At 40.2% G+C, this 62399-nt stretch overlaps 4 protein-coding genes across 6 annotated transcripts in view; 2 read left to right on the forward strand and 2 right to left on the reverse strand.

The window, feature by feature from the left end:
* Window positions 1-3836, reverse strand: part of LOC133720442 (uncharacterized) — an 8574-nt gene extending 4738 nt beyond the window's left edge. The window contains exons 1-3 of the mRNA XM_062146738.1: window positions 1388-3836; window positions 957-1196; window positions 504-633 (exon numbers count right to left, since the gene is read on the reverse strand). Coding sequence (XP_062002722.1) covers window positions 504-633; window positions 957-1196; window positions 1388-3702 — 2685 coding nt within the window. The 5' untranslated portion in view covers window positions 3703-3836. The remainder of the gene's footprint in view (window positions 1-503; window positions 634-956; window positions 1197-1387) is intronic.
* Window positions 3837-28262: 24426 nt separating this feature from the next.
* On the forward strand, window positions 28263-34737 carry LOC133722078 (uncharacterized). 2 transcript variants are annotated; one of them, XM_062148896.1, is made up of 3 exons: window positions 28263-28420; window positions 30350-30497; window positions 34209-34737. In XM_062148896.1, the coding sequence occupies exons 2-3, from the start codon at window positions 30491-30493 to the stop codon at window positions 34634-34636; spliced, it is 435 nt and encodes a 144-aa protein (XP_062004880.1). In that variant the 5' UTR covers window positions 28263-28420; window positions 30350-30490; the 3' UTR covers window positions 34637-34737. The 2 variants fall into 2 exon arrangements, 1 of the variants encoding a protein (XP_062004880.1); XR_009852454.1 differs by having other exon boundaries at window positions 28264-28420; window positions 30350-30429.
* Window positions 34738-34961: 224 nt separating this feature from the next.
* LOC133722077 (cytokinin dehydrogenase 1) lies at window positions 34962-39143 on the reverse strand. 2 transcript variants are annotated; one of them, XM_062148894.1, is made up of 5 exons: window positions 36987-39143; window positions 36637-36776; window positions 36300-36560; window positions 35482-35744; window positions 34962-35391 (listed from the first exon to the last, which is right to left on the reverse strand). In XM_062148894.1, exons 1-5 carry the CDS (start codon window positions 37654-37656, stop codon window positions 35070-35072), a joined length of 1656 nt encoding a protein of 551 aa, XP_062004878.1. In that variant the 5' UTR covers window positions 37657-39143; the 3' UTR covers window positions 34962-35069. The 2 variants fall into 2 exon arrangements, with proteins under 2 accessions (XP_062004878.1, XP_062004879.1); XM_062148895.1 differs by having other exon boundaries at window positions 36637-36764; window positions 36987-39141.
* Window positions 39144-47017: 7874 nt separating this feature from the next.
* On the forward strand, window positions 47018-52389 carry LOC133721511 (DNA repair protein recA homolog 2, mitochondrial). Its single transcript, XM_062148144.1, has 7 exons — window positions 47018-47314; window positions 47396-47613; window positions 47738-47825; window positions 49758-49930; window positions 50588-50734; window positions 50841-50975; window positions 51817-52389. The coding sequence occupies exons 1-7, from the start codon at window positions 47164-47166 to the stop codon at window positions 52111-52113; spliced, it is 1209 nt and encodes a 402-aa protein (XP_062004128.1). The 5' UTR covers window positions 47018-47163; the 3' UTR covers window positions 52114-52389.
* The last annotated feature ends 10010 nt before the right edge of the window (window positions 52390-62399 follow it).

The following is a 62399-nucleotide window of genomic DNA, read 5'->3' on the forward strand; positions in this document are numbered from 1 at the left end:
AAGGAGCTATTCTTAAACCCAAGAAATTGAAGCCCAAAAAGATGCCCAGAAGCAGACTCTATCCCATAAGATGTCAAGCTCAACCCCACCCCCAACGACAGCATTCTCAAAATTTATGTTCCTCCAGTCACATGTTCTTGCTGTGAAGTTGGAAAATGACTAAATTAAAACTTGTATTCAAACGCCGCACCCATAAAATAACCTCAGTTAAATTGTTCAAACACAGCACTCACAGATACACTCCAGACCTATATACCTACAAGCTCATACTGCATGATTATCTGGCAAAAAAAAAAAAAGGAATCTTATTTGCATGCCTAAAATAAACAACAGACATTTCAGGAAAAGAAATTCTTCTCCATCATTCTTTTCTGTTTTTCCTTGGCTTCTAAGAATAATCACCACACTCAAGCTATAATAACTAATTGATATATAATGATAGACAGGAGTAAACAAGTTTTTACATCCCCATTACAAAAGAATGACAGGAAAAGATGCAGTACCTGAGCCTTTTGTATGCCATCAGCAGAATCAATTACAATTCTCCGATCCAAACACACACCAGTTCCGGATTCCAAGCAATTATTAAAGTACCGTTGGGCATTTTCAACTTCGCCGAGAAGAAGATGGAAACTGCAACCCAAAATAGGAATCGTATTAAGATAGCATAGAATATATTTAATATGCATGAATCACAAGAGCAACAATGCAGCAAAATACCGGATGATGTCCAGTTGGACATGAATAGACCATATACTCCACACACAAAAAGACAGTTACAACCGTCAAACGGAGTTTATGAGGAGTTTAGCAATTTGGAACTCAACATATTCCTACAAACCTTGATGAATTTTGAGGGGAAAAGCTTAGAATAATCAGAAAATGAGAGTTTCAAGAACCATTGTTAACTATAACTAGGGTCAATGTTTCTCAAGGGTAAGGAGGCCAAGACTTACTTTGCAGCTCTCATTTGAACTTTGAGAAAGTTGGGGTCTAGTGCAGTGGCCATCATGCAGTCCCCTAAAGCTTCCCTTATCCTTCCCATATACATCCTTGTTGCTGCACGATTGCTATAGCATAGTAAAAGAGGCTTAAGGCAGCTTCCCGATCTTTCACTTGAAGGTACAGAAACTATTCCCTGTGTGTAAAAGTCTTCAGCTTTTGAAAAGTCTTTGTTCCTATAAGCTTTGTTGCCCCTGCAGGAAACCAAATCCTTACAATGTGAGAGAACATGAAAATAATCTCTAATTGACCAACAAAAAAAAAAGTCTCCAAGGTTACATATAAATATATATTAGAAATCATATCCAAACAACTAATGGTCCAAGAAACTATTTCAAAGACAAAGTTCTTTAAGAAATTAAAACCAGTCATTAAATATAATCACCTAATTCGCCACTTCTCACAAGTCTCATGAGTAGCCTCAGTAGAAGGGATATGCACTTTCGGTACTTGTTCATGGGGCTCAGATTTTCCTACCGCATCAAAAGACAATGGTGTGCTAGAGTGGGGTGTAAATTGGTCAGAACCTCCAAACTGAACATTTGGACTTGGAGTTATAACAAACGTATTAGAACCAACTTTCTTCTTATTTTTCGCTCTGCGCAGAAGACGCCTTGCCACTATTGGACTTCCTTCTGCAGAAGATGATGCAACAAAGGTAAATGTTTTCCTCTCCATATTTTCCAAACCAGAAGCAAAACACGGTGTTCCACAATCCTGTTCTTGACTTTCTAAATTCACACCATTATCAGCTCTAACGTCTTCTGAATCCTTACCAGCATGACTGATACCATTGGAGCTAAAGCAGGGAGTTTCAGCTCCAGAACCAGACCCTTTGGAGGAACAATTGTCAACAAATATTCTTTCACCATGATACCTAGAATTCTCGTCAGTGGCCTTACCATATATCTGATCACCTTTAGCGGCAAATTCTCCCTCATCACCATTAGGTCCAATAGGAACTGTTGCATCGGAGCCACAAGGTGCAGTATTACTGACTAGGTGGAAGGTGTCATTAGACACTGTAGAAGATTCCCTCGAATGTGGATTAGCAACTGTAGTTTCCTCATATGGAGAGAAATCCATGGGTGAGCCACATCCAGGTGAGACTGGGGTTTCTTGGGAACTACTTTCCTTGGGAACATTATCTTGTGCTGGCCATTGCTTACTCAGAGAAGGTTTCTTCAACTTTCCCCTTGTTTTCCTTGATCTCTTGTCCCTAACCGATCTACCCTTCATACTGATGTTTGATTTATTTATTTCAGGAAATAGATTTTCTTTGAGGCAAGCAGGAAACCGCAATGGAGTGTTGAAGTCCTCAAAGCACACTCCAAATCCATCTGGAGAGCTAGTAAAGCTACTTTCATCTTTACCTTTTACTCCACCCGCAGAAGCTGCTTCAGAAACACAACCATTTAGTTGGATGCCAAGACCAATTGATGAGAATGAACATGGGCCAGCAGCTGCATTGGGTTTATTAATTTGACACTCAGGAAACTGGCCTGCATCAACACTATCACCAAGTCCTGCCTGAAATGTAAACTCAGTGGAACTAGAAATCCCACTGGTGGTACCAGCCGTGTTACTTTCGCTTCCAAATACAACATGGTCAGTACTTTTATGATTATCTCCACAAGTTACCTCACTAGTTTCAGATACAAGATTACACTTGCTACTGAAATCAGAACTCAGATTATCATTCCGACTGTTTGAATTGGACTTGCAATCTCCTTCATCACTTGATTTCACCTCATCTTGACAATTAGCTACCTTGGAATCCGTCAAACTGGAACCTTTCTTACCGCTGCTTCCAAATACAAAAATGCCCTCATCATGAACCTTGTCTGAGCTCCAGCGCTCCTCACTATGAAATTCGAAAGAATTAACTTTCACTTTCTCAAACTCGGTGTCACTCTCTACTCTCATCTTCCTGCCAACTTCATCAACCACTTTTTCCATATTCTTTCCTGAATTCAAATCTGAACTTGAATTAAACCAACCGGAACCAAACACAAAACCAATACCACTAGAGTCATTACCTGACTTCCCCTCATTTTCACAATATTCACTCTGTCCTACCTCTGCAGCACACCCAAAATCACCGAGTTTCTCAACACATTCTGCCGATTCTCCATTTTCGGCACTCAAATTCGGAGCTGAATGGTTCTGATCACACTCGAATATCTCTTTTCCACTCTGATCAGTGTCACATTCTCTCCTCTCCCCACACGAACTCGGTCCCGGAGGATCATCCTGCTTAGCACTCACACTCTCAACCTCACCGAACTCTCTACCATCCCCACTATTCACCTGAGCCCGCTCATCAACACCACTCAATGTAGCGCCAAACACAAAACCCACACCACCACTCGGAAAACTGAACTGATTAAAAACACTAGTAGCAGCACCACCACCACCACTTACCGAGCAAAACGGGTTGACCTCCGGCCCAGCCGTCTCAGCCGGCCCAGTTCTCGACCCCGCATTCGCCTGCTGCTTCCTCCTCTGCTTCGCCAACCTCGGCCGCGGCCGAGCTGATCGTGACGGCACATTTGGACACGACGGACCGTCGGAACCAACAGCATTGAAATTGAAGGGGTTAGAGGAAGGCGTCTCCTCCGATGAAGGTTTAGGGTTTTGAGGATTGCCGGAGGGTTTAGAGGTAATCGGGGACCGGGCGTCCGCCGCCGCCGGCGACATTTCCGGCTCAGTGCGAGCTGAAAATTTAGGGTTTCGGAATCGCTTAGGGATTATATAGAAAATTAAATTAAATTAAAAAAAAAAAAAAAAATTTAGGGCCTGTGGAAGCTGCAGAGAGAGAGAGAGAGAGAGAGAGAGAGATGTGGAGAAAGAAGAGCGGGGGGGTTTTATTTGCTTCAGCTTCTCCGTTTTAAGTCATACTTGAGTCTTGAGACAAAAGTGGTAAAGGCAATTTAAATTTGGTGACGTGTTTCGCTATTTATTTACTTTCTAGGTTTTAACTCCAACAACGGACCTTCTTTGCTAAAGGTTCCCTCTGCTGTCTCGGAAGTTATCAAGCGGTCTCCTCCTCCTTCTAATGCGGTTAAGCTCAACTTTGATGGCTCGGTCTTCTCTGGTGGTAAAGCAGCCTCTGGTTTCGTAATCCGAGACCATCATGGTCTCGCTCTTCTTGTTAGTGCCCGAAATCTTCTTGGCCTCTCTATTGTTTCTGTTGCAGAATGCTCGGCTCTTAAAGACGGTTTACAAGGTGTGTCATTCGATATTGAATTTGTCATGCCCCGATTTCCAAGTACAAATAATAAACCAAATAAACAAACGCAAATACATCGGGCGTGATGATTCAGACATTGACCCTAAACACCAGGGAAATTTTTCTTTTTAAAACAAGTTGTACACTAAGTTTTGAACTCACAATAACTCGTTTTTTAAGTCATATATTACATTACACAAGTTTACGAATTAAGTTGCGTTAACAAATTAATAAGTAAACGCTCTCTCAGAGCTTTACTACAAAACGGAAGTCTGAATAAAGTTCAAAGCAACAAAATTAGCCTCCGAAACAGTTGCGACAGCAAGACTCCTACTTCAGCCACGATTACTCTGACCAGCAGGATCAACCCCTACACCATTGAATAGTGCACCGGGTTGCAACAACAAACCTGGTAAGCTTTGGAAGCTTGTGTGAGTAAATGAGAACTTAAAACATTTTCCAGGATTGTACTCTTTCTCAATCACCTAAAAAGACAATACATTCATGAACCTTTTCTAAACTCGATTATTTTCCCACGAGATCAAGTTACAAACAATATTAATCATAATCACAAACATATTATTTTCACAACAAAACTCAAGTATTCCCAAATATATATATATACACACACACACACACACACACATATACAGATCCTATCCAGAGCGGAGCTCCGCTTTGAAATTAATTTAGTGAAGTTCAAGTTTTTGGTCACTTTTCGGTCGCATATCCACATCTCGACCGTTCAGTTTTTAGGTACTAGTGTATAGATCATCTCTGCAAATTTTCAGCCAAATTGATGATCGTTAAGGCATTGATACCTGCTATAAAGCTAGTACAGTTCAGGTTCACAGATTCAGTCCGTCCATTGGTTTAAGCGAGTTAGATACCTTAACGATCATCAATTTGGCTGAAAATTTGCAGAGATGATCTATACAGTAGTACCTAAAAACTGAACGATCGAGATGTAGATATGCGACCGAAAAGTGACCGAAAACTCGAACTTCACACGTTAATTTCAAAGCAGAACTCCGCTCTGGATAGGATATATATATATACGCGTAGTCATCTTCTCAAGAATGTCACTAATACCAACTATAGTTTACACTTTACTAAATCCGAAAATCATTTTATATAAACATCTGTTTTAACTTACCCATGAAACGTTGACGATCAAGATCATATATTTCAAAACAAATATTTATTTAAAAAAATATGATTTTACAAGCTAACAATTATTTCTACTAAAACTAAAATATAACTAATTTATCAACCGAAAACACGTGAGATTTACCCACCTTGAAATCCAGCTGCGTCTTCGCGCAAATGGGACTAAGCACAATACCACAAAAATCCACTCAAAATGATCTTGTACACACCTAAGCCACAAGGTTACAACTCAGTACAATGAAACATAAAAAGTTTTAAGTTCAAAACACGAACTTCGAGTAAAACCAAAGATTACGTCAATCGAGACAAAACTTCATCCGAGACCACCCAATGTCTCTGGAACACTTCTGAGATCGATTTATCAAAACAAAAAGACGATCCAATGGTCGGATCTTCACAGATCGAAAACCGAACGAACTGAGACTACGAAAAACCTAGCATGTTACAAACGATCAAAATAGGACACAACCCATATATCAACATGCTCGTATCGACGGGTAGAAGATAATTGAGCAAAAACGCAGCTCCAACAAAGACCGGACGCGCCGCCCCAAACAGCTGAGCATGGGCCCCACGCGCCGCCCAACCGATACCAAAATCTGGAGGATCATCTCCTACTAACTTGTAGAGCACATCAAGGGGAGCAACTTTCATACATGGGACTAAGACCGATTCAGCCTAGATTGAGATAGATCAAGCTCGAAAGTTTTCGGCCGTTGATATTCAAATAGTGATTCCGGCCACTACTACTCCTATTCAAGCTTCAAGGCTTGTATGGATCTGATCAGGAGGAGGAGAGCTTCAAAACTCAATTGGTTTCAAGCCGTGAAGTTGCTGAAAAATGAAGATGAAGTCTGGTCTACAGCCGCCAAAGTTTCTGGCTTCAATCCGCCGCGTACAGTGGCTTTCGGTGACAACCATTGGCTGGGGTAGGTCGGCGAGGTGACGGCGAGTTGTTCTGGGCCGATGGCACTACCAGAGATGGCCGAAAAAAGAAACTGGAACTGGGTCAGATCATAGGTAAAACAACCGGGTCTAGGGTTTTAGAAGATGAGAGAGAACGAAGAGAAAATTTCTAAATTTGGAAAGTTTAGGTTTCTATGAAAAAATATGGAAAATATTTCTATTTATAGGAAAATTTTCGAAAATAGAAATTTTTTCGTACGTTAACCATGACTTCTTCATACGATTTCCAAATTTTGAGTGATGCATGTCCACAAACTTGTATCGACGCACTCTTCAACATTCGTGAAGAAAGTTTTCGGAGAAACCTAACGAATAAAAAGTCACCCGTTGACCCCTCGAAAATAAAATGTTTCAAGTAATTATTCGTCTGAAATACTTTCATTTCACCCCTGAATCAACTAATCGTACAAACAACCAACTTAATAAATTCTGGAAATCACAGGAAAATTAATAACTAATTTCCGGGGTATTAAAAAATATTTATAGAAGGTGACTCTAATATTGTCATCAGCTGTATCAACAATGTCTTTGACACTCCTTGCTTGTGAGTTTGAAGTCATTTCCTTCTCTCCTATGTCCCCCGAAGCTAATTTCATGGAGGACACTATTACCTCTAATGGTAATGGTCTCTCTTCTCCCGTTATTTGGGTCAAGAATATCCTAAGCTATGCTTCTTCAGCTTTTAATCTTGATCACCTTAACTGTGGTTGCCCCAGAGGCTTTTCTTTGTCATTCTCTTTTTCTCTTCAAAAAAAAATCCAACAACATCTGTTTTGGGCTCGAAATTGGTCTAGCTTGCCATCTCCAATCCTGGGTCTAATTAAAGTCCACCTTTCAGAACTTATAATTCGAAAACCTATCTCCAACAATGTAGAGTCTATTACAATAATAATAATAATAATAATAATAATAATAATAATAATAATTGAGGGTCTAAAGGATAAAGGTTGGTCTACATTTAGACCATGTTGTAGATCATAAATGGATGGAGAAAGGTTGTAGATTGGTCTACCACATATAATTGTTGTTGGACAAATTATAATTTAACCCCGAACAGTTCGAGTTGGGCAAATTATAGACCTTACTATTTGGATTATTAGTATTTTCATAATGTATGTCTAAAAATTTAAACCACCACGATTGGAGATGGCCTTATAGCTGCGGCGGGCATTGGTGGTTTTCAGGATTTGGGTGCATCTAGGATACGAGTTTCGAATCCACGTCGAATTTGGATTTGGTTTTGGGATCTTGGTCGATTCCTGTACTGATTGGACCACTCAGCGTCTTTAGGCTTTAAATTTGGGATTTCTAACAATTTCTATATGGACTGAGGATCTAGTTCAATGGTTCTTCTACTTTCACAGGCGTGGAGGATATCATATAGGCAGGACTATTATAATCTCAAATTGAAAATTGCATCTTGTGTTATTTAAATGATTTATATAGGACTATATAGTAGCATGAATCATCATTGAACTTTTGATTGACGGCAGTTGAGGTTGAAGGGTAGAGCAATGTGCTTATTGCAAATAACACAAACAATGATTTAAACGTGTCATCAACTAAATCTGAATTTCTCAATGTATTCCTTATATCCTTGTTCTCTTGTCATCACTCTGCCGAATATTATTTCTGAGTTGTAACAAGGGGTCCTCATTTGCAATTTCACCATGTAGCTCGAGTAGTGTTCCGGCATTCTTCACGCCCGTTACACTCTCTAAGTCCTTTAAGCTGATCTCCAAAGTCTTTCCATGTAATAAAATTGTTTGCGCGTAAGAGTTTATGTTATTGATTAGCATCCGACACACTGCCCATTGCAGAGTCTAGAATGAAAGCTTCTGTTCCCGGGGTCTTCCGAGAGCTGGTCGCCAACGAAGTCTGGGATCACAGATTTATTTGGTCTCGCCTCCTTCTCTTCTCGCAATATGTCAAACACAACTAAAGTCAGAGAGAGAGAGAGACCTAGTTTGTCAGCCTAAAACTATCCGATGCTTAAGTCAGTAAAGGTTGGCAATATCGAGAGAAGAATTAGATTAGAGAACTTACCTATTGTGGAAGGTTTTTGGCCTTATATAAGCGTTGGATGACGTTGAGTCCTGTTCATTTCAGATGTGGGAGAGGCATGCTATCTTTGGAATATGTCCACGCTGGGGATGTGCCAACCTGAGCGGTCACATCGCGGTGGTCCCATTAGGCCCTGCTGGTGGGTATTTGGCAATTAGTCTTGTTTTGTTGGTATTATTGGCATATTATATAAGAGGTATGAACAAGTCCTCCAAGTCCCTGGTCAAGAGTCCCTTGGGTAGGGAGTTTGTTTTGGTGAGATGAATACCAATAATATGAGACTTGTTGCCTACCGAGACTGGTCTCACTGTTGGTATTCCCAATCCCCCAAGTCCATGCCCAAGGGAGGTATGGACCGGGGAGCTAAATGAACCGAGAGTAGTTGGCGACAGTTGTGCATACTTTGTCTTTTCATATGCCTGGTGGTTTCTTGGTTTTTGAATGACGCCACATGGAGGACTGTGATCGGTCGGTCGTGCGCTAGTGGAGGGATGTTTGACTTTTGTAACGTTCCATAAATGCATGTGTGCCGTTTATAAGGACGGCTGCACATGCTCATGATTATTCCCTTTTTGGGCTGACATGTGGCTGGATCGTGGGATCGTGGCCCCGGTAGCATAGACGGTCATGATCGGTTGCTATTTGTGGTATATAAATAAAGGACGAGAGGAAAAAAGGACTGTTCCTTCCCTCATTTTGGCGTACGTAGTGCAGAAATTTGCAGAGAGTGCAGTGTATCCAAAAGAAGGAAAGTTGAGAAAATTTCTAAAAAGTGAATTTTGTACTATAGAAAGTAGTACCTTTTGTCATTTTTGGTGTTTTGAAGAAGCTTTAAAGCATTTGCTACCGCCTGTGAAGTTTCAACATTCCCCTCAGAAATTCACCCAAAGGTACGAACTTTTTGAATTTGAATGAGTATGCTTTTGTTCTGCTATTGTTGAAATAGATAGGCTAAGTATTGTGAATAGATAGGCTGGGTATTGTGTTAATGATGGTGGTTTAGAGGTCGATGTCCTTTGTTTGAGAGGGTAATATTCTTGATTCTAACCCTGGCTTGTGCGATTATGTGTTAACCGAATTCTGGGTATAATAGGGGTTTGGGTATGGCTGTGTTTTGGGTATAGGAAGTTTAGACTGAGAAATTGACTGACATCCGTACCTATTGGCAGATTTAGGTGATAGGTTCCAAGTGGGCTAGTAAGGCAAAAGCAAAAGAGAGGGTTGAAGCGCCCGCTGACTATCAATAGAGGAGGGGATGAATGGGGCTCTGGTACCCAGCCGATACCGGCAAGTACCATAGTCATGGGTGACGATGGCCGGTGGTGTTTATGTGACGAGACTCCTATCGACCAGCCTGGCAATAACATGACTTAGTACGAGATCCGAGAGTTTAAAAGAAACTGGAGGATCCCAAATAAGGTAAAGCTGCGCCACTTGCGAGAGGGGGAGATGACGAGTCACCCTGAATAGGGTTGTACCACCATGTATAAGTACCAATTTAGGTGTGGGCTGTCACTACTGCTACCTGGTTGGTACGTTGCAGTATATTTTGTTTTGTCTTAATCTAGCTATCGGTCAGGTGTCGTCTAACACCCTCAAGCAACTGCTTGGTACCTTTGTGGTTTGGAGTGTCTCCAATGGGCAATTTCCCACCCATCACGAGATCAGTGCCTGTTATAAGTTGCAGTATTCAACAAAGAAAGGCGATAGCGAGTGTGTCACCATGAAGGCTGGGAAGTATGGTGCGATTGTAGAGGGGCAGAGTTATGATAGCCAGCAAGGGTTGGCGAAATGAGGATTTGCCTCCTATGTCCTGCGAATTCCAACTTTTGAGTAGGTTTCTGCCCTCTTGTGTTGTGATAACTATTGTAGGCTAGCATGATGTTATGTTGTATAGGTTCTAATTAACATCTGTATGTGTATGTTGTAGTCCCCCAGTCGAATGAATTGACCGACCTGGAAAGGAAACGTATATACAGGGTCGTGAAGTTTTTTGGTAAGGGAACTAGAAAACCGAGTATATACAGGCGTATGGCTTGTGTCTATCACTTAACTGTGCTGGAAGAGTATGGGTTGAGTAGGAAATCGAGTGAGTATTGTTTATGGTGAATGTGTAGCTGTGATTGTTTAACCAGCATGTCTTGTGTTGCTAACGCTTTGTTTCATTGTTTTGTAGTTAAGATGCTGGAGAACAAGGCCAAAGAGTAGAACAAGAGGGAGAAGAGTGTCTATAATGATATGGCGGATCATGATTTGGTTTTGGGTCTCGCCAAAGATGAGCTTAAGGCTCAGAGGCACGACGTGAGTTTGCCTTTTGGTGATATTGTTCGCCGTGATGGGGAAGTAGATCTCCAGGTTGTTGTGGAAGAGTTCGAGGAATTTCCACCGCAGAGTATCTCAGTATCAATTTCGACGATTTGCCTACCGAAGATATGGGAGGAGGTAATGAAGAGGAAGAAGGAGAAGATATTGATGTTGAGCTCTATATGAAGGAAGCCGCAAACTGAGAGCAGGACATTCTCGGGAAGGGACAGGTTTTGCTGCTTAGAAGTTGGTTGCGCTGAGGCGAGAGGAAGAGGCAGATTTGGAGAGGGAAAGAATTCAGGGAAGCGGTGGTCAGAGGGAAGCGACAGCGGAGGTTGGGGTGCAAGAAACACCGGCCTAAGAAGTACAAGTTGAAGGAGGTGGTGATACCGACACTGCTCGGTTGGTGGAGGTCTCGGCGCCACAGAATGCTGTTAAAAGTGGTCATGAAATGGTGGAAAGGGCCACCCTTGTCGAACCGACACCGACAGTTGTCCAAAAGAAGAGGAAATTGCTTAGGCTGGGGGATATGATGAAAGTAGACCTGTAAATGGACCGGATTTGGATCGGATCGACCTAAATCCAAATCCGTTTACTTAAAAAAAAATTCAATCCAAACCCGCTCCGTTAACCCGGCGGATCGTTGATAGCTCGATCCAAATCCGTATCCGCCGGGTTAACGGATACCCGATCCGCTAATCCGACCCGTTATAATTTCAAATATTTTAAAATTTTAAATAGTAATATTAAATTTATATCATGATACCTCATAAGATATTAATATAATATTAAAACAACATGAAAAGTATCACCAAAAGTAAAATTACATTATCAAAATTCTTAATGCTTCTTGGAATCTTGGGTGATAGATTTTCCCTTAGATTTCTGCAAAAAAATTGTATTAGAAATTCTTCATATTTTATATTTTATATTTAAAAAAAAATATATATATATTAATAAAAAAATAATATTTTATTATTACAAAAACGGGCCGGATCATTAACGGATCGGATCGACCTAGATCCGTATTTGATCCGTTAAATAAACGGGTTAACGGATTCGGATCATTAACGGATCAACGGATTAAAACTTTCGATCCAAACCCGTCCAATAGTCACGGATCTGGAGCGGGTCCGGATCAAAATCCGGTCCATTTATAGGTCTAGATGAAAGGGGTCTCAATTAGCCCTCAGCTTGCCAAGAGAGCCAGGACTAGAGATGCTGGCCACTCGAGGCAGTCCAGCCAAGGAAGGTCCCAACCTGGGGGGTCGAAGTCTTTCCAGTCCTCCGGGCCATCGTCTCAGGGGTCTTGCACGTCTATCGGTGCGCACCTGAAGCGATATGTTGCTTCACGAAAACTTTCCAAGAGTCTGAAGAAGAGAGTTATCGAGGAAGATTGCATTCCTCAGATGGTAGCGGATTTGCAGCATTGCTCGCGGAGCCTCCCTCTTATCGATGTTGGTGATGAGCTAGCAGACTTTGTTGTTGCTCAGGGGAAGCTGATGAGCGAAAGTGATTGATTTTGCTCTAAATTTTGGGTTCTATGTTTTGAAATGTTGAATTGTGCTAAGACGGGTTGTTGTTTTGTGGGCTGACTGTTTGTATGAACTATCATGCTGGTAATAGACTAAGCGTTTCGATTGAGGCTAGGAACAAGCTGCAGGCTAAGTTGGAGGCCAAGAGGGTGGCAATGAAAGAGACTCTGAAAGAACATGACAACATGTCCGTGAAGCATGCCCTTGCTAATGAGAGGAAAGCTGGTGTTCTTGGCCAGAAGTATATAGATGAATTAGAAGAGAAGAATGAGGCGCAACAAGAAGATTGAGTTGAGGAAGCAAGACGTGGATCTTACTGAGCTACCGGTTCTGAGACTTAAAGTTGGGGAGCTCACTACTACGCTACTCCGGCTTGAGACTATGGAGGAGCAGCGGAAGAGCCCAGAGTTAAAGCTCAGCAACTCCCAGACTCGGGTTGGTGAGCTGTCTGATCAGATTGAGGGTTTGCTGGAATAGGTGGGAATCTGCGAGAGGAGGTTGCTGCACATCCTGTTGCTATGAGGTTTAAGTATAAGCAGGGAGCTGACCATGTTGTTGATAACTATGTAAACTCTCCAGCTTTCATTGACAAGATAAAGGAGGCTGCTAGTGCCAGTGTTTCCAAGTGGATGAAGAAGGCGAGAGCGCAGGGATGGTGTGGGGATGGTCAACATTTTGAGCCTTATAATTAAGGCAATTAAAGGAAAGTAATAGCAACAGTAAATGCGATTATTATTGTAGCTATAAATGGGACTATCAATGCAGCATTCAGTATGGCAATCATGGCCGCCAATAAGACCATTATTGCAGGAGTAAATATAGTCTTAATAGTGACTTGCCGCCTAAGTCACTAGTAACTTGCCATGCAAGTTTACTTGCAGCCCAAGCCGTAAGTCGCCTATAAATAGGGACAAAACGACCAGGTATGGCATCGAACTCTAGTTGAGACTTCTCCACTCAACTCAGAAATATAATAACTTAGGCATCAGAGGGTCTTTTGCAGATATCCCCCTCCTCGCACTGACGATGAAGAGGAGTCTCCGCTTCGTCATCAAAGCTACGAAGTGAAGAGAGGTTACGAAGCGGAGAGAGGTTACAAAGCGGAGAGAGGTTATGGAGCTGAGAGAGATTACAGAGCGAAGAAAGGTGACGAAGCGGAGGGAGATTACGAAGCGGAGAGAGGTGACAAGGAGGTTACGAAGCGGAGGGAGGTAACATAGCGAAGAGAGGTTACAAAATAGAGATAGGTTACGAAGCGGAGGGAGGTTACGAAGCGAAGGCAGGTTATGAAGCGAAGAGAGGTCTCCGCTTCATCATCATCAGGTCAACGATGAATAGAAGTTTCTCGATTGTCCTTAGTTCAGCTCCCGCTCCAGTCCACTTCAATTGTTGGGTCAAATTCCTAATCGGAATTTTTCACCATCAACGGATGGTTAAGGCTGGATAAGGTCGTGGCGGATATGGAGCCTGAAAGGAAAGCACAAGTGGAAGCTGAGAGGCTGGAGGGGTTACGCCAATATGAAGAGAGGCGCTTGGCCTTTGTGGCTACTGTCAATCAAAATCTTGCCAGGCCGATAGCGATAGTGGCTGGATCGAGCAAACAGGAAGTGGCTCCAACAACGCCAATTACAAGACCTTATTTGGAATGAAAAGAAGAATGTCATAAAACTTGATTAGTTTATGTTGCATGCATATAAACAAACGAATAAGCCATAATTTCAACTACTTTTGTGTTTCTTCATCTTTTTTGAATGAAGCAGGCCCTCTTTGGCTTTGCATTGTTTAGTTTCATTCACTTTAGTTACAATCAGTTGCTCTTTCAAATACATGGAGATTTCAGGTTTGTGGGATACAATCGTAACCTCAAAATTTTGAAGTGTAGAAGTCAGCAAGGAAATAGTATGATGGGGGAAATATTGAATTTCACGGAAGAGGTAGTGCTTTCTTTCTTCCATTTGAATGTCATGGACGTTTGATAAGGAAGAAGAAGAAGCACAAGAAGATGAAGAAGAACAAGAGTATATGGGTTCTATGCTACTTCGTACTCCCAAAATTGCATGTATGGACAAGAATACACACGCAAATTGAGAAGAAAACATGAAATGTCATGGTCCATGGTCTGTACAAGATTCAAGTTCAAAATTTTGAACTTGCAAATGCAACGGCTATATATACCCAGTACCCGCAATTACATATTGCTGACGAGTATTGTGCACTGTAGCTGCCCAATCGTTGAATTAAGTCATGGAAAATAGACGGCTCAGATTTGATTTTGGATTTCAATTCCAATTACATATTTTATAGTTTTTCAGTCACCATCTAGAAAAATTCTTACATACAGCAGCCGCACTGCCCAATCAGAACCCACCAAAATTTTCTTTCATTTTGAAACTGCCCCTGCTTTTTTTAAATGAAATACCCAAAATACCCCCTGCTAAGGGTCTGATTGGTCAGCCCGTACCACGTGTTCCTTGCGTCTGCCGTACGCAAGACTTTCTCCACCATCTAATACCAAAGCCTTGACGAATATTAATTTGCTACAAAATTCAGAAGTGCCACGTCTGGATGGTGTCATCATAATGACAAATGTTTGCTCAGTTGCTCAGTTTCAATGTATTGATACATTAAAGCATGTAAGGGAAACCTCTGTATGATATATTTTCATAAGATTTCTATTGGGAAAATTTTGAAAAGAACAACGATGCAATTTCTCTCTACAACTCGAGAATTGAAGTGTTCTTTTTTCTTTTAAGAATTTATTTTTCCCATCAACTGTGGTTTTTTGGGCACTTAAATGAAATCTGGGAGATGCGTTGGGAAAAATTGAATGAAATTTAGGGTTGTCGAGAATTCTTTTTCGGAACTTTTGGATGAGTACCTAAAGGCAACCTACCTCATTAATCTAAAAAGGTTTTCCTTGATCATAACAGGATTAACACTTCTACTCTTTTGATTTAGGGTATGGCTAGGTGCTATATGTACTAGTCTGGTATTTGTGTTTCACTTTGTTTGTACCATATGCATATCGAGCACAAACATCGGAAGAACACAATCAACTGGTCAATGAAAGAGACCTGGGACCTAACTCTACAAGATGGGCCCAAAGCCTAACACATATACTAGCCTTATATTCCTAACTTTGATAGGCTACATTTAGGCCCACATGGAAAATGAAAGGGAGACAAGATCAACCCAACCTACACTGTATATATATACAATTATACATACATCTCCTTTCATTCAAGGTAAGCAATAATTACTCTCGCCCTGCTCCTACTTTGTCAATACTCTTACAAATATCTGATTTAGGCATCGGAAAGTCATAGACAGGCAACCTTGGTCTACCCTTTGAACTTTGTTCATGATTAACATGTAATGGAGCTTGAAAACGGTTGCTCTCTCGGTGATTCTCGGTTCCCCCGCGGGAATCTGCAAAAACACACTCTCTTCTTTGATTTATATTAGTTAGTTCTTCGTATATTCCACTTTTCATGAACGTCAGTTCTTCAAGCATGTCCATGCCACCTAGAGACTATTTGTTCTTTGCGGATGACCAAATAAACGTACGACGTCCATGAAACCTCCTCGCTACAAAACAATTATCTCATCTTGCAAGAGACATCACTAAGAATCTTACCAGGATGGGTGTACCAGTACCAGAACATGAACAATCAGATATCATCAATATGGATGTGCTTGTGTTCTTATCGAAGAGTAGTGATGAGAACCTGCATTAATTATCATGTTGTGATCATCGACAGGGCCAGGCTTTTTCCTGCAACATCAAAATCATCATTAATTAAGAAACTATTGCTAGGTAGTAGCATTTGAATTTACAGGAAGGTGTCAACATCCTTCAAATTATGACATATTTGCCATGTGCACTATTGTCATGTATATTTTACATTATCTGTTGGTTACAGATCAGTCACATATGTCCTCATGTCGGACCCCTCGACAGTTGTGTGTAGAAGAGGCGAGCAACTAAAACCCTAGGTTATTAATACCAGTTCTGCAAGAAGTGTTTCCGGTCATGGCCCTAATGAACTTGAATTCTACTGCCACTTAGCCACAAGGTGGACAAAATGTCTCAAAATAGGCACATTAGTTGCATGTTAATATTATTGTTTGATGAAATGATCAGGGCATTTACTTCTGTTTAGGTACATAAATTAGAGATTTATCATTTGCTGTTATAAGTAGTAGTAGTGTGTTATGGACAACTTTATTTGCCAGATCTCATATATATGCCTATACGCGCGCATATATATGCAGACACAGAATTAGGGTGGGGCTGAGTTGTGCTGCAGCCCACTCCATTTTTCTGAAGAGAAAAAAAAAATTCTAATATATGCAATCAAATTCCTCAAATCATTGAATAGGGTTGAATGCTGCACTTAATTAGGAGTAAGATCAGAAGCTGTGCAGAAAGCATTTAGGTTGGGTTTAACCTAAATGGCCTGAGCAAGTTAGTTTATGTAAATTTAGCTATGAAATTATGAGGACTTCAATGAGAAAGGAAGAAAGCCAGCAGCTCGGGCAAGTGTTCTTTCTATTGCTGGCTTTCATTTCATTCTTTTTCAAGCATGCTCGTTTGTCCAACCTTGCGCATACAAATCAATTAAGCGCATGCAAATCAATTAAGCGCGCACTTCAAATTGACGACGATAGCTTCTTGTATACTTTTTTATTGCTTTTAAATTATTTTGATATGCTCAAGTTTTGAGCTCTGGATACTCTCTAAACAACTAGTTCAGAACTCGATCAGTTGTAAGTTTTTAACTTTTCGTCATCTAGTTAGTGGGGTTTGAACATCCCCAGATCCAACAGAAAACAAAATTCCTCTAGCCTATCAACTCCAGCCATTAACTTCAGCAAAGGAAAGGGACAAACTAGCAGCCATTAACTTCCCATAATCAAGAACCTGATGAGGGTCTAATTAATTGTGGATCATACTTCTCATATATAACCATCAATTAATGTAATTGTTGTAGTCTCTCGCCTTTTGATTAGCCGGACTTTAATTACCTAGCTTTTAAAATAGTTTTTGTAGGCATAGTATATATTTGTTTAGCCCCCCCCCCCCCCCCAGTATGATTTTTTGGTTCCGTCCCTGATAATATATGCTTCACCTTTGTCCATCATTTTGTTTCATATACAGGTTTGAAGTTCTTGTAAGCTAAGATTGCATAGAAGCTAGGGATCATACCCAGCCAATAATCCAAGCAAACCCATGAACAAACCGAATAGTGATTTACTTTTTGTTCCACCACCACCATTGACATTCAGTAATTTCAGCTTTTGTGAACCTTTCCACAAATTGAAAGTATTGCACCATAACTAGTTGTATCAGACTATATGCACTCCCATCTCTCCATGCCTCAATTGCCTTTTTGTAGAACAATCGATTACTAAAGCTCACTATGAACACCCCTCCCGTCTTAAAACTTGAGCATTTGCGAACACATACATATACATTCATAAATCATAATTAGATGCGGATGACTAAACTCAAACTACAACACAATGAATGTTGGCTGCAATGTGGATTACATACTCTTTAGTTCATCTCGATAAAATATTTAAAGTTTTAATTTCTCATACATATTTATGAATCAATGCACCTACAAAAGACATCACATAATTCATTCAGTTGAATAAAGTTCATTTTCATTTTAAAAAAAAAAACTCAATTTTCAATATGACATTGACACGCAACAAATGTCATTTAAATACATACCGCTTAGTTTGTCAACACTCCTCAAAATAATTTTTTTTTTTACTTCGTCACTATATAGAATGTAACAAGTAGTTAAGGAAGAATAAAGTTTATTTTCAATTAAAAAAAAAAAACTCAATTTTCAATATGACATTGACACGCAACAAATGTCATTTAAATACATACCGCTTAGTTTGTCAACACTCCTCAAAATAATTTTTTTTTTTTACTTCGTCACTATATAGAATGTAACAGATTTTTTTTTTCCCCTAACATTGAACGACCATATGGAAAATTCTATTTTAGTCCCTTAACTCCGTTTTCTCTCGGAGCTCTAGGGTTTTTCTCAAAAGTTTGGGTTATCTCGTCCGTTGTTGGTGGATCTCGTCCGGTGGTGCCTCAGCGGCGGTGCTAGCCTCTGGCTTCGCAGGTGTGTGGTGGTTGCTGCCGGACGGGGGTTTGATAGTTTTTGTGGGGAGGATTCGATGCGGCTGTTATCCATGGCTTGTTGACTTGGGGGGCGGCGGCGGTATCACTGTTGGATGCTCTAATCTGGCTAAGATGACGATGGCAATCTTGTCGCGGCAATCGTTGGGCTAGGTTGCTCCGTCGAGCCTGGATCAGAGTGTTTCAGATCGGCGAGGAAAGGGGACTTGGGGGTCTTCCATATTGGTTCTGATTTGTGATGGGTTTGGGGGGTGGTATGTGCTTGTGCAGACGGGTTTTGGTTGGTGGATCGACGGTGGTGGGTTGTGCTGTTGCGGTTGGAAGCTCTGGGCAGTTATGGAGTTAAGGCGTGAATGTTGGCAGCGGTAGAGGCTTACAGATGTGTTGGGATGGTGGTAGAGCTCTCGTGGCGGCTTGGCTGGCCTAGTGCAGATGAGTCTTGATGTGGGAGACAGCTCGGATGCGTGCATCGATTTGAGGACGAGTGTTAGCAAGGATACTGTGGCGGCTCTTTGGGACATGGTTGTGGGTCTCAGCAGTCTTATTTTGGCTTTCATTAGGGTTTTCTTTTTTAGTTTAGTTTTTTGGTTAGTATCAATAAGTCCCTACTCAACTGAGCTAGGGTTTGGGATTCATGGTTTGGTAGTGGTGCCATTGTTTTGGCGTTATTCCCGGGAACTATGTGTTCTAAGATCGGTGCCTTCTGGTTGTCAACGTGATGGTGAATTGACCTCGCACGTGGTCTGGTGGTATTTGGACACGGTGCTTGAGAGGGTGAAATCGTTCGTCTTAATGTTGGTAGCAAGGTTGTATCGTAACACTCGGGATTGGTTCTCTGTCATTGTAGCCCATGGTTTGGGGCGTGAAATTTGGTTAGGGGTTGGGCTCATTTGGCTCATGGATGTCACTAATTGTGGTGGACCCATAACTATGGTTCTAGATAGGAATGTGCGTAGTGGTGTTGTGACCACAACCGGTCATTCTAATGCGTTGTAATCTTCTCAGTTATTAATGAATTTATTTCTTCTAAAAAAAAAAGAATGTAACAAGTTAAGGAAGACAGCTTAGACTCAATTTTAGATAATTTAGCTTAAATAATAAGCCGTTTGTTGTAGAGAAACTGAAATTGAGAGAAATTTGTTGTGTGTTCTCATTGATAATAGGGGCCTCTTTATATAGAGGATTATAATACATAGAGTCTGAATCATACAAGGAAAGATAATCTCTAGATTCTTCTAATTAAACCCTATTACCACTAGGCCAAGTAACCTAGAGTTTGGGCTAAACACAAAATAGGGTTTACTTGAACACTTCCCCTTGTGTTGCCCAAACGCGGTGCTTCTCTCGTTGCCTCGTTAAAAACCTTGCCGAGTAACAAAAACCCAGTGGGACAAAAATAACCTCGGTCGAAGGGAAAAAAGAGCACAACACACCATTCACGTTTCGAGACGAACATGTAGACATCTCCCCCTGATGTCTGCGCCTCCCCCTGATGACTACGATCATGGGAGTTCAGATAATTTTCGCAAGCCAATTCTTGCCACATGTTTCTCGAACGTGGATTTGGGCAATGACTTAGTAAACAAGTCTGCCACATTGTCCTCAGATCAAACCTGGTTCACTTTGATCTTGAGGAGCTTCTGTTGTTGCTGATTGTAGAAGAATTTAGGCGATATGTGATTGGTGTTGTCGCCTTTGATGTAGCCTTGCTTCATTTGTTCAATGCAAGCAGCATTATCCTCATAAATGCTTGTTGGCTCATCTGTGGTAGACTTCAAACCACAATTGCTTCGAACATGCGTGACTATGGATCGAAGCCATATACATTCACGAACTGCTTCGTGAAGAGCAATAATCTCTGCATGATTCGAAGAGGTAGCGACTAAGGTCTGCTTTGTAGACCTCCAAGATATCGCGGTCTTTCCCTTGGTGAAAACATAACCAGTTTGGGAGCGACCTTTGTGTGGGTCAGAGAGGTACCCAGCATCAGCAAAACTTTCCAAAACACTTATATCGTTTTGGGATGGGGAGAGGGAACGCAATCCACCATGCATGTGTGGCGTCCCTGGCACTTGATGGGTCCGAATCCATCTTCTCTCTGTAGGGATAGAACAAGCCCATATCGATCGTACCACTTAGGTATCGAAAGATATCTTTAACACCAGTCCAATGGCGACGTGTTGGCACAGAGCTATATCTAGCTAGCAAGTTCACAGCGAATGAGATATCCGGTCTTGTGCATTGTGCTAAGTACAATAATGCGCCTATTGCACTTAGGTAGGGCACTTCTGCCTCTAGCACTTCTTCATCGTCATCTTTTGGACGAAATTGATCCTTCCTTGGATCAAGACTACGGACGACCATTGGGGTGCTTGAAGGCTTAATCTTGTCAGTGTTGAAACGCCTAAGAATCTTTTGGGTATAAGCTGATTGATGAATCAGGATACCATCTCTATGGTGCTCAAGTTCTAAACCGAGGCAAAACCGTGTTTTCCCAAGATCTTTCATCTCAAACTCGGATTTCAAGTGTTCAGCGGTTTCCCTTAACTCTTTAAGGGTGCCAATTATGTTCATGTCATCGACATAAACCGCTACTATTGCAAACCGGAACTTGTCCTTTTTATGAACACACATGGGCATAGTTCATCGTTGACATGTCCCTTTCCAATCAAGCAGTCACTTAGACGGTTATACCACATCCGTCCGGATTGTTTCAATCCATATAGTGAGCGTTTCAATCTAATCGCAAACGCGCTCCGTGGTTTAGAGCCACTTGATTTGGGTAACTGAATTCCGTCTGGAATCTTCATGTATATCTCTGTATCTAGATCCCCATATAGATACGCAGTAACCACATCCATAAGCTGCATGTTCAGTTTTTTGGAAACTACCAAACTGACAAGGTAACGAAACGTTATGACGTCCATTACAGGAGAATAGGTCTCCTCGTAGTCGATTCCAGGGCGTTGTGAGAAACCTTGCGCCACAAGGCGAGCTTTGTAACTTACAATCTCGTTTTTCTCATTACGCTTTCTAACGAATACCCATTTGTGACCAACTGGTTTGGTGTTGGGCGGTATTGGCACAACTGGTCCGAATACCTTTCTTTTTGCTAGAGAATCAAGTTCTGCCTGGATAGCATCTTTTCACTTTGGCCAATCAGCTCTACGTTGGCATTCATCAACGGAGCGTGGTTCGATGTCATCGGTCTCAATAATCTCACGCGCCACTGAATACGCGAATACATAATCAATGATGATGGAGTTTTTTTCCCACGTCCCATGTACACTAGTGTAATTAACAGAGATCTCTACGTTCTCAGGGATAGGTTCCCACGTCCCCCAGTGATGTCTCTTGGACATAACCATAATCCGAAACATTCTCATGGGACGGATTTTGAGTATCGATGATCAAATGATTTGTTTGTGCCTCATTTGCTCTCTTTCTAGGGCGAGTATCCTTCGAACCAATCGGTCTACCGCGCTTTCTTGTGGGACATGCGGCCATAGATGCCACATCATTGCCATGTTGGGCAATGGCGCCATCTCCTGGTGTCACAGGAGAGGCGTGATGTCCAGTATTTGGGACATCGATCCTTGCAGGCACGTTTGCAGCAGGTATGTGTGAACTCGTCACTTTGGCAACATCAGAAAACGCATCAGGCAGAGTGTCTGCTACGTTCTGGAGCTCGATTATTCTTCGCACTTCAAGTTCGGACTGTGCGGTACGGGGATCGAGATGAGACATAGTGGGGACAGACCACGACAATTCATGTCGTTCCTGTTGAACATATGTGTTCTTATCTCCCCCTAACGATGGGAAGACTATCTCATCAAAGTGACAATCCGCAAATCTAGCGGTAAAGAGATCGCCTGTCAAGGGTTCAAGGTAGCGGACGATCGTTGGAGATTCATATCGAACATAAATGCCCATTCGTCGTTATGAACCCATCTTAGTACGCTGTGGTGGCGTAATAGGCACATAAATGGCACACCCAAAAATGCGTAAGTGCGAGATATCAGGCTCGTACCCAGTCACTAGCTGTAACGCAGAGTAAGATTGGGTTGCAGTGGGTCGTAGACGAATTAGCGTCGCTGCATGCAATATTGCATATCCCCAAGCAGAAACAGGGAGATTGGTGCGCATAACCAATGTCTGTGCTATCATCTGTAGTCGTTTGATAGCGGCTTCTGCGAGACCATTTTGGGTATGAACATGGGGAACTGGATGCTCTACATCAATCCCCAGTGACATGCAATAGTCATCGAATGTTTTCGATGTAAACTCCCCAGCATTATCAAGTCGAATTGACTTAATAGGATGGTCAGGGTAGTGAGCCTGTAGACGGATAATCTGGGCGAGGAGTTTAGCATAAGCAGCATTTCAAGTGGACAATAGCACGACATGTGACCAGGGTGTCGACGCATCAACCAATACCATAAAGTATTTAAAAGGTCCGCATGATGGTTGAATTGGTCCACATATATCCCCTTGGATTCTCTGTAAGAACGGAATGAGTATTTTGGGATCCTTTGCGTAGGACGGTCTCGGTCCTAATTTCCCGAATGAACAGGCTTTGCAGAAAGAGCGAGGGGCCTTAGAAGCAACCAAGGAGGATTTTGGTTGGGCCTGAGCGACTGTAGCGTTATTAGAAGCAAAATGTGTGACTACATCTCCCATCATGGCATTCGAGCCAATGGAATTTCTGTTTAGGGCATCATGGCCATTGGGAGAAACAACCATGGCGTCATGCTCATGGTTGGCGCCATTGATGGCGTCATCACATGGGACTTGGGCGGCCCTATGGCGCCCCAAGACGGCTGCAGCGCCAAATGCTGCAATTGTTGCGGTCTTGCTAAGTCCTGGAATCAATTTTCGATTCTTACTTCTTCTCACTCTGAAGAATGGATGTCCGTGTGAAGTCTTTAGTATACGGAGCATCATATCATGACCAGGATGTCCTAGTCGGTCATGCCAAAGCCAATATGTGTCTGAATCCAAGAGATCTTCTCTTATGACATTATTGGATTCAATAGGTCGAATTGTAGTGACATAAAGTCCACTAGATTGACACATAAGCTTCTCTAAGATGCGCTTTCTTCCGCAATCATTAGAGGTAATGCAAAGGAATTCTATTTTGTTCTCACTATGCGTTTCGTCATGGAATCTGTTGGCTCTAATATCTTTAAAGCTCAATAAGGTTCGATTTGCCTTAGGAGCGTAGAGAGCTTCAGTGACTTTAATCAAGGTGCCATTAGGCAAAAGGAATTGGGTCATTCCATGTCCTTGAACTAAACTTGATGGCCCAGCCATCGTAGTCACAGATGAATATGTAGGCAACATCTCCAAGAATAATTGCCTATGTCGTAGAATGGTGTGCATAGTCGCACTATCCGCAAGACATTGAAGTTCATCCATTCCTTGAAAAGAAAAGTTCGTAATTAAAAAGGAGTCATAAAGAAAAGAACTCAACTTTTATTAATAAGCCAAACGGAATTACATCATCGTTTCTTTAACCAAAGGAAATCTAATCCAATAAACTAGTTAATACAAAACAATGGTAGTCGTCTAACTCCTTTCGGTAATTCCAATGTAAATGTGACCAGGTGAGTAGAGAGATGTCGGTGGAGCGAGGCTCACTTAAGTACCACTTATCTCAAAACCTTCCTAGACATCACACTCACATTGAGTACGCCTACTTTGAAGAAAGACTAATAGCATTGGCATCTACTACAAAAATAATATGGCAATTGCCTACATCTCTTGGAAAATAAAAAGACTTAATCAAAATCGCCAGTTTCTGGGTCTTGATCCTTGTAGTCTTCCACCCTTAGATCGAGATCTCCATCTTGATCTTCTTGTTCCATGTAATTTGCCTCCCTTGCTTCACGATACATCTTGTATGCGTTTGCAACGTTCTGGGATGCAGTACACTTCTTTGCCCAATGTCCATTTGATCCACATCTAAGACAAGCATCATTATGGTCAGGTTCCCTTGATCGAGGTGCTCTGGGAGCGTTTTAAAGACGGTTATTGCCTTTGGTGGCGTTACCACCATAACCGGAGGCTTGGCCTCTCTCTCTCTTCACACGTTTGCCTCCACGGTTCCGTGCACGCCTATCTTGGCGATTTCCTTCCTCTTTAGGGCGAGAATATGGACCAGAACGTCCAGAATTATCCCTACTCTTAGGGTTTCGCTCCTTGCGTCCTCCCTTGGAGGCGCGACTATAATTAGACTTCGGATTTGACTTGGTTCCCACGGGTCTGGAGTTATAGTTCTTCACAAGTATGTTGTCGTGCTTTTCAGCTACGTTCAAGGCACCAATTAGCTCATGAAATATTGTGATGCGTCTAGCATTGACATCAATCCGATAGTTTTCGGCTATCATCAATGCAGAGACGGGGAAGGTGGAGAGAGTCTTCTCGATCAACATCGTATCAGTGATGTTCTGTCCACAGAATTCCATTATAGACTTGATACGAAGTGCTTCTGAATTGTAGTCAAGTACAGACTTGAAATCACAGAAGCGGAGGCTATGCCATCTCACTTCTAAGTCTGGAAGCAGGGAATCACGGACGTTGCCAAAACGCTGCTCGAGTTCTACCCATAGTCTTCTTGGGTCTTCCTCATTGAGGTACTCATTTTGGAGCGCGTCATTCATGTGCATTGTCATGAGAATGATGGCTTTAGCTTCATTCGCCTTTCTCGTAGTTCTATTTGCTTCAAAAGCAGCAGCTTGTTGAGGAGTACGCACGTCCTGACTTGGCTCTTGGATCGTACTCAGGATCCCATCAGCCTTAAGATGCTGGCGCACATCACGGACCCACTTGTGGTATCCTGCGCCTGTTGTCTCTAATGGAGCGAAGCTCAACTTGTTCAGGTTACTCATTCTGAAAAACAACAAGAAAATAGGGTTAGTTTCGGAGCGAAGAAGGCTACCACGAAAAACTATAAAATTTCTTAGCGTAGTCGCTTCCAAGAAATTAGGGATTTTCTGAGCGTAGTCGCTTCCAAGAAAATCCGATTCCAAGAGGGGTTTTGGATTAGATCGAAACGACGATGTATGTGGTCGATCGTTTTCTTCTCAACAAACTCTAAGTTTGGAGGACTCTACAAGCTCCAAGCTTGGAGTAAGCACGAACCCCCACAGTTCGGCTATTGGTCTCCCTTATGAAGAAGAAAGGGGGGTAGAAGAAGGGATGTTGGAAGTCCCCGAGAAAAAGAAGAAGAAATTGAAAAACTTCAAAAAATGGGAACTTTTAGAAAAGATTTACCTTGAAAAGTGGTCGGAAATTCTTGACTGGAAAAGTTATTGTAGATGGCCGGAAAAAGTTGCAGGAAAGTCGCCGGAAAGTGGCCGGAAAAAGGTTGACAGGCGTTGACCGGAGGTGCTGACGTGGCGGCTGGTTGCTGACGTGGCACTCTGACGCTGACGTGGGCTGCTGACTGGATGCTGACGTGGCTGGGGTCTGACGTCAGTGAGCTTTGGGCCTGGTTCTTTGCTTTTGGGCCGAGGTCAGCTTCTTTGATTCTGGGCCTAGGGCTGCTGACTGGGCCTGTGGTTGACTGAGGTAGGCAGCGGTTCCGGTTCGGTGGTGCAGTCTCTTCAGGCGGCCGGTTCTGGTTGTTCTAGGCCGGTTCCGGTGATGAGGTTTCCGGTTCCCGGAATCTGGGAACGAGATGCAGCTTGGGTCAAAAGGTGGCCTTGAGTGGTGGACGAGAAGATGGCAAACCAGGTTGGAGATCTTCGGACTCTTCTAGGGAGGCCGGTTTGGACACTTCCGGTGGCCGGTTCAAGTTGATTCCGGCCGGTTCTGGGGACGGGGCCGCCAGTTCTGGATTCCTAGAGTTGAGATCTTCAAAGTGGGCGGTGGTGGTTTCTGGGATTTGAAGGTTACGAATTTAGGGTTTCAGGGTTAGGGCTTCGTGCTGATAACGTGTTGTAGAGAAACTGAAATTGAGAGAAATTTGCTGTGTGTTCTCATTGATAATAGGGGCCTCTTTATATAGAGGATTACAATGCATAGAGTCTGAATCATACAAGGAAAGATAATCTCTAGATTCTTCTAATTAAACCCTATTACCACTAGGTCAAGTAACCTAGAGATTGGGCTAAACACAAATTAGGGTTTACTTGAACACCGTTATAGTTTTTAACTTTACTAACTTCTGTAAACAGTCATTTAATAATATAACTTTTAAAAGAAGTTGTTTTAAGGGTCCTTAACCCAAAGCACCAAAATTAGACAAAGTTATCCCACTTACCCCAGCAACAAATTTTTATTCCCACTTACCCTGTTTAAAGGAAAATGACAGCTTTGTCCTTGATTTAATTAATTAATTACACTGCCCCCCCCCCCTCTCTCTCTCCCCGCTCCCTGCAAAGCCCCAACGCCGCTGGATCGCCCAAGCCCAGGCAGCCGTGGGCCGAAACCCCGACGAACTGGGGTCGGTTTTTGCCGCCGTCCACCTTGACTGCGTCGCCGTCAACTACATCTCCGATTCCGGTTCCGTCCTCCTCTCTCATCACCACGACTTCGCCGACCTCTTCTCCCTCTGCAGCAACGCCGTTTACCGCTCCACGATTCAGCTTCTCGCCTCACTTTCAGGCCGCAATCTGAACTGGTAGGATCGTCGGTTGCTTGGGCTTCGCCAGTCACGAAATCAAAATCGGAGCTCATCTTCTGCGAGATTTGGTGCTCGAGCTGGACCTCCGGTGCTCGATCCAAGCTCTCCGACGTGAACGGCGACGAAGAATCTGTCATTTTCATCTTCTAGTTACTCTTGTACTTGCTTAGCGGCAGCGGCCATGCGTCTCACCTGCTTCACTGCTTTCTTTCGTTTACTTCACTCTTCTTGTGCTTTTGTACTTCACTCTTCACTATTGCTTTTGTACTTCACTCTTCACTATTTCACGAAATCAATTTCTTTTTCTTTTTTTTTGGGTAAAATGGGGCAGAAGCCCAAACTGAAAGAAAAATGAAAAAAAAAATGTTATATTGGGGCAATAGAGGCCTATTAAAGGTCTATTGGGGGGCAATAGACGTTTTAAATTGATGTAATTTTTTTTTTTTTTTCTGTAATCAAAGTTTTATTTGTCTAAATTTAGGGAGATTAGTTCCCATTCTGGCGACTAAAAGTCCTATTGGGAGGCAATAAACGTCTATTGGGGGGGCAATACATGGCTGATAGTCGTCTATTGGGGGGCAATAGACGTCTATTAGGAAGCAATAGACTATTGAGGCAATAGACGTCTTTTGGGGGGGGGGGGGGGGGGGAGGCGGCGGCGGCAATAGAGGTCGCCCTTCTATTAAGGGGCAATAGATGTCTATTGGGGGCAAAAAAAACATTTCCGGTGAGATTTTCAGCAAATTCCGGTGGGAGGCGGCCGATGACCGGAATCCGGTGAAAGTTGGCCGGAATCCGGCGGCCGGTGACCGGGCTCCGGCGAAGTCTACTATGGTTTCTCTCTTTTCTATTTTCTCTCTCTCTCTTTCTAAGTAACAAAGGGGTGAGGGTAAAATGGTATTAAAAAAAATTAAAAACAAAAAAAAAATCTTAATGGGGTATTAGGGAAGACCTCCTTAGAGTGTTTTGGGTAAGAGAGAATTAAAAAAACTTAATAGGGTAAGTGAGAAAAAAATCTCTAAAAATAGGGTAAATTGACAAAACCCCTTATTAAATTATATCAGAGACCTTTCTCTACCACTCAACTTAAAAATTAAGCGGATTTGGCTGTTGAAGATTACCCTTTCATCCAATTCGGAACCAGGTTAAATGGGGTCGAAAATGCTCCACCAATGGGCTCCCACCAGCGCAACCTGAAGGCCTCAATAAACGTGTCCTACAAGTCAGAGGACACGTTGAACTTTCGTGACGCTGATATGCAGAATATCCTTCCATCCATCCCTCTCGGTTTTCAATTTGCAAAGTAGATCAGAGGAAGCTCCTCTCTTCCTCAATCCCACTCCCACTTCCAGGTACACATCTACTGCTTCCAACCACTTTGGTTTCTACTGATCAATTAATATCTCTGTATATAACGCTATGAACTTGTGTGGGTTGGTTCAGAAGACTTAAGATTTCAGAGTCTGTGTCGCGCCATGCACTGTTGCTATATATCATCTTACTTTTGGGAGATTGGTGTTGAATTTCATTCAGTTTCTTGCTTCCTTGTGGCCATGTTTTTTTTTTTTTTTTGGGAGAATGTGTTGCATGTTTGTTCTGTTTTGCTTTCAGTAAGAAATGAAGCATCTAGTTTCCTATAAACAAAATAAAACCAACAGTTAATAAAATTCTAATTCATGCTTCATGAATCATGCATATTCTTTCTTCTCTTTTATAATTATTTCGTCTGGTCTATTTCACTTTTATTATATCCCATCATGGATATGTATGTGTGTAGGGCTCTGTTTTTTTCTGCCTCTTTTGATGGTTGACAACTTGACATGAATATATGCTGGATAAGATAAACAGTAATGGTCACCGTCCTACTAGTACGTATAGTTCAATAGCAGCCTAAGTACATTGACTTTGAGGACTAGCGCAATGCTTAACCTTGAGATAGTGGTAGAAGAGGTGCACGGGCTGCTGCCCTCCAGTGCATTTTATTGTCAACTTCAGGCTTGCTTCCTGACCCCTAGGGGTTAAAAGAGTCAGAGGAGAACAAACCTATTAAAGGCTGCTAACATAAAGTGAAACCCAGGAAAGAGATGCAATGACAAAAGCTTCTTTGCAGAGTGACACCTTAGCCAGATGCCTGTGACTAACAGCAGCCTAGCTCCTTCGACTCGTCACTTAAAATGTTGTGCTGTTAGCTTAGTAATATATATGCACAAAAGAGATGATGTTGCGGATTGAGACCAGAATGGCTACATGTATCCTACAGTCCTACTTTCAATTTTTACTTGAACGAGGTGAAGGAATGAATAGGTTTGGTAATTCAACGTTGTTACTTATTGACAACCACTCATCATTGAAGCCATTTAGCAAACTCACGTCATCCTTCGAAGGCATTACTTGGCCAAAAAGAAAGATGTCGAATGAGTTCTCTTGGTAAAAGTCCAATTTCTGAACTGAGGTCAATTAGAAGATGGGAGTTGGGATTAATTGATGCTGTTTTAGGCTAAATATATCAGAAGAGTCAAACAATTATCTGTTTTAACAGAAAATATTTGTAAATAGAAATTGAATATTTGATTGACAATATCTTACCAGATTCAGTGTCCAGGTAAGTTTTGGAGCCATTGGTCATTGTTTTATATTACATACAAGGGAGAATATCACAAATGGTCACTTAACTTTTACTTATTCGACACTTTGATCACTCACTTTTTAAATATATCACTTTGGTCACTCAACTTTAACTCTGTTATTCACTTTAGTCACTCCGTTAATTTTTTTCATTAAAAAAAAATTATTTGCCACAATATTAATGATATTTTTGTCCAACCAATTGTGAAAAATTGAGAAATATGTATTAGAATGATTGGGAGAAGTGATCAAAGTGAGATAAAATGCCTCTTGAGTGACTAAAGTGATTGACAGTGTTGTTGAGTGACCAAAGTGATAAATTTGAAATTTGACCAAAGTGTCGAATGAGTCATAGTTGAGTGACCATTTGTGGAATTATCTCTACGTACGATTGTTTAAACAGTTTCAAAGTGTTCTTAGTTTATATGTGCTTGTAGCTGGTGTGTGGCGATGTCTTCTTCTGAAAGCAATTATTATATTATACTATGAGAAGGTCCCTCTGTATCACTATTTTTGTTTATTTACATTTCTGCTCCATATCAAGCTTATACTCACTTTGCTGGATATTAGTGTTGTGGATAATATGTATATAGTGATATAGTCTTTCCACTTTTCCAGTTACCGTGGTTGTAAATAAGCTAAGTTTGTTTTGGCAGAAACATTGAAGGCCCTTATAGTGAAGAGAATTGCAAAATTTGATCCAACATAGAGAGCAAGCAAGATGAAGTTCTGCATGGTATTTGTTATTCATAGATCATTCAAGTATTTCTTGTGCTATATTCCAGCCATGGAATTTTATGCTAGGTACTTTGTTCATATTGGAGTGTATATGCCGAATTCACTTCGTGTACAATTGCTTCACTTCGTGTACAATTGCATGCACGAGTTTTTAGAGATGACTTTGATAAAGTTTCTTATAGTGACAGGAGTAGTTTAGATGTTATGGGGAAGAGGAATTTCGTAATCATAGATCGGTAGTGTTTCCCTTTTAGATGGTCTGTCAGCATGCTTTCTATTATGTCCTTCTAGCACTAAGCACCTAATGGCCTTACATAGGATACCACCAACTTCTGACCCAAAAAAAAGGATACCACCAACTTGTTTTCATTTTCTCCATACAGTTCAAATTCTACTATTTACATTGTCATCTATTTTTCCTCTGATCCGCTGTCCCAAGTTCCCAACTGAAAATACTACTTTCTCAGAAATTATTGGAAATTTTGCTTTTGATCAAAATGCTCCACTTTTCGCGGAGCTGTATTCCTAAACCCTAGTTTCGTGAAGCAGGGTGGCGGCTTCCTCCGTTTGCCTTTGACGCTCCGGCGTCGCTATCTCGGTTCGGTAGAGTAGGCGGGGAGGACTTCTCCTGTCGAGTTGTGGTGGAGAGGCCACGGTGGCGGATCCGAGGCAGAGCTTTGACGCGCGGTGGTCGTTTTGGTGTTGACGTCGGGTTCTGAATTGGTGAGCGTGCAGTCGCCGCAAACGTGGGTTGGCGGTGGTGATCGGATCTGTGAAGCGGATTTGGGAGTGAAATTGGGTCGAGGCTTGGAGGCAAACTTGATTGCCGGTGAGGTTTGGTGACCACCCACACCAGGCTCCGTCGTATTCTTCCAATGGCTGAAGGGCGAGGCCGACCGCCAGAAGTGCTGGAATGGCAGAGGCCGGTTGTGTCGGGATAGCAGCGGCTCCGGCGAGCCTACTAGGGTTCCGGTGCTCTCCGGTCCAAATTTCAGAGTGAGGGAAGTGGGAGTTGGGCTGGGCTTTTGGGCTTAAGCCCACTTTCCCTCCTCTTTCTGATTTGGGCAGAAGTTGGGTCGGGCCTTTTGGTGGGCTTGCTGCGGGCCGGGCTCAACATGACCCTATATCGAGGCTGTTCACTGCATTGACGGGTGGAGGGGTACACCAAGATGGTCTTAGGCCCCAAGCTAATCAAGGCGAATGCGGAGAACTAGGGTTCTGTTAGAATAAATTTAGTTGTTGGTTTTGGCATTTTCCTTTTGGTTTTTAGTTTTGCATTTTCCTTCTTGGATTTTAGTTTTTGCATTCCCTTTCAGGTTTTAGTCTAACTGCTTGTGCAGTTAGTTGAGCAGTGAATGTAATGGGTAATCTCCGGATCCCCTAGCTTGACATTGTACGGTCGTTATGATATTTTCGATCACTGGAATATATTCCATTTTCCTAAAAAAAAAAAAAATTCCCAACTGAAAATGTTTTGTTTCAATGATGCTTTACTCCTCCTGAAGTTATTAAAACTAGTCTTTCTCCACACATGCTTTGCATGTAGTAAATTAACCCTAGGCGGCCTCCTCTGTGCCGCACCAAAACCCAAAGCCACAGTCGGCCTTAGTTGCCGGCGCTCTCTACCATTCTTGAATCCTGGTATCACTACATCCAGATCTCACAATGGTTAGTATTGATTCTGTCACCAAAAGCTTTGCTACCTCGCTAGCTATCGTTACCAATGAGGTTGTTGATATCTCCTCGATGGAGAATTGGGGGGGGGGGGGGGGGGGGGGCGCAGCGGAATGCACAGTCCTACCTCTTGGCAAGGCCTCTGACTTCAAAGCCAACAAATGCTTCTGATCTGCGGCGGCATTTTCGTCGAATTTGGGTGCTAAACAAGGGTTTCAGTGTTCAGCCGAAAGCTCCATATCGATTCCTCTTCTCCTTTGATCTCCGGGGAGATCGAAATAAAGTTTTGATGGGTGGTCCGTGGAGTTTCAATCGTGCTTTGGTTGTCATGCAACCATATGATGGTGTAGCACCTCTGCAATCGGTGGAGATGGAGGACCTTTTCTTTTGGGTTCGCATCACTGACATGCCGCCCGCATATGAACAACGGAACACTATTGCCAATGTTGCCTCCATTGCGGGTAAATTTCTTCATCTGGATCAAAAGTTATTTGATGCAACTCGGGAAATTAGGGTTAGGGTTTCTCATGCAATTTCGAAACCCTTCTTCATGCACAAAACCCTAAAATTTGGCAAAGGGGTAGAACAAGCGGTTCACTTCTTTTTTGAGAATCTTGTGGGCAAATGCAGTATCTGCCTTTGTGTGTATCATAAGGGGGCAGCGTGTCAGGCTGCAACCACTGCGCCGGTGGTCAAGGAAGCTCCCACACCGGCGGCACGGAAATTAAATCTCACTGGCCCCTTCTTAGGTTTTCACGATAACCAGTTCAAGGATGGATTGTTTCGCTTCCATGGGATTTCCACCCCCATTCTCCCGCCTGTGGGAAGGTCTCTTTTTGGAGGTGCTGAGACTAGTAAGGTACGAAAACCCATTGTTCTTCGTCATGCAGGAAGGACACATACTAATGACGACAATGAATTGGCTTTGGTACCTGTGGATACCGACCAGCCTACTAAGCGAAATCGGCCTTTTCCATCTCCAAAAAAATTGCAGTTTATGATGTCTGATTTGCTAGAGGGTAAAACAAGCCCTATTGCTCCCTCAAAGAAGGTAAAACTGCCTGAATTCCCTACAAAATTAAATGCAAAATCTCTGGGTTTGGTGGAAACACCAGGCGGTATGCTTGTGCCTGCAGAGGGTATGATGCCCAAACCTTTACAACTTGAGCTTCCTAGTGGCAAGAAGAAGAGAGGTCGGCCTTTGGGAGCAAAGAACAAAAAACCACCAAAAGCAAAAAAGGTTCCTGCTGAAGATGTCCTGAGTTTCCTGTATTCAGGCAAGCCTCCAAGCCCTAGCTTTAAGGGCAAGGAGAAGATATAGGGTTTTTCTTTGTTTAAGCCTATAAACTATGTAAATGTCTGGCATAGTTATAGGCTCGCTTAAATAAGTGAGCGATAAGTTCGAATAGAGTAGGTCTATCCTATGTACCACTGTGGCTCCTCCACGAATTCTTGTCTGGCCATTGTTATGTGTCAGCGGATGGGTATGTAATGGCCTTCTTGGCATGCGTTATTATAAATGGATTTCCATTATTCAAAAAATGCTCTGCATGTGCAAGTATTTTTTTGCTATTTTTTTTCTTTTCTGAAAATAAAAAAGAAAACAGTTATTGTAGAGAAGAGATAATAGGAGAGAAAAGTGGGTTGTGGGTTATATTTTTATTTATTTTTTTAATAAAAATATATTTTGTAAATGTCATAACTGTCCTTATGATTTAATTAATTCTCAAAGTTTATTAATTTTTTAGGGTCATTTCTGTCAAAATTTTGGATTTTGGCTAACAAACCCTCTTCTCTTAATAATAGTATAGATATTGTTATTATTTTTTTCTTTATTGAATTTCCAGTTTTGCACTTTATATACGCTGTTTAAGTTTTTTATTTTTTTGAACCAATTATTTCATTTTAATGTGTTTATCCATGCCATTAGTTTTTCTTAATTGTCTTCATAAACAATATTTCATCTTCAGTGTTCGTCAAAAAAAAAAATTAAATAGAGGGGGAAAATTATATATCTTACTAATTGATGTATTCCATGTTTGCCATGCAACTAAATGAATGAATTGATTCCTGTGCCAAATTAAGTTTGTTTGATCATTCCAGATAAGGATGAAAACCAGACAAGGAATGAGGAAGGTGTAACATATCAAATTCCTGTTTTGAAACCGTTCTCAAGTTCTCCAGATATTGAAGTGCAAGCTAATGCGGTTGATTGGGGAGGTGGAAAACACATTGTACCTTCTGGAGATATAGATGCCTCTGGTGAAGTAAACATGGAGGCATCAATAACACCTGATGACGTTATACGGGCTGGAGGCTTTGGTGCTAGAGATGATATAAGTAGTTTTCTTCCTGTCGCGAGTGATTCTACTGATTTTGAAGCTACAATACGTGATGCCCGAGACTATGAAGAACCACAGGGAGATATCAGTAGACCAGACTCTTGGCTGGACGAAAAGCTAGAGGAACAAAATAACTGTGTTGTTGCTGGTTTACCAGCCTATCATAAATGTAAGTTTTGTTGTACTTGAAATGTTACTACTTTTTGGTTCTTCAAGTTCAAGGAATGCTCAGAATATGTTATCGTAAAAGTTGGGCATATATCGATCAGAGATGTACTTTAATCCTTTGATTGTATGATATTTCCTTGGATAAGATAACATGGCACCCTGTGCATGGAACTAACTTGGAAAGTAAACGTAGGCATCATTTTGCGTAATATGATATGAACACAGCTTACAGGATTAATGTCATTAGTTATATTCACAATGTGCACTGATTTTATATTTTCTCCTTATATAGTTTCAACAAAATTTCTGAACACCCCAAATTGGTCCTTATGTTGCATACTACAGATCTGGAAATCCAAGAGCATTCTGATTTAACTGTCATGGATCCACAGTTATTGGCCACTATCAGCTCTCTGTGTGAGGCACTGTGTGTGGCTCATATAAGTTTTCAGTCTCATAGGATGGGAGCCGCCTTTTTAAAGATTCTCTGCCCAGGAGCAAGGATTGCCAAAGGGTCATAAGAAGACTTCCTCTGTAGGAAAACTTTCCATCGAGAGCCAAAATGAGCTCGCCACTCTCCTTGGGTTCTGTAATGGGGCAGATATTGCTTGATACCCAGGTTAGCTGTAGCAGAGTACTGTAAGATTCTTCTGTTTAGTGTTAAAATTTTGTCAAAGCCATCTGTTCCTGCGGAAGATGGCACCACAGAGGACAAGAATGCAACTAGGTAGAATACATCTTCATCTGGGGTAACCAAAGATGTGTTGTTGTTCCACCTGTAATACAATAAGGGGAGTCAGGTCGACATTATTATATATGAAATCTGTGAACTTTAAAAAGAAGTCATAAAACTGTAGAAGAGGTACTTGGTTTTGTTGACTGGGTACATGAGGATAGGACCATTGATATTGTCTGTGAGAATGTTGCCAAAGACCTCTTCAGCAAACTCATGTATCTTGCTTTTAGGGATGAGAAGGTTTATCCACGGGTGGGGAACATCCCATAATCCTTTTTCTCGTAGTTTTCTCTCAGACAAATGTACTCTATCTAGGAAGTTTACAAAGGAAACTTCTGACGTGAAGAGGGTGGATGGGATATATTGTAATCCTGACAGTAAGATCTCAGTTCTCTGCATATACACAAAGATTTGCACAAGTACTTTAGTAATTGAATATCGTCTTGTATCATCGGAAGATAAGAGTATATATATATATATAACCTTGCTCAGGTGCGGATATCCGCACCTAATAAAAAAGATACGGATTTCCATATTTGACCCACTTTTCGATCATATTTTTATATCTTAACCGTTCAGTTTTTAGGTCCTAATGTATAGATTATCTCTACAAAATTTCAGCCAAATTGATGAATGTTAAGGTATTCAAAACTGCAATTTACGCGAACAAACTGAATCTGTCGAACCAGAACCGTTCGTGTTTATAATGGTAAATTGCAGTTTTGAATGCCTTAACGATCATCAATTTGGCTGAAAATTTGTAGAGATGATCTATAAATTAGGACCTAAAAACTGAACGGTTAAGATGTGAAAATATGATTAAAAAGTGGGTAAAAACTGGAAATCCGTACCTAAGAAAAACTGCGGACGTCCGTAGTGGAGAAGCTCTGATATATAACCTTGTATATATATATATATTCTCTTTTTTTTTTGCTTGGAGTGTCTCACCTGATCCATGACATCAGTTTCTTCTGGGTTATAGTATTTGGCCATTTCTAGGCAGTAGAGTGTTTTACCATCAGAGCTAAATTGGCTCGCTTGAATTGGATCTTTAGGATTGAAGGAAGACCTCCAGCTATTAAGAAGACCTGTTCTGTTAATTATAACAAATCCTTCAATATAGTCAAATGAATTTGCAGATGATATGAGAAGCTCTTGGTCCTTTGAAAATAATGAGAAGTCTGAGTACAGCACTCTGATCCACTTAACCTGAAAAAATACAGTAAAATAAGGTAAACTCTTAAGGCAGTTATGCACCTTATTTTTGAAGTGGAATGTACTTTACCATCTTTGGTGCCGATTGAAGAGAAATTCTAGCCTTTGTAATGATGCCAAACTGTCCCAGCCCTCCCAGAACAGCATAGAAAAGGTCTGCATTTTTCTTTACGGAACAGGTAATTATGTCTCCTTTTCCTGCAATCATAGCTTCAGTGTATTACATGTGTTGCATATAAGGTTGCGATCAAAATCAAAACATATATGTTATGATGTATAAAGGAGTACAAGTGCTTCAATAAGCTAGATCACCAAAATATCCTTGCCCTTTTTCCTCTCTGAAACGATGATTGCTATGCATTCTTTTTATTTGAATGCAACATAGTATTGTCAAACATCCTCGTTTGGTTGAACATGTACCTGTGACAACCTCCAGCTGATAGACATTGTTGATCTGGGGTCCATGCCGGAATGCCTGACCACTGATTCCGGCATTTGACAAAGTCCCGCCAACGGTGAGGTGAAGGTAATCTGTCCAAGATTTTGGTGCCAACCCATGTTTGAGTGTCTCATGCAGAATATTTATCCATAACTCACCACCCGAAACATCCACATAAGGTAGCTTTCCAATATGAACCTGCATTTTTGGAGATCCCTTAAGTGATTCCATGCTGATGACTATGCCTCGATGAGCTTGAGCTTGACCTTGAAGGGAGTGACCATGTCCTCTGGCAGCAACTGTAAGCTCAGAACCAGAACCCATTTCAAATATAAGCTTTATTATGCAGGAGATATCAGAAACAGATTTTGGATATAGTACTGCTGATGGTTGGAAATGGTATATGTTGCCAAAGTCCTTTGCTGTATGATGGTTGTTGTCAAAACTCAAGTAACCATCAAGGCTTAGTGTTTGAAAAGGTGAAGTGATATGAGAGGGATCTAAGCGGTATGGAATAATGGTTGGGGTGGCCAGAAATTGGTTGGAACAGAGGTTGGTTGTATCTGGTACACAACCCATGAATAAAATCAAGCAAAGTTTGAGGTAGACCATGTTGTTCTGTTTGTGGAAGCTGTATGGAGGTGAGTCCATGTAGTGTTATGAGCCTATGGTCTGACAGAGGGAGGAAAAGGAGAGGTGAGAGGTAGTGCATGGAAATGAGAAGGTAGAGATCAGAATTTAAAGGGGAGGTTTTAGGCGGCATGCATAGTCAAAATACAATTTTAGCAGTGACTTTGTTTATAATACTTGTATTGCTTAGCATAGTTAATCGGCCGGGTGCATCTTTTCCTTCCTTTCTCAGTAACTATTTGTGTCTATCAAGTACTTGTTCCAGGTCAGATCAGTGACTATCCACGCTAGGGCATCTTCACAAATAGTTAAACCTAGACGATTTTAGAAAAATTGCCATATTTGAACTTCCAAGGTGATTAAGAGTGAGTGATCAAGACCAAACCTCTCTGTCTCTGTTTATTTTTCTTTTCTGCTTATAATTTTCATTGAGTTTTCTTTTTTCTTTTTCTAATTTCAGGAGATAGAATGCTCCCAATTAAGGAACTTAACACTTCAGTTATCTTCATGAACGTACTTTCCCAAACCTGTAGTTCATTTGAACTTATAAAAACAGGTTCTAACTCTATTATCAGACCCTTTTACCTATGTAAGCTATATTTTAACTATTTCAGGTAAAGATGGTGGTACACCAGGACCCCGGCCATAAACACCATGATTGATGCAGTTAGTTGTTGGATATGTGTACTAACCAGATCGGGATTGAAATCATTTCACTGACGTTGAGTTAATATTATCCTCTGATATGAACATATATATTGATGTAATACATATTAATGATGAATGAATGCTGTGTCAGATATGTAGATAGATGACGTGAGACACAGGAATCAAGTAGTCGACTTCGAAATAGATGGAGAGGGATCCGCGGGATGCCCCCCCTAACTGGGTTGCATGGTGTTTGAGTTTAGTGTCTAGGGAGTTGGATGGACCGTGCTATACATACAATGTGGTCCTACTCCTGCTAGCTAGCTAGCTAGCTAGCTGCAGCTTTTTCCTTCACAAGTGCAGCATCAATTGTGGCTTTGGATTTTTTTTTTTCTGAGTCTGTCCATCTTAACAAAAGCTAGTGAACTAGGCGCTGAAGCATGCTACACCCCTAAATAGAGAAACACCATACATACTACGAGTCTACGACACAAGCAGTGCAGTGCAGTAATAATAAAAAAAAAAAAAAATTTAAAAAAAAGGGTAAAGCATGAGGGGTGGTTGTTCTTGCAGTTTATACTCTTATGATGTTGAACTCATTTACTTGGTATAATGCCTGCTGCAAGAGTTGTTCGTCTATATTGCAGTAATAATAAAGTGGATCATAGCTGTGCAGATTATGAGGTATCTTTTCATTATCGAAGAAAATGGGTAATAGAGACAGACACCTTCACTAATGATAATATATGGACCACTGTGGAGTAGGTTAAGTGGGTTTTCTGATTCTACCATATCTAACATGGACCATATCAGAATAGATTTTGAGCTTTTATTAGTCAGTTGAAAATAATTGTAATATGAACTACATGCGAGTTTGTTATGATAGTTGTTTTTTCTTTTTAAGGAAAATATATATTATTATATATGACAAGTAGTTTTTCTTTTGATCATAAGAATATGGACCACTGGTTGTGCATGACAAAAATGTGCAGGTTTGCTTTCTATAGTAGAGTAGTGGATCAAATTTTCAGTTTATACCAAGTCGGTATGCAAGTCATATATTATGATGTAAATGTGCATGCTTCAAAAATCAAAATCAATGACTCAGGAGTCATGTAGGTCCTGCTTCATATGATTTTCACGAGCTCTCGGAGAAAAACTTGTCATGGCCTTTTGACTATTAAAGTATCAGGTAATGTGTATTATAAGTATAACAATGCAAGAGACGTGATGCATATATGTATTACTGTAATTATAGATATATGTAGATGCATGTCGTACACTGAAACCAAATGCGAACTAATATTAAGATAATAAGTGATCGAGAATACTGCTGAGGTGATTGGTTAATTGTGTGAAATTGAACATTGTTGCGCAATGGGGGCCCTTTGTGTAATATCTTTCGTTTCCCCACATCATTCCTAGCCTTTTTTAATGTTATCTTTCCGCAGAAAGTAAGTTGGTCCTAGAAGTATTCGAGTATCGATTTTGCTGGGGAAGTAGGGGCCTGGGGGTTGCGTTGGCCTCTGCACGTGCATGTGTATAGCAGCAGCAAGCCAGTAATGGAATTCTGGAAAGTGGAGATAGTTGATGGTCGAGTGTGACAGTTTGAATATGGAGGGAACACTGAAAAAGCTAATACCTATTACCTGCCAACTGATTGGCGTTGGAGTCTTGGATCCCAGCACCATGACATCCCTACTATGATTCTTCAAATCCCTCAGTGCTTCTTGCCCTTAGCAGCTAGCTAGAAAGTTAGTATACCATATGTCCATTATTGAGGAACAGGATAGAGAAAGGAGAAAAAGTTGTGCAAAAGAATTTCATGGTCATTAATCATTATCAATTTGTTCTGAGACATACTGGTTCTTGGTTTAATGATTTTAATTTATTTCTTAGAGAAGTGGCCAAGGTTCCAAGTAAAAGGTATGATTATTGCATAATTCGATGCCACATTAAATTTATAGTCAAAGCTCAAAACTAATCTTTTTTTTTGGTAATGCTCAAAACTAATCTTTGAAAATCGGTTTTCAAGAAAAATAAAATTACATTGTTCAAGAACAGTTGGTGATTATTATCATAGTTTGCTGTCGCAAATGGGATTGGGCGGTTTGTACAATAATTGGTTTTGCAAAACCGGCTTAGGAACCATTATGACCGTTCAAATTCAGTGGGCAGGAAATCACATGGCACGTACTCTCCCCTCCATCTACGTGGTACAAACTCCCTTGGCTAGGGCTATTCAGACACTTACCACTCCGACCACTTGCCCATCTCTGTGATATATATAACGAGTACCATTTTAAACTCATCTTTACAAGAGACACAACTTGGAGCTCTATAGACATAGTACCCTAGTTTGTTGGTTCCTCTCTTATTTGAACCCATTGATTCTTTTGGTCATTTCATGCACTGCTTCTTTGTACTATAACAGTATAACTTTAGCTTTGTCAACGAAATTACAGTTGCGCATGCGAGTATGACAAAGAAAAGTTCAATGACTTCAATCATACAATTTTACTGCAATGAGCTTGCCTTCAAGTTTCAGACAAAGGACAAGTAAGATTTTGTTAAAAGTGAAGACATAACTCAGGTGTTCTCTGCATTATTACTATTTCCATGTGGGAGAAATAATAAATAAAGGGGCTTGATCCATAACCTAAATTTTACTCAATTAGACTCATTCACCCCACCATTAAATTAGAATTCACACTTATCCCATTTAAAGGTAAAATCACTTTTTAAGACTAATTATTAGTAAAAAACACCTCAAAACCTAGCTGCTCCAAAAACCTTCGACAAGGCAGATCATCTGTTGCCTCCATGCCCTGTCTGGCGGCGCGTCCCTAGGACGTAGTCGTCGGACGGGCGAAATTGGGCTGTGAGTTTGCCAGCAAAGTCTTTCGGCGTAGTCGGGGTTGATTAAGGAGGTCGGGAGTTTCAACTCCACATAGATCGGAGTTGGTTTCTCTTGTTCTTCTCTGACTTGACCGTACTAGGCTGTGGGTATACGTCGGTGATGGGCAATAGTGGGAGGTTGGCAGCACTGTATGTGGTCTCCGAGAGGGGTTGTTGGTGCAGATGCTCCTCTGATATTGGACTGGTGAGGATTAGGCAGAAGGCTAGGTGATCGACCTGCCGTGCGACCTGGATCCTAATTGGATATGGTGTTTAGGGTAGTCTGGCCACTGATCTCAAGGGATAATCTAGTTTCTTTGCAACAAAAGGCTCTGAAGGTGATCAAGATGCAGGTCCGGTGGGACACCGGTGCAAGCCTACTGTGCGCCGTCTCCCCGTAAGGGATGCTAGAGGTTGGTCCCATGATGTTGGGCTTTTGTTGGTAGACTCTTGGTCATTTTTTTTCTAAGTTTGATATTTTTTATTTACATTTTAGTTATTTTTTTGTCTAAAATAAATTCCTACCAATTGAGGGTATGGATGTGTGGGCTTTGTTTGGGCTTGCACACTTCGTGTGCCTTGTCTGACCTAGCGAGGCAACGAGTCGTCATCAAATGGACGCAACCTCCTAGCGGCAAGTTGAAATGAAGTATCGTCGGTAAATCTAGTAGGCAACATAGTGGGAAATCTTTTTTAACTGTCTTATCGCTCTTTTGTGAGTTTTTTCTTTCCGATATGTCACTTCTATTAAAGCAAATGGAGTTGTCAATAATGCAACCCCTACTAATTGATGCATGTTAGAATACACAAGTTTAGTAGAGAGTCCTGATATTATTTCGGGACGTTCTCTCGTTGCTTATTGCAATATGGGGTTTAGGCACAATATTTCCCCCCTCCTTTATATCAAATAGTTTCATTAATCAAGTAACTTTTTAGTCAATATTTGATGAAATCTCATGAAATACTTGTCACCAATGATCTGATTGTGCATAATATATGCCTCATTTGGTTCGCGGAATGAAAATCTTGGAAAGAGAAATTTTATTCATTCTTGTGTTTGGCACGTCCAAGGAAATGAACTACTTTCCTGCGTGAAGGGAAAATAAGGAAGTGAATATGCCTTCCAGTATGGTTGGCGATGCCTCTGGCTTGAATGTGATTCGACTAGTGTAATTGCATGCATCAAATCCTCATCTTTTGTTCCACCTTGGCCGCTTCGAATTGCATGGCTTACTTGCTTAGCACGTATTAGAGCAATGACCTTTCATTGTTCCCATATTCTTCGGGAAGGAAATACGGTGGCTGATAGAATGACAAACATGGGCTTACTTTCTCCATCCCTGGTATGGCATGTTTCTCCTCCGCCTAATATATCTCTTTATCTTCGTATGGATGATCTGGGATTCCCTTACCTTCGCCATGTTTAACTCTCTTTCTTGCATCGGTTGGTGTTGGGCTTGTTTTAACAGTTCGAAGTTGAAAATTTTGAGGTTCTGCTTCAATTTTTTCACTTCCTTTTGTCTTTCTTTCTAGCTTTTGGGGTAAGGTTTATGTCCCTCCCTTCTTTAGGTTGTATTTTCTTTTTCTGTTATTAATAATATAAAAATAGGGGGACGGGCGGTGGGTTCCCAGAGTGTGGCAAACCCCTCTCCTTCGGGATTGAGGGTGGGACTTGTTCCCTACATCGTTTGTCTCCGAGGAACTAATATCGCCTAATCCCTTATTCAAAAAAAAAAAAAAAGTTCAAACTGATAAAAAAAAAAAAAAAAAAAAAGGAAGAAAGTGCATCCTCTCACACCCAGGAGATTCATTTTCCCTCATACTTTCCCTGCATTAATTGCCTACTCTAAAGACCATTTTTAATGTATATTATTGTCAATATCAATTTCATCCAACAAATATTTGAATCTTGAGTTGTTTATGTTTTGATAATAATGATACAATTGAAAAATTGATGTCACATATTTTCCTATGGGGTTGTGACCACTTACCCAATTTTAGTCTAAAAATGGCCCACTTGCTCCACTAAGAGTTTTTTAACCCCATTTACCCAATCTAATATCTATTGACAGTATTGCCCTTTTAATTAACAACCTACACCTTTCAGACTCCTCTCCGACTCCTCTCTCTCTCTCTCTCTCTCTCTCTCTCCATGTCTGCAGATCTGGATCGGCGGAAATTTCCGGTCATCCAACAAACATGAGGAAGAACAACGGGTTTGGGTTTGAATTCGGGTTCAATTTGTCCGAATCGAGGGAGATCCGGGGCAGGTCGTCGTGCTCGTGCCCTGAGGACGAGGACGAAAGCGAGAGGCGCGAGGAGATGGAAACGGACTCGCAATCGCAGAGGCAAGCTGAGCGAGGTGTCGGAGGATGACGACGACAGCGATTTCGAGCTTCTGTGAAGGAAGTGCTTTAGAGTTGGGCGCTGCGTTTGTTGAGGTGCTGGACGACGTTGTTTTCTGACCACTCTCAGCCTTCGTGACGTCGTTACCGTGGTCTGTAGCCCGATTTTGCATTTTTTTTTTTGGTCTGAGTCCCAACTCCCAATTACATTCTCCACTGCCAGTCTCTCTATCAACTCCGCCTCATTTTTTTTTTTGGTAAACTGTGAGCTCCGCGAATGGAAGGAAAAAAAAAGAAAGTTTGAAACTGATGGTTGGATGAACACTTGATGGTTAATTTAATATTCAGCCCAAGTTGTTCTAGAGCTTGCTTTCCCCGTTGGTTCTGTATGATTTGCAAGTACAGTAGGCTTCTTTTTTTTTTTTTTTTTTTTTTGAGAAAACAAGTACAATAGTTGGGTAATATCTTGTTAATAGAAGCAGGTTAACATTGCAGTTGGATGCAATTTTTGTAGTGTTTTCTTGCTGAAAAGAAAGAAGAATGAAAAAAAAAAGTTTTATTGAGTAGTTAAACATGTCTATTGCGGGGCAATAATATGATTATTGGGATGCAATAATATGAGTATTGGGGGGCAATAATATGCATATAAATTGATCAATTGTGCCTGTAGTGTATTCATTTTGGTTTTGGTAGTTTATGCAATTCACTGGAGGGCAATAATATGATTATTGAGAGGCAATAATATGATTACTGGGGGGCAATAATATGGTTACTGGGTATTATTAGGGGGCAATAAATTCAGACGCCGGAATCCGGCCACCAGTCCGGTAGCCGGATTCCGGTCATTGGTCGCGGGAGTCCGGTCGCCGGAGTCCGGTCCGCCACCTAGGGGTGGCCAAACGAAACCAAAAACCGAAAAAAACCGAACCGAAAAAAACCGAACCGAAACAAAAAACCGAGCCGAACCGAACATAATCGGTTCGGTTTTCGGTTTCGGCTAGGTGAAAACCGAACCGAACCGAACCGAACCTAAACCGAACCGAAATATTGTGAAATTTTATGACCACGGTTTACCAATCCGATCGGGTTCGAAACTATTGTGAAATTTGCTAAATTTTTTACCACACGCATAATTTATTGTAATCATCGCATCCAACGGTCAGTTTTTTTATTTTCTTTGAATTTATAGAGGTTTCTCTTTGGAGTGTATGATATATAAATATAGGTTTATAAGAGTAACTAAGTTTGACCTAGTTGATCGAATTCGAAACGAGAACCAAATTGGCCATATTTTTTACAACCACCATAAAACATTACAATCTCTCCATCGAGTGGTTGGTTTCTCCAAATTCATTTTTCTCTTCATGGTTGCTTTAGAATGAATCTCAACAATTTAAATACAATATATAAGTCATACTATTTTAGGAGACAAATTGGTATAGGCCAATGTATTGGTAATTAAAATTGAAATTTTTATCTTATGTCAACGCACATCTATCAATGAAATATTTACAAACATGATGTAAAAAAATAAGCACGTTTCGCGGTCGTCACTTCATTGGTCAACCAAGAAAACATATAAGTGACTACGGTTGACCAATCCGATCGGGTTTGAAACTATTGTGAAATTTGCTAAATTTTTAACCACACACATAATTTATTGTAATAATCGCATCCAACGGTACGGTCAGTTTTTTTATTTTCTTTGAATTTATAGAGGTTTCTCTTTGGAGTGTATGATATATAAATATAGGTTTATAAGAGTAACTAAGTTTGACCTAGTTGATCGAATTCGAAACGAGAACCAAATTGGTCGGATTTTTTACAACCACCATAAAACATTACAATCTCTCCATCGAGTGGTTGGTTTCTCCAAATTCATTTTTCTCTTCATGGTTGCTTTAGAATGAACCTCAATAATTTAAATACAATATATAAGTCATACTACTTTAGGAGACAAATTGGTATAGGCCAATGTATTGGTAATTAAAATTGAAATTTTTATCTTATGTCAACGCACATCCATCAATGAAATATTTACAAACATGATGTAAAAAAATAAGCACGTTTCGCGGTCGTCACTTTATTGGTCAACAAAGAAAACATACAAGTGACTACGGTTGACCAATCCGATTGGGTTCAAAACTATTGTGAAATTTGCTAAATTTTTAACCACACGCATAATTTATTGTAATAATTGCATCCAACGGTCGGTTTATTTATTTTCTTTGAATTTATAGAGGTTTCTCTTTGGAGTGTATGATATATAAATATAGGTTTACAAGAGTAACTAAGTTTGACCTAGTTGATCGAATTCGAAACAAGAACCAAAGCCATTAAGCCAACCATTTCATATAATGAAGCTTTGAAATTTGATTATGAACTACAAAGCAAGATTATTGTCTTGCCAAAAAACAAAAAAAAATTGTTTTATTGAAAAAAAAAAACTGTTTTATTGAAAGAAAAAAAAAACCGAAAAGAACCGAACCGAACCAAAAAATACACAAACCAAACCGAACTGAAAAATACACAAACCGAACCGAACCGACAATTCGGTTCGGTTTTCGGTTTCGGCCTAAAACCGAACCGATCGGAACTGAACCCACCCCTACCGCCACCGGAGTCAAGCAAGGTCTCCAATGACTTCTTTCTCAAAGTGACAAAGAAGGAGAGGGCAAAATCGTCCCAAAAATAAATAAAAATGAATTAAAAAAATACTTAATTGGGTATTAGGGAAATAATCTCTTAGAGTGTTTGGGTAAGTGGACAATCTCTTAGAGTGTTTGGGTAAGTGGACAATTTTTAAGCTAAAATTGAGTAAATGATCATTTCCCATTTTCCTATTCATGCACAGACCAAACATTAGAAAAGAAAATAAAATATATTTTCCGATTACTTTCCCGGCGTTCCCAAACATTGTTAGAGAAACTAGTGAGATATTTATTTTCCCATGCTAATGGAGAATACCAAGAAACAAATTTTCTTTCCGCGAATCAAATGCGGTCTAAGTGAAACATAATCATAAATGGAAACCAAATTAAACCACATCATCATCAATCAACCCAATAAAGACCAAAACGTTAAGGGTTGGATTAAAATCATCAAATTGATAAGCTACTCTCTTAGGATTGGGGCCACCATGTCACACTGTATCACACTTGTATCACATAACATATATTTTCACTCGATTGGAATCTAGACTCCCCGTGTCAAACATATCACACACATATCCTTAGGTGAGGGTGAGACCGCCGTATGGTGACAATTTTGTATCCACACCCTAAACCCAAACCCAAACCCAAACCCTAGACTAGAAAAAAAAAAAAAAAAAAAAATTAGGCTTAGTGGATTATAAATTTTAAAATGATTATTGTCTCTGAGGAATATTTGATTTTCCCTATTACGGTCGCATATATCCGATTGTTAAATCTTCGATGATTTTTAAGGGGTCAAATCGAAATTAAAAAAAAAAAAAAAAAAATTCGATGGAGACTTGAGAAAAAAAAAAGAAAAAGAAAAAAAAAAGTGCCGACTGTTCGAATCAGCAGAGCTGCAATGGCGCCACCACAGCTCAGTGCTTAGAAGACAAAAACCCTAAAACCCTCGAAACCCATTGTTCACGAGAGCCCATTACGTAATGGGTTTACTCAACTCTCCTCCACTCGTCGCACACCGTCTTGCTCTGGCGGCGTTCACCCAACCTCCTCCTCGCCTCTCTTCTCTACTCTCCTCTTTTGTTTCTCCACACACAGGGGGAAGAAGACACACGACGGCGGCGACTTGTAGCGGTAATCACTTTGCTTTTTTCAGTAAGGGCCCTTTAGAGTTGACTACGTGCAGATTATTTCAATGTTGTAGCGATATTACAGGTGAATGTGCTACGCTGGATTATGATGATAATGACGACGATGGTAGAGCAAGAGAGAAAGATGCTGCACTGCATTTGGCTCTCTCACGGCTTTCTGGCGATTTCGGGCACGAATCCATGTTGTCCCTGCCGCGGTTTTTTCGCTCGAGGCGCGCACCTGTTATCTCCACTGGCTCCTTGAAGCTTGATATAGCTCTGGGGACTGGAGGATTGCCAAAGGTAGTTAATTGGCTATAGAAATGTTTGTATTAGGATGAGAGACTAGTGGCAACTAGCAACTAGGTTCATAAAGGATTAGTATCGTTTCAGGACTCTAGTGAATGTTTCACATTGCTCTCTGCAGGGAAGAATTGTTGAGATTTATGGGCAGGAAGCATCTGGCAAGACTACGCTCGCACTTCACATCGTCAAGGAAGCCCAAAAGCTTGGAGGTGTGTGTTAATCTTTTGTGTCAGTATTTGCATAGGAAATTTAGTCACTTGATACACTAGCTTTGTTTGATAAGGAAAGCATAGGAGTTACCCCTTTACTCATTTTCATAATTTTCTGATAAGCAACTTTATCTAGACTAGAATATTTCTGTTTTCTGTTTTGTTCTCAGTGTCTAAGTAATTAAATATTTTAGTTGCCACAAAAAAAAAAAAAAGAATTGTAGATGAAAAGGGAATTGCTGCAAGTAGATAAAAGAGGCTAATGAGTACTATAGAGGAAACTGGGATGATAATGGTACAGAAGGAGAATCGACTAGTAGTTTCTGGACTGAATTCTCATGATCCTAAAAAGTTCCAATCCCTTCTCTCCAAGGCTTGCCATGTTATAGGATGAGTAATAGGCTAATAGCCTTCGAAAAGAGATGCAGTTGATTCTTCCAAGGTTACTGATTGTTAACACCTTCCTTGAGGTAGTGTAAGGACATCCCACAAAATATCAATAGCTGTACAAATCCTTTTCCTTTAGCTCTCTAATATAGCTCTACAGTGGCTCGATACAACTTGAGTTCAAATCAGTTCGGCTCATTTTTTAGTTCTTTAGCTTGGCTTATAAAAAAACCAGCCAGGTCAAGTTTGAGCTTGATATGTTGTAGGTGAGTCAGCCTGAGAATCATGATCGCAGATAGTTTGCTTGGCTAGCCTCTTTTGGGAACTTACTCAAAGATTCCCATTTCTGTAATCACCATGTTTCTTCTGCATTTGGGTCCTTCACACCTCCACTCCAGGAATTAGATTCAGTGTTTCTTCTGTATTTATTTATCTCTTTATATCACCAAATGCTACCTGAGTATTCCTATTTTCTTTTAGTTGCTGTCATTGTTCTATTTCCCAGAGCCATTGAGATTATCCTCTTATGAGTGATACACTAAAGTTTACTTATATTTATCTTTGTATGGCCAAGTACAAGCATTTTAAGGACATTTCAGATCTTAGTAGTTATTGTTTTAGAAATTACTGTAGAAACTGACATGAAATAGGTATTCCGATGAACTATTTAGGTAATCAATCTACTTCTCATTTATTTGACTTTTTAAGGTTCTTATCATTTTTCTACACAATAGCAAGTGGTCGGAGCAAAGATATATAACAGTCTGGTAGGAAGAATGAGAAATGATAGAGACTTAGATGTAATTGAAGAAGTTTTATACTACAAATTGGGCAGTAAGGTGGGAAGTGAAGGGTCTTAACTGCAGCCCAATCAGTATTCAGATATGGAGTGTTTGGAAAGGGCTTTCAAAGAATATGAAATTAAGAGGATCAAAGGAATGCTCCAGGAGAAGATTTTCTCTTGGGCTTCTTTTGGGCTTCATTTCTTAAGAGTTCAAGAAGAGTTCCATTTTTGCAGTTCTCTCTAGTTGCAGTGCAGCTGTTATGTAGTCTTAGAGTCATGGCTTCTTGTTTGTTAGTTTTTGTTCTTGTTGGTTGTTACTGTTGTAGCTGTGTCTTGGATAGTTGGTGGGTGTGGGCAGAAGGCTCTTAAAGAAGTTGAAAATGCAGTAGTCAAGGATCTCTGTGCAAGAATTCGCTTTTGGTCTACTCTTTGTGGGAATTCACGGTCTTTTGTTTCATTCTATCTTTTTAGATTCGAATGCTGATGTTAATTGATGATTATTTCAGTTAGTTATTGAGTCTTGGGTTTGTTGTAATGTTTTTCTTTGTTTAGTTTAATGTTTATTGCTCGGGACTTCTATTCCACAGTTTGTATTTTCTTTCTTAACAAAACTCTATTTCTTCTCAAAATATGGTTTGTGGTGCTGATATCTAATATATCTGCTAGATATTTTCTTAATTCCAGTAGAGTGATTGCAGTTAATATTAATTTTTTTTTTATTATGATTGCTTCACTAGACTGGATCACTGTTCTTCTGGCAGGGTATTGTGCATATCTGGATGTAGAGAATGCGTTGGACCCTTCACTTGCAGAATCGATGGGTGTAAACACAGAAAACCTTCTCATTTCGCATCCCAATTCTGCTGAAAATGTGCTGAATGTGGTCGACACTCTGACTAAAAGTGGTTCCTTGGATGTAATTGTTGTGGATAGTGTAAGTGATAAAACTGTGGATTAGTTTTACAAGTTGGCTTCCTAGCGCTCTGCCTTTCATGATCTCTGTTGATGAATAGACCTGTTGATATTGTGCACCCCAAATGTCTACATACATTCACAACCAAAAAAAAAAAAAGTTGAATGTCTACATACCTATTTGAAGGTACCTTTTTCAGATAACTGTGACACTGTATAGTTTTTGTAAGAGGGAATGAAATGACATAGTTTTGCTCATAAATGTCCCAAATATAAGCAATAGCTTTTCAAACCCAATGCCAAAAAGCATGAACTTGTTTCTCTCATCTCAAAAGCTCAAGCCATGTTATTTGTCTCAGTCTGCTCTTCACATCTCTGCCAACTTAGCTGCTCTGTCGTAGACTCATAGTGTTGTGCCACCGATGAATGTATGTTTGATAAATCTAGAAACTAAAGTTTGCTGTGCCTAATAACAAATGAAATATAGAAAGATAATTGAGTTTAGAGTTGAAATAGAGCAACTTATAAAGCTCAGAGAAGTTGTTATTGGACTTGCCGCTTACGTTGTTTTATGTACTTGTTCTGCTGAGCTTTGCGGGATGTAGATGCTCACTACGGTTCATTTTAAGTTTGATGATGAAGAATGTAACTGTATAACATTGTATGGTTGGATTTTCAGGTAGCTGCTCTGGTCCCCCAGTGTGAACTTGATGTTGCAATTGGTAGTGCATACCCAGATGCTCAGTCAAGAATAATGACCCAAGCACTACGAAAAATTCATTCTTCATTAAGCCATTCTCAAGCACTTGTTGTTTTTATAAATCAGGTTATAACCACGCTACTTGAAGTCCATCTGTTGTATGTTATAATATAAATGATCTCCAGTCAGGAGAAATGGCGCATACTATTTGACATTTATCTTTTGTATCCAGGTTAGATCAAGTCCAAACTCAGGGCAAGGTTTTGGACCTGTGGATGAGGTCACCTGTGGTGGAAATGCCTTGAGATTCTATGCAGCAGTTCGATTGAGAATAAAAAGAACCCAGTTGCTTAAGACTGAGGATCAGGTAATTCTTTAGTAGTTTACTAATGAGAAAAGATCTCCAGGGTTTTTGGAGATATGCTCCTCATTGAATAAATTGTTGCTTTCGCTCCTGTAGTTTCTATCTCTCTCTCTCTCTCTCTCTATATATATATATATATATATATATATATATATATATATATATATATATATATATATATATATATGATGATGGTCTGTGAGTCAATCATATAACTGTTCTGGAGAAGTACCTTCTTTTGTTTTTAAGCCAGAGTTTTGGTCTCTTGTCCTTTGCTGTTAAGAGTAAATTTAGTCGTCTGTGAAACATTAGTTTTCTGGAGCAACAAGTACTAACAAACAATACCACAATAATGCTCGTTAACTAATGAGAATCTGATTGGAAAGAAGAGTCTAGTCCTTAGAGGCGGAACCCTAAGAACCAAAGACTGATGAATAGAAAGGAATAAAGAAAGCTGCAAAGATAAGTGAAGCATATTGTTGTTCATGAGCTATAGTGGCTGCAATCTCTTCAAGAGCCTGAAAATTGAGAGCCAGGAAATAAAAACGCTTGGTAAATTGCTTTAGTGTGCTACAGCTTTTAGCCTGGACAATTATGAGATTTTATCACCACAAAAAAAAAAAATTATTGCTTAGTGTGGGCATTGTGTTCAGCTATATAATATATAATGGTAAAATTTCCTCAATTCATTTACATTGACACTTTTTGGATTTTCAGTTTGTAGTCACTATATTGGCTAAGCAATGTTATTTTTTGTTTTCTTACACTAGACATTTTACCGTTTTGTTCCAAGGATTATAATACTTTCACTAAAGCATACTTTTGTCTTTTTGTTTTTTATTAGATTACAGGTCTTGGGATTTCCGTGCAAGTGGTGAAAAATAAATTGGCACTTGCAATGAAGAAGGCTGATCTGGGGATACAGTTTGGTAGAGGGTTATGCTGTGAATCTGAGGTCTTGCAATTGGCTTGCGAACATGGGGTCATTGCGAAAGATGGAAGCAACTACCACATAGGAAGAAAGGTTTTTAGTAATGTACATTCAGCAGAACAGTATTTGGCTAAAAATGATGATATTTTGAATAAGATAGTTAGGATCTTGAGGCAAACTTTATTTGAAAAAGATAGTCAATTTAGGTAGACTAGGATTGAATCAGCATTACTGAAAGATGAATGATTTAGTGCCCTAGCCACTTGCATCCCATGGCATGTTGCTGTCTGAAGGATCTTTGAGATGACATTTGCTATGAGATGTCTTCCACTTAAGGTGCATTAAAAAATTGGAGGATAAATGGGGTCCGGGGCATTCTGATATGAAGTTTTCTCCATTATTCATCAGTCATCCAGTAGGGACATTTGAGCTCTTCTCTGGTTTGTCTGGAAACTAAACCACCACACAGTTTTACCAAGAAAATTTTATATACGTAATCTTTGATTAGGAATCAGACTTTGTTTTGAACCATGTGTATGAGAAGCCGACGTCTTGATTAGAGAGATTTTAGTGTATTTTTGAGAAATTGCCATTGTGGCTCACACATTTTGATATATGTAAGCACTGAGTACCTCCCTTCCAAGGTTCCAAATCATAATTATGATTTTGTACTGATGCTATAATTGTCTCTCATTGTGTGGTAAATTCAGCAACTTGTACGTTACTTCACGGCTTTGTATTTTTTGTTTTTGTTCGCCGTTGAAAAATTATATTTCTGAGGGACGGTTTGAGCATGTGAAGTGTAATATTATGTGGAATTGTGGATCCATGTCCACCAAAGTAGCAGAAGCAACACAGATTCCAGGCCTTTTTACTCACTGGATCATATTCTGCTAGACCAGAAAAGGGGTGAAAATCACATGGGGGTGATATAGACTCACTATCCTAGCTAGGACCAGAAAACTCACAGCGGACAAAGTCTTTGATAGGGGAGAGCTTAACTTGTAAAAAGGGGTTGATTATTGTCCAACTTGTAAGAAGACTTCCAGTCCACGCACCATATCCTGATATGCACCTACATCAAGTTCCAGTCCACGCAAGTCGATCATTGACGAGGGAAAGCTTAGCTTGTAGAAGGGGTTGATTATTGCAATCCAACTTGAAAAAGGGGTTCCACACCACATGGTTCTAGCTTTTACGCCTCCTTTTAAGGTATAAATTCACTTGTGCACAGTGCCCCAGGCATCTGCAACAAACAAAGTAACAAAGAATCAAATTATGAATTCCTATGTTTGCTTCAACCCTATATCTCGTCTCATTGTTCGCTTCCTGATTTTGTTATTTTTGGCCTCTTCGTGCCTAAATACTAGTAGTATTGTGGATTTGTGGTAGAATCATGGGCGGAGGAAGAGAGACGAGCGCTTCTCAGCTTTAAACAAGATCTCATTGATCCTTTTGCTAGGCTTTCTTCTCGGGTGGATCATCAATGCTGTCGATGGATAGGGATTTCATGCAACAACCGCACTGGTCATGTTGTTATCCCCCCGAAATCCACACCTCTTTATAGATCTATACTGGAACTCCACTAAATTTGGGGGGTAAGTTAAATCATTATTTACTTGGCTTGAAACATTTGACTTACTTAAGACTTAAGCAACACTAACTTCAAATGGATTCACATTCCAAACTTCAATGGGCAGCTTACGTGTTTGAGGTATCTCAGTTTCTCATATTCCAACTTTACAGAAGAGATTCCCTCTTCTCTTGGTAACCTCTCAAACTTGAACTATTTGGACCTTGATTCTCGTTATATCAATGGTCTTTCTTCCAAAAACTTGGATCGGTTTTCTCATCTCCCTTTCCTCAAATACGTTAATGTCGAAGGTATGAACCTTAACAGTACAAGGAGTAAGTTGGCTACATGATGTTAACATGCTTCCTTCACTCTCAGAGTTGCATTTGTTTTATTTTCAAATTGATGGAAACTAGCTTCCACTCTACCTCCACACCATTAACTTGACATCACTTTTGGTCCTTGATATGTCATTTAATGATATTCATTCTTCATTTTCTAAATGGATGTTTAATCATACTAGACTTACAAAACTTGATCTCGCGGGGAATCCTTTCAGTGGCCCCTCTTTTGATGAATTTGCAATCCTTAGATCTTTGGAACACATTGATCTATCGAGTATGGGACTCAAAGGTCAAGTTCCCAAATTCATTGGAAATTTATGCAAGCTAAAGTCATTAGGTCTTGCAGAGTTTTTGAGTGGTTTTTCAACTTGTTCAGTTAACAGAATGGAGTCGCTAGATCTATCTCGCTGTACGTAGGCTGGTAGGCAAATTGCCTAGTTCGTTGGGAATGCTGAAAAACCTGCCGCATCTCACACTCAATGATAATCATATGAATGAGTTCATTCCTGAAAGTTTAGGACAACTCTCTCAGCTAGTTAGTTTAGATTTATATGGAAACTCATGGGAATTAGGCAGTTTAAGCGAAGCTCATTTCATAAATCTCTCAAGGTTAGAGTTTTTTTTTTCATAAGCACAGACCGAACTGTGCCCATCATTTTCAATTTGGCTAATTATGAATGGATTCCTCCTTTCAAGCTGGACCACATTGTAATGGTCAATTGCAGAGTACGTGCTGGCTTCCTTGTATGGCTTCAATCTCAAACTGAGCTCTTGCATGCCACACTTAGAAATGCCAAATTTTGAATTTATGTAACAATCAAATTAGTGATAAGTTTCTGTTCCAATTCAACTTTCCAAAACTACATTCTCTACATATCAGCCATAAACAATTTGATGGCCCATTCCAGCTTTCGTCCACTAATGCTCCGATATTAGTGATTCATCTCTTTCTTATAACTACATGAACGGAACTATTCCATCATCTATTTGCACCATTCAATCCTTTTTTTTTTTTTTTTTTTTTTTATCAAGAAGAAACTTCATTAATAATGAACATGATATAATGAGTTTTGGTATCATCTCATACACAGAAATGACCACTGGACTTCACACTGGAACTCCAAAATGACTGACTAACGGAGCCAAAAAAACCCCGACTCAACTACAGACTTAACTTGCACTACAATTAAAAGGCCAAGACAAGATGCGCAGGCACAAGGAATCCTTGATACACAACTTTGTCAACACTAACTCGCCACCCAGAGTCCTCCTGACCTGCCTTTGATCGACCAAGTCTACACTAGTTGTGACTTCGAACCCGACCAAAACGAAATGCTGGACCATCAGACCTGAGACTAAATTAAACCCAAGACCATGGCCACCTTAACGTCAACACCATCAATCCACAAATGCTCCAAATAGCTATCACCTCCTACTCCAGATCAAACAGTAACAATCCCACTAGAAGGCCAAGGATGATTGTCTATGCCAGTATGCCACCGCCAGACATTTTCGCCACCACTGCTGACCTAACTCCAGAACAGGAACGACCTCTAGACCGCCGAATAGAAGATTGTCTATGCCGAAATTGCAGTGCACCCGACCCAACATCTAAACTTAAAACAAAACCTTGATAGTAACTTATTGCTGAAAAACAAAACAAAAGAAACCAAATCCTAATTTTAACATGGAATTAACATAAAAATAACACATTTTGGGACCTGAGCCCAAGCACATACCCATGCCCAAACTCCATCTAGCCCCAGCAACAAAGCCCCTGCCCAAACATCGCAGGTCGAGGCCCAAGCAGGAGAAGCTCCACCAGCATGCCGAGCTTGGCCCAAACCCCCCACTGCCGACGGACCACCGACTACCTTGCCCTGCCAGATCCGCCACCCATGACGACCATACCAGTTCATGCCACCACGACCACAACAAATCCAATCCAGAACGCGCCCAAACCTGCTCAGATCAGACCCCTCCCTAGAGTGGATCCAGATACCCAACCCGGATTGCACCATCGACCACCCCATATTGGACACCACTGAAGGAGGATGAAACTGCCACCAATCCGAACCACACCACGCCGCCATGCCCACGACGCTACCCAGCAGCCTCCACACTTTCGCAACCAAACCACTTCGCCGACCAAGCCAGCGAGGATCAAGCCAAAACCAGACTGCCGCCTGGATCTCCCTCCACCGCAAACTCCCCGAGCCGAACGAGAAACGTCGGCCGAAGGCGCAACTCACTCTAATCCCAGACGGGATCGACAAAAGCCCGTCCGATGATGGTGAAAAGGCTAGCTGCCGGACAGGGTAGGAGGCTCTCACTTGTCGCTCGCTCTCTCTAGGCTCGCAGCCGGACAGGGTAGGAGGCACCATTCAATCTTTGATGACCCTTTCTTAAGGAGACAATAACTTATTCTATAAATTCCCTTGAGAATGGAGTTTATGGCGCAACATAGAACTTGTGGATGTCTCGAATAACAATCTGTTTGGTAACATTCCAACCTCAATGGGTATTCCAAGTTCCCTTCTATTATATTAAGGATGGACAACATTGCTTTTAGCGGAGAAATTCCTTCTTCCTTGCAAAATTGCTCTGCTTTGGATACAATTTATCTTAGAGGTAACAAATTTACCAGAAAAGTACCTTCTTGGATAGGATCAAAAGTGTCTTCACTTGAAAGTGCTACAATTGCGATCAAACTTTTTAAGTGGACATATACCTCAACAATTGTGCAATCTTTCTTATCTTCAGATCCTAGACATGGGTCACAACAACTTATCGGGAACTATTCCAAAGTGTTTGATTAATTTGAATTCTCTAGTCCATGCTCAAATTGCTTGGCAGCTCTCTAGCGAACTTGATCTAACAACTGTGACTTTAAAGGAAGAGAATTGAAAATGACTTTTTTGGTGCTGAACTTCTAACCATCATTGATTTTTCATCAAATGGTTTGGAAGGTGACCACTAAAGGAGTTTTCAACGCAGCAATAAGGGCCTTAGTGAATTCAAGCAGAAGATGTCTCTTTACTTAGACAAAAGCTCTGCTAGGTGCTTAGGATCTTTGTGATTATCCTTTCCCTTCGTTTCTATAGAACCTTAGTCTAGCCACATTACAACCTTAAATATAAGACCTCTTTGATTCTTAGAGACGGAAATTGATATGTGAACATGTGTCACAAGAGTTGAGCATATGGTTTGGTCCAGTTGTGAAAGTAGTTGGTATCTTTCATAATATCTTTGAACAAGAAAAAAGAAATAACTATGTGCTTTTCTTTCTATATGTGAGCTTTTTCGAAAAAAATAAATATCTCTCACATATACCTGAGTGAATATAGGGTTTAAGCATTATCCTCGAATCTGAAAGAAGAAAGAGTGGTATATCTTGTGAGGTTTTGAATCATAACTTGTTTGAACATATTGAGCTCCACTATATCACCATTGTTACCCCAGTGTCCTACTTATTTATATGTAGGCTATGTGTTTTAAGTCACTCTTGAATATCTATGGATTGATTCTTGGTTGATGTGTTAATCTTGATGCCATGAAAAAATGAGATTCCTATGAACAAAACTTTGAAGGGTTAGAGTCTTTTTCTTTGTGTCGTTTTTGTTTAAACTTAGTCAAATTTTCGTTCGTGCTTTCTTTGTGTGTCTTTTAGTTCTTTATTTTGACTTTGCTAAGAGACTAGCAAAAGCTAAATGTAGGGGAATTTTATAGAAGCATATTATGCGACGTTTATAAAGTCTATTTCTGATACTTTATTATGTTTTTACCTTTATTATATAGTTTTTAACTTAATATAGAGTGACGCAGATGGTGCTTTTGTTTAGTGGCGGACTTTGAATTTGTTGATTCTCGGATATGAAGATATTGAAAGTTGGAGAGTGTGGGATGATTTCGAAATTTGGTGAAATGGACCAATTTTGAATTATGAAAACATTTGGGACCTTCAGACATATGATTTGGCAAAAAATAACTATCATTTTAATGAAAATGAAGACCTGAAAAAAGAACAAATATGAATTTTAATAAGAAGCGAAGAAGTGAAGAAAAAATAATTATTTTTTTCTATGGCAAAAAATAATTATCATTTCAAAAAACCAACGCCATGTTAGCCAAATAGCCACCATAGAGTATAAGGACCAAATTATAGTGTAAGGATTATGAGTAGGGGATATCGTATCCAAGGGATTGGAAAACCCACTCTAGTTAGGGAAAACCTAAAGGGTGCTAGATGAATATGCAAATGTACAAATCACAAACAAGGGCTCACAAGTGAACCAAAGTTCATGGTGATTATATGCAAGGTGGAGTAGTGGTTTGATTTTGGTGTTGGAGATGATTTGATTCGGAAATAACTAAATAAATACTTGAAATGTAAACTAGGGTAAGTTAAATAGATGTAATGAAATGGATGAGAGTTATGACTGAATGTTTTCACCTCTAGCCTCTCTTGCAAACAACGATGCTTCTATAGTGAATGACGCCATTTTAATTAGCCAATTTCTCTCCTTGCATCACTCTCGGGTATGACAAGGGACATGCTCCTTTGATGATATTAAGCAACCCCTCTTGAGTGTAGTACTTAACTACTTAAGTCATGCATTTGAATCTAATTGAGTATCTAATGCGTTTACCTAAGTGCATAAAGCTTGGTGATGAAGAGATTATGCAAACCAACCATGCTTATCTCTAAGTGATAGTAGTTCACAACCCTAACATGCACATGTGATATGTTATCATGCTTCAAACAACTAAGGTTAATAAAGCCCTAATTGTTTCTCATGTCATGGCAAATATTCATACCCAAATTGATTAAGTTTAAGCATAAACATTCAACTCTTGAACTAGCATGTTAATGTGTTAATGAAAAGTGCATCAAACATAATATTTACATCAAAGTCATACAAGATTGGCTAAGGTTGAAAGCCCTAGCCCCAAAAAACTAACTACTCACTCATAATCAAATATATAAGATTCAACATGTTTATGAACATCAAACTAAAAAGTAGAGATAGAGAAGTGACTAGTGATGAGCTGATGATCAACTTGAGGATGGTGTAGATGAACTTATGAAAGCATTGACATGATGCTAATACTGATGATGATTCCTCAAGTGATGTTAGACTCTTCTCTTTCTTCTTCAAAGCTTGATGATGGAGTATGAGATACAGAGATGATCTAGTGGTGAAATGGTGGAGTGGTGAAGCTTTATGTATATGAAATGGAATGGGTAGATGGAATGATAAATTTGGTAATGGAGGTAATGGGGGTTATGGATTAAAAGTGGTGGTGATGGAGGTTTATGGAGGAGATGCTAGTGGATTGTGTAGATAATAGAGAGAGAAGAAGATCTAATGGCTAAGTGTGGGTGATGTCTTCTTCCTTGAGAAAATAGGTGCTTAAATAGATGGAGAGAGATGTGTAAAATGGTGTTGAGAAGCAAAAGGGAGCAGCTCAAGCCTTGTAAGAAGCATGGAGGTGGAGAATAGGAGTGGTAATAGATCCCAAAATCAAGGAAAAATGGCATGTGAGTAATGGTGTCGGTTAGAGTAGGAAATGATAAGTGAGGGATGGTGATTAAGTCTTAACCATGATAGATATTGAAGTGTTGACGATGATGGACTTTAGGGTAATAGAGAATGCTTGGTTGAATTGGAACCAAAAGGTTTTGGAATTGAAATTTTTTTTCAAACAGTACCCGAACTTAGGTAGACTCCTAACTTCAGTACCCGACTATGCAAAACTATCACTTTGGTACCCCAAGTTTGAAGCCTGACCTAACAATGGTACACGCCGTCCATGATGGCGTTAACTAGCTAACCACGTGGCATATTTTAAGGGGTAATTCGGTCCAACTTTTTTTTATTTATATTTTAATTAAAAAAAAATTTGAGACCAATTTTTTGGTCTCACCAATAACACCTGTCCCTACGCGAGCTCTGGCCAAGATGACCAAGAGCGAAGAAGCCGTCACCGCCGACCTCCAAGGCCTCTCCAACTAGGAGATCTGGAGACCAAAAACAGAGAGAAAGAGAGAGAGAGAGAGAAGAAGTAGGGATATGCTAAAGAGGCAGCCATTTGGTCACTGATGTGTGTTTGTGTGATACGAAGCTTTACCAGAATAAAAAAGGACTCTCTCTCTCTCTTTCTCTCTCTCTGTGCAACAGGGTTTACGAATTTCACAGAGAAATTGATAAAGCCATGAAGGATTTGGTTGTGTATTGTGTTTGTGAATTGTGATTCCATGGATGTTGGGTTTTCTTGGATTATGGTTTGAGTTAGTGGTGGTGGAGGAGGCGGAGGAAGTAGAGGAGTTGGTACCGGTGCTGTGATTTGGGTGGAATTCTTGAATTTGGGTTTGATTGAGAGAGTGAGAGTGAATTTGGGTTGAAATGACCCAATTACCCTTCAGGTATTGCCACGTGGTTGGGCTCTTAACACTTTTATGGACGGCGTGTACCGTTCTTGGGTAGGGCTTCAAACTTGGGGCACCAAAGTGATAGTTTTGCATAGTCGGGTATTGAAGTTAGGAGTCGGTCTAAGTTCGGGTACTGTTTGAAAATTTTTCTCTTTGGAATTTGGTTAGATAAAATGATGGTGAATGGATGTAATAGAATAGATGTTATAGTACTCATCCTCCTTGCTCCTCCATGAATGTAGCCAAAAAATACATGGCACTACTGTGAGTGGTGGTGCACGGAAAATTTGCCAGAATTTCACTTTTTTCTCATCTTGTCAAGATTTTCTACAAAACATGGAATTTGATTAGTCAACATTAAATTGGACTTTAGAACAAGTAATTTTCATGTTTTAGGGCACAAATATATATATGAATTATGATCCAACACACCTCCATTTGTTGTGATGATTAGTCCATCTGATTCTACTGGGCTAAGTCAGTGCGCTCGGTCCATGATCTCGATGAGACGAAATGATATGCTCAAAGCAAGCACTCAATTTAAACCCTCTTGTGTAGTTGTAGTATCGTTCGGAAATAGGGATTATTCAAAGCTAGGGATTGAGAGAGATACTTCAATTGACACTTCAATTTCATGTTGGTACCTACAAAACAAAGAAAATTAAAAACATCAGCCTTAAAAAGAAAAGAAAATAAAACAAAGTAAAAATGGGGGTTTTGAAATTTGAAACCTAAAAAACAATGAAAATACTTGTAGAATCGTTTTATGAGTTATGAACAATGAGATGAACAAGTTAAGGAATGTAACACTTAGAAAAAGAATTCAGAAACATTCAATTAACATGTGATTGACAACAAACAAAAACAACCATGAAACGCATTGAAATTTCCATATTACTTTTCTTAAGTTATTCAATGCCATAAAATGCATATTTCGTTAAAAGCAGTTATAAGCAGGCTCACTAGCATTGAAACACATTACTAACGAGTCATCCAAGAATCATCAAGCACAAAGAAAGTTTGTTCGTTGATTAAAGTTCTCTTAATTTGAAACGGAATACATAAGAAAATCGTTTAGTAAATTTCGACTACACCTTTGTTTAAAGTTGTTACTACTTAGTGGGGAAAAGAAACAAAGAAAATATGTGAATTATCTCTTTAACTGTAGCTCTAATTACATACAAATTAATCTAAGTGTCAACCCATAGAAAATCAACATGCAAAAGTAGTTTTATATAAACCAATTTGAAATTTACCAATCACAAAATCAATCAAATAGTTTCTAAGTTAAAACATTATAAGCATGCACATAAAAAGGGCTGTATAATGACATTCCTAACTAATTGATAGCTATCTACACATAGTTTTGAAAAAAACAAACATAATATACTATAATAAAAATAGAGAAAAGGAAAAAGAAGAAGAAGAAGATGGTGGCGGATGAATAAGAGAGAGAGATAGAAGAGAAGGTGAAGGGTGTAGTATTTTTTGACAATGTGAATTATTTATTTATTTATTGAGATTTGTCCCACAAATCCTTCTTTCAACCAACTTGAGTCTTCAATCCTTTTATGTAAGGAAATTCTGGTCCATATTGGCTTTGAATTAGTCTTTGATGTCTAGAACATGTTTCTAGGTCCTTCTTGAGCTCTCCTTGTGCATTATGGTTTTCTAATCCAAGTTGTAGAAGACAAATCCAAATTGACTTTGTAAATGTCCTCCACAAAACTCTCCTAAATTTTAGGAAGAAAATTCTGATTTTCAGTCACCCAAGTCTGTCAAATTTGCAGGGGCTGCCGTTCATATCTCACACGGAACTAGAAAACCAAACTTTAGGATTCTAGAACTTATAAGCTTGGGACTGTCACGCCCCGAATTTTGAATAAATAAATTCAAATCTGAAACGTGATAATTAAACCAACTCTTATAATTACAAGAAACTCTTTCAAATAAATCTGAGTAACAACTACAAGTGTTTACAAAAATCCAGCGAATGGATATAGAAATGTAAACGCTCACTAGGAGCATACTAAAAATAGCAGTACGCTAACAAAAATGGGTTATGAACCTAGCGCTGCTTGTACTCCTCGCCTTGATCTCAGCCATGGGGATCCTGACCTGCAAGAACAACCGCTACACCATGGAA

This window comes from Rosa rugosa, chromosome 7 (genome assembly GCF_958449725.1).
Source record: "Rosa rugosa chromosome 7, drRosRugo1.1, whole genome shotgun sequence".
NCBI classification, from domain to species: domain Eukaryota; kingdom Viridiplantae; phylum Streptophyta; class Magnoliopsida; order Rosales; family Rosaceae; genus Rosa; species Rosa rugosa.

What these genes read in the sequence shown, in the direction of transcription:
- LOC133722077 (XM_062148894.1), bottom strand. Translation starts at nt 37,656, where the DNA reads ATGGACTCACCTCCATACAGCTTCCACAAACAGAACAACATGGTCTAC. An exon ending in TTCAATCGGCACCAAAGATG is followed by an intron (nt 36,561 to 36,636) that starts GTAAAGTACATT and finishes GTATTTTTTCAG; the next exon opens with GTTAAGTGGATCAGAGTGCT. An exon ending in TACCCAGTCAACAAAACCAA is followed by an intron (nt 35,392 to 35,481) that starts GTACCTCTTCTA and finishes ATTGTATTACAG; the next exon opens with GTGGAACAACAACACATCTT.
- LOC133721511 (XM_062148144.1), top strand. Translation starts at nt 47,164, where the DNA reads ATGGGTTTACTCAACTCTCCTCCACTCGTCGCACACCGTCTTGCTCTG. An exon ending in GACGGCGGCGACTTGTAGCG is followed by an intron (nt 47,315 to 47,395) that starts GTAATCACTTTG and finishes GCGATATTACAG; the next exon opens with GTGAATGTGCTACGCTGGAT. An exon ending in GGAAGCCCAAAAGCTTGGAG is followed by an intron (nt 47,826 to 49,757) that starts GTGTGTGTTAAT and finishes TTCTTCTGGCAG; the next exon opens with GGTATTGTGCATATCTGGAT.